The 64,920-nt window shown below is 33.1% G+C and overlaps 7 protein-coding genes and 1 long non-coding RNA gene across 10 annotated transcripts; 3 read left to right on the forward strand and 5 right to left on the reverse strand.

Moving 5' to 3' along the window:
* Positions 1-5,607: 5,607 nt before the first annotated feature.
* On the reverse strand, positions 5,608-7,657 carry LOC136066465 (galactokinase-like). Its single transcript, XM_065770821.1, has 4 exons — positions 7,559-7,657; positions 6,603-6,680; positions 5,966-6,107; positions 5,608-5,878 (listed from the first exon to the last, which is right to left on the reverse strand). The coding sequence occupies exons 2-4, from the start codon at positions 6,644-6,646 to the stop codon at positions 5,768-5,770; spliced, it is 297 nt and encodes a 98-aa protein (XP_065626893.1). The 5' UTR covers positions 6,647-6,680; positions 7,559-7,657; the 3' UTR covers positions 5,608-5,767.
* A 1,113-nt stretch (positions 7,658-8,770) lies between these two features.
* On the reverse strand, positions 8,771-15,715 carry LOC111983133 (galactokinase). The gene is made up of 13 exons (XM_065770822.1): positions 15,357-15,715; positions 14,698-14,882; positions 14,275-14,321; positions 13,776-13,870; positions 13,536-13,618; positions 12,910-12,978; positions 12,562-12,747; positions 11,925-12,059; positions 11,649-11,783; positions 10,724-10,794; positions 9,768-9,845; positions 9,129-9,270; positions 8,771-9,041 (listed from the first exon to the last, which is right to left on the reverse strand). Exons 1-13 carry the CDS (start codon positions 15,517-15,519, stop codon positions 8,931-8,933), a joined length of 1,500 nt encoding a protein of 499 aa, XP_065626894.1. The 5' UTR covers positions 15,520-15,715; the 3' UTR covers positions 8,771-8,930.
* A 4,636-nt stretch (positions 15,716-20,351) lies between these two features.
* On the reverse strand, positions 20,352-29,798 carry LOC111983141 (GPN-loop GTPase QQT2). 2 transcript variants are annotated; one of them, XM_065770823.1, is made up of 7 exons: positions 29,663-29,798; positions 25,344-25,474; positions 24,505-24,643; positions 23,085-23,311; positions 22,225-22,515; positions 21,043-21,248; positions 20,352-20,906 (listed from the first exon to the last, which is right to left on the reverse strand). In XM_065770823.1, the coding sequence occupies exons 2-7, from the start codon at positions 25,437-25,439 to the stop codon at positions 20,621-20,623; spliced, it is 1,245 nt and encodes a 414-aa protein (XP_065626895.1). In that variant the 5' UTR covers positions 25,440-25,474; positions 29,663-29,798; the 3' UTR covers positions 20,352-20,620. The 2 variants fall into 2 exon arrangements, with proteins under 2 accessions (XP_065626895.1, XP_023870567.2); XM_024014799.2 differs by lacking the exons at positions 24,505-24,643; positions 25,344-25,474; positions 29,663-29,798 and adding an exon at positions 23,459-23,654.
* Positions 26,336-34,945, forward strand: LOC112011047 (transcription factor bHLH110). The gene is made up of 4 exons (XM_065770848.1): positions 26,336-27,087; positions 30,903-31,121; positions 34,079-34,152; positions 34,425-34,945. Exons 1-4 carry the CDS (start codon positions 26,514-26,516, stop codon positions 34,575-34,577), a joined length of 1,020 nt encoding a protein of 339 aa, XP_065626920.1. The 5' UTR covers positions 26,336-26,513; the 3' UTR covers positions 34,578-34,945.
* Positions 34,946-35,753: 808 nt separating this feature from the next.
* LOC111983134 (flowering time control protein FCA) lies at positions 35,754-47,368 on the forward strand. Its single transcript, XM_065770849.1, has 9 exons — positions 35,754-35,987; positions 39,164-39,247; positions 39,330-39,899; positions 40,412-40,615; positions 40,698-40,892; positions 40,975-41,013; positions 41,300-41,365; positions 41,448-41,493; positions 47,017-47,368. The coding sequence occupies exons 1-9, from the start codon at positions 35,754-35,756 to the stop codon at positions 47,022-47,024; spliced, it is 1,446 nt and encodes a 481-aa protein (XP_065626921.1). The 3' UTR covers positions 47,025-47,368.
* Positions 45,871-46,738, forward strand: LOC136066466 (uncharacterized). The gene is made up of 2 exons (XR_010627971.1): positions 45,871-46,038; positions 46,245-46,738. It is a non-coding gene; the product is annotated as an uncharacterized LOC136066466 (long non-coding RNA).
* Positions 47,369-47,803: 435 nt separating the features above from the next.
* Positions 47,804-49,749, reverse strand: LOC111983132 (peroxidase 40). Its single transcript, XM_024014789.2, has 4 exons — positions 49,510-49,749; positions 48,845-49,036; positions 48,395-48,560; positions 47,804-48,287 (listed from the first exon to the last, which is right to left on the reverse strand). The coding sequence occupies exons 1-4, from the start codon at positions 49,747-49,749 to the stop codon at positions 47,887-47,889; spliced, it is 999 nt and encodes a 332-aa protein (XP_023870557.1). The 3' UTR covers positions 47,804-47,886.
* A 6,670-nt stretch (positions 49,750-56,419) lies between these two features.
* LOC111983143 (probable WRKY transcription factor 48) lies at positions 56,420-59,927 on the reverse strand. 2 transcript variants are annotated; one of them, XM_065770824.1, is made up of 4 exons: positions 59,302-59,927; positions 58,858-59,001; positions 58,188-58,660; positions 56,420-56,693 (listed from the first exon to the last, which is right to left on the reverse strand). In XM_065770824.1, the coding sequence occupies exons 1-3, from the start codon at positions 59,775-59,777 to the stop codon at positions 58,204-58,206; spliced, it is 1,077 nt and encodes a 358-aa protein (XP_065626896.1). In that variant the 5' UTR covers positions 59,778-59,927; the 3' UTR covers positions 56,420-56,693; positions 58,188-58,203. The 2 variants fall into 2 exon arrangements, with proteins under 2 accessions (XP_065626896.1, XP_023870573.2); XM_024014805.2 differs by lacking the exon at positions 56,420-56,693 and having other exon boundaries at positions 57,976-58,660; positions 59,302-59,925.
* Positions 59,928-64,920: the final 4,993 nt, after the last annotated feature.

Consider the following 64,920-nt stretch of genomic DNA (forward strand, 5'->3'; position numbering starts at 1 on the left):
ATAAAAGAAGCTTCGGTTAATATTAAAATATAATAAAAATTAAATAGCTTAACTATTTCATAGGCCTAAAACACAATGGGTGTGTAGGTCCAATCCACCAGCGAACCAACTCCACAAGAGGAAGAAATGTGTCTGAGATCTTATGAAGATAAATAGATAATGGATTTTTTTTTTTTTTTTTGAGAAGAAAGATAATGGAATTTAAAGGAGGATTTTGATGTTTCGTAGGTGGGATTTAATTTGGACCCACCAAATTTAGATGTGAAATTTTGTCTTAAATAATTCAGTTCATGTGGTATAAATGGTGTTCATTATAGGTATTTTTCACAACCGCTAAATTGATATACATTATTGGTCATGTGTTAATAAAAATTGTGATTATGGAGGAGCAATATGAAATTGATAGTGCTCTAATCACAATTTACAACATTGAACAATTATTTTATATATATATATTTGTGTCTGACTTTACTTTGTCTTTGATTTTATAGGAAAGGGTAAGATCCAATCTTTGCGGTTTGACGGCACTTGATTGGCGGATCGGTTACAAACTTACAATGGATTAAGTTGTTTGAAAATAAAAAATAGAAAAAAGGGGGTTGAATTTAGTTAAGATTTATGAGAATTGGTCAGCACGATAGTGAATTCGCAACACCTACTATGAAAGAAGACGTCAAGAGTATAGAATTTTAAAATCATTCGGAGCTTCCGGGAAGGAAATAGAAAATAATGCATGACATATTGCCACATTCTGCCAATAGGAGCAGCTTGTAATAATCAAACCATCTTCTTGATATTTTACTTTTATAGTAGTATGTCCACAAAAAAATAAAAATAAAATAAATAAATAAATAAATGACTTTTATCGTATCTCTTTCGATGGAACCGAAAATAAACTCACAATGTTAACCTAACAACCTCCATCTACATTTTACATTTTACAATCATCATTAGAAAATGTTTAGCTTCAAACATGTTTAGAATATACATATTTATTGTGATTAAAGAGACAATTTATGTGTAGTTTTAATCACATTTATTTTAATGAATTATGTGATTTGTTTAAATAATACATATAAATAGTCTTATATAAATCGTTACATAAATACGCTTAAGTTAAAACTTTGTTCTATTTTATTAACATGTTATTATTGCATTAAATATTTACATGACTTCTGATTATAGACTATTTCACATTTTGAAATTATCATTCAATACATCTTATATCTGTTCCTAATAGAGAAATATTCTGCCCTTGAATTTGCAAAGCTTTCTTTATGGACAATAAGTATGCATTTGGCAACCGATTAAAAGTTAACATTTTATTTAAATTATTTATTATTTACAAATTTCATACTACTTTTTATCTCAGTTTTATTTCAAATAATTTAACTTTCAACTTTTTGAAAATAGGCTAAGTTTTAACTTTTTATATCATATTATGCAAATAAATTAACGAAAATAAACAATTCTCAAATGTTTAAGTTTTGAGCCCTTCCCTTGTAGACTTGTATTCTTGTAACAAGGGCCTTTTCGTACTGTTATAGATTTAATGTGCTTTGTATTCATAAGTCATAACTATATTCTGAACCTTCCAAATAGTAATGAGCTTTCCTTGGATCGGTGCCTGCCGAGGAAAAGGACAAAAACAGAGGGACATTTAGTGTGGTATATATGATGAGTGCATACTCTAAATAATAAGTTTTTTTTTTTTTTTTTTTTTTTGAGAATCAAGACTTTGAACTTCATTAAATTGTAGGCAAAACTGCCTGATAAGTAGCAATGGGATATCTTCCATCCATACTAGAAAATCAGTGACAAGTCGTGCATGTCGAGCTAAGTTATGAGCTACACAATTTCCTTCTCTACGAACGTATGGAAACCTAATACAATGAAATAAATTTGCAAAACATTTAACATCTTGACTAAATAAACTAAAGGATGCCAAAGAGTACAAGGCTGCCTCCAAAGCGTTTATAACAATCTCTGAATCTCCCTCTGGGATGACATCATTCAAACTCAGATCAGCAGCTAATTGTAGAATCTTCAATGTAGCCAAAGTTTCAAGCTCCAAGATAGTTAGGGGGAGAGGGGTGATTTCGACCGTGTGCCAAGCCCTTCCCTGGCAATCTCGAATAATCACTCTAATCCCTGCCCTATCTTCTTCTTGAAACATTGCATCGATGTAATTTGTGCTTGCACTCTCCACAGTTACATCAATAGTCGATCTCCAGAACAACACTAATCCACCTCCCAAATTTGATCTTGGGGCAATGAATATATTCTCACAGCTTATCTTTCTCAACCTATCTTTTAGCCTAGCTTTATCTACCCATGTTTCGGCTAAAAACACGACAGAGGAATCTTTCGCACGCACCAAATCTACAAGCTCATTCTCTGTACATGGGTTCCCAAGCCCACGACAGTCCCACACAGTAAAGGTCAATACAGTAAAGGTTCGGTTACACATAATAAAATCAAAATTATTGAATAGCTTTTGGTAAACCGTAGAAGAGGTGGGTCCTCATCGCACAACTTTTGCTTACATGAGAATGGGTGGCACGACGGAATGGGTTTATAATCTTAATAAAGTTTAGTTATCGTTGTTTTTAATATAAAATAAATAAATAAATAAAAAGGTGGCACGAAAATAACATTATATTCGAAAAGGATAACATTATATTTGTAGTATTGGTTTACATTTACCATGATTGAATTCAAGTAGAGTATCTAAAATTATATTTACGATGTAGTATCTAACATTATATTTGTAGTTTATTTTCGGTTCCATACATTTACTATAATTTTTTTTTTCCTCAAAAAAAAAAAAAATAGAGTACTTAAAATACTATACATAAAGATATATATCTAAACTCTTAAGTTTTTCTCGAATGATTTTATAGGTATCAAGCTAAGTGATCACCTATTACTTCAAAGTTAGACCCAAAAAATATACCTTATATATTCTATAAGGTTGCATTAAATTTTGTGTGTGTGTATGTTTGGTAAGCACTATGCTTAATGTGTGACCATAAATTATGTGGATTAGAGTGGTTAAATGTGTGTTATGAACATGTGTTGAGTCCCACACCAATTGTTTACAAGATGGAACCGAGTTATATAAACAAGTATAATGAGTTTCAATTGTGAATAAACTATTTCTTGTGGCAAAAAGTTATTGGAATTTTTGTAGGCTCTTTCTTGAGTCTTTTGGCTAAATATTGCTAAATTTAAAACATATTTGCGTTGTAGGTATTGTTCCAAGTTATTTAGAGAAATGAGGAGAGAGATTGAATTTCGGCAACACTATTACCGAAATTCAACAATAAGTAAGAGAGAGAATGAGAAAAATGAGGAAAAAGAAAATCTTAATTTCGGCAATAGTAAACTTTGAATTTCGGCAACAGTATTGCCAAAATTCATCTGCCCAATTTTCCTGTGCCTGCCCGGATGTGTGAGTGTGAGAAGTGCAATAATGAGTGAGTGCCAAAAAAAAATAAAAAATTGTGGCAATGGTATTGCACGAAAAAAAAAAAAAAAAAAAAAAAAAAAAAAAAAAAAAAAAAAGTGAATGCCAAAATCCTGGGAAGAATTAAAGAAAAATATAAGGTGCTACGTACACAATATTTTCACAATAAATCACAGGTAATTAGTTATTATTAGTTCAAATTTAAATTTGACATTGAGATTACTATTTTAATTTAACCATAACAACAAGTAACAACCCGTTACTTAGAATTTATTGTAAAAATATTGTAAAAATTGTGTGCACTTATTATTTCTTAAAAAAAAAAAAAAAAAAAGTGTAATGGATTTGCTGAAAATTTTGTGGCAATTGTGACTTGCCAAAAATGGGAGGAAAAAAAAGTTTCAATGGGTTTGTGGCAATTTTTTTTGGCAATTGTGGCAATGTCATTGCCGAAAATGGGAAAAAAAAAAAAAAACTTTTTTTTTTCCTAATTGTGGCAATGGTATTGCCGAAATTGTGAGAGAAAAATTTTCCACAAAATTTCAGCAATGTCATTGCTACAATTGGGAAAAAATAAAAATAAAAACTTTTTTTCCAAATGGTATTGCCGAAATTCGGCAATGCCATTGCCACAATTAGTAAAATAAAAAAAAATTAAAATTAAAATCCCCAATTTCGGCAATGCCATTACCACAATTGGGGAATTTTTTTTTTTTTTTACTAATTGTGGTAATGGCATTGCCGAATTTCAGCAATTTTTTCCCAATTGTAGCAATGGCATTACCGAAATTGTGGGGGAAATTTTTTTTAAGAAATAATAAGTGCACACAATTTTTACAATATTTTTACAACAAATTTTAAGTATCAGGTTGTTACTTGTTGTTATTGTTAAATTAAAATAGTAATCTCAATGTCAAATTTAAATTTGAACTAATAATAACTAGTTACCTGTAATTTATTGTAAAAATATTATGTACGTAGCACATTATATTTTCTTTAATTATTCCCTAGATTTTGGCATTCACTTTCTTTTTTTTTTTTTTTTCCGGGCAATACCATTGCCACAATTACTTTTTTTTTTTTTACACTCACTCATTATTGCACTTCTCACACTCACACATCCGGGCAAGCACAGAAAAATTGAGCAGATGAATTTCAGCAACACTGTTGTCGAAATTCAAGGTTTACTCTTGCCGAAATTAAGATTTTCTCTTTCCTCCTTTTTCTCATTCTCTCTCCTACTTTTTGTTGAATTTCGGCAACAGTGTTGCCGAAATTCAATCTCTCTCCTCATTTTTCTAAATAACTTAAAACAGTACCTATAACGCAAATATGTTTTAAATTTAGCAATATTTAACCAAAAAACTCCTCTTTCTTTTTCTTTTTTTTTTTTCCTTTTTCCCTAAATATAGGCTTTTGTATGGTCATAAACCAACAGATATAAAAGGGTCAGCCTGTGTTGAACCACAGTCAACTTGGGTCCGCCAAGCATTGGGATTTTAGTGCAACCCACGTGGGATTCGATATTCAAAATCCATGAAGAACAGTATATGTGATGGGACAACCATCACAACTCAAACGGCCCTACACCCCATCAATATACATACACGCATACAGCTTTTTTGGATCGAAACCAGTTATTCAATTAATGGACCACCAACAATGATGAAGGAAATATCTTCATTTGGTTCGTCTCTAGCGAGATCGCTCCAGCAATTCTTTGACACTACTAATGCATTGCCGCAAGGCTAACATGATATGTATCGTTTTCCAGGTTCAGTCACAATCACTAAATTAATTCAACAACAATAAGCTTAATCCATGCATTTGGGTTTAGCTTTTTGCTGATTTCCTTAAGTATAATTGTACTTAGAAAAGTGAAGCTTTATAAAACTGACAAATAAGTTCAAAGGAAAAAGCTAAACCAATAGCACATTAATTAGCAAGCGGGGCTTTAAAACATCCTCTACAATATTCAGTATCCACTGAATATTGATTTTTTTTTTTTTTTGGGAGAAACCACTGAGTATTGAAATTTGATTAGCTGCTTAAATGGATACATTTTTATATGAAAGATATTTCTTTTAGTGAACAAACTTTGTAGGCCAGATCATTATTATTTTCTGAAAAGCTTAATCTGTCTCTTTGCAAAGGAGGTCCATATAATTCCATTCCAAGAACAATTTTTAAAATGATAAGATCAGAGTTTAATCAACTAGACAAGAATTTCATGAGTTTCTCAACATAAATTAAGTAAATAGCAGACCTGGCTGTTCCTATAATCCCATGTGATTCATACTAAAACTTGAAAATAGCAGCACCACTTGATGGCTTCGAAGCAAAAACATAGAGGCCAAGATCATTCTTGTTAATAGTCCCTTTGTCAATCCTCGACTGATAGAAGCGTTCCTGATAAACGTAACAAATCACATTGTCAACAATTGTTTCGTCCAACTGTATAGGGAGAAATTTCCATTTAGGACATATAATACTTACCTTCAAATTGAGGATAAACTGTGGAACAATGCTCTCTTTCACCAAAGCGACCGCACAACCACCCCATCCAGCTCCTGTAAGCCTTGCCCCAAGTGCACCATGTTCCCGACATGTTTGTACAAGTTCTTCCAACTCCGGACAGCTAGTTACAACAAAAATAAAAAGAAAGTAAATACAGTAAGATGCTGTGAAATAAGAGAGCATATTTCGTTAAAGGAATGATTAATGCAGATTGCAGAGTACACAACTGGGGAAAAAATCATCATCATAATAGTAGTAGATTAAATACAACATTTTTTAATGTAATAAAGATGCATGCTTTCAATCAAGTCCTGCAAAAGCAACAAAGACACATCTCTCTCTCTCTAAGTAGAGAATGCCAACTGCCAAGAAGATGATTGTGAAGGGCCTTCGTGAAATGCCCAAATTTTTTAAACAAAAAAAAAAAAAAAAAAAAAAAAAAGAAGAAGAAGAAGGAAAATTTGTCAACACAAAAAACATGTAATTGAGTACATATAAGCTGCAAATTTATATGAGAAATTATTCAAATTTTTTTACGAGGTTTTTTCACTAATGATGAGAAATAATTGGAAGTGTGTGCTTTCACATTCTAGAAGCTGGACTTAAACATTTATACCTGCACTCATATAAAACACTACAGCTGTGATGGCTCTCATTCATAAGGTCACCAAGCTTCTTTAGCTTGTCCTCCTCACTGCAAGAATTAGTGGAAAATTAGAATTGAATAAACTTGAACTTCGTATTTTTTAAAAAAAATTTAAAGTTGAACTTGGATGATAGCATGAACAGGTTTTACATCATGTAATTTATTTAACATTGAAATTTAAAAGGACACAACAGAAAATAATAATGAAAAATAAAATCAGCCATAATTAAGTTGGGTATAATCCACACACAGAGTTCTATTACCATCAGACCTTCAGCCAATGACTAAATTATAATTCCCAAGTCCTAACCTAGTTCATAAGGGGTCCAAATGCATATAAGAATATCCCAATTACAGAAATTACACGAACATATAATGCATAAACTATGGTGATTAAGTTTTATTCTGGACGCTAAGTTACCACCTCCCTCCTTTTTGGGGCTTGGACCAGCCTCATAAAAGGATTAAGGCCATAAGTGAAGACAAAGGCAGAGTTGCATACAAAGGCCAAACAAGTAGCAGCATGCACATGCATGAAACCATAGATTAGCAACAGAATGCCCCACATTTCCAACTTCTAGTTTCTAATTAATAAAACAAAAAATTTTCAATTGGACATGTCCAAGCTTGCTACAAGTTTTATGATCCTGAAGCATGAAAGGTTTAAAATTGGAACCTCCACCCCCCCCCCCCCAAAAAAAAAAACAAAAACCCCCTTTTTCTCTTTTTTTTTTTTTTTTTTTTTTTTTTTGATCTTGCAAGGAATTTGATTCTTATATCTCTAATAGTTTAACAGATTTACTTTCACCAAATCTCATAGTCTCTATCTGATAAACAATCAGCAGTATTCATCTCAACCAAAATAAATGCATGCACATGTATAAGCATGCTAATAAAACTACTATCAATCAATTCATGTGACTCACCTTAAATCTGATGCTACAGTGTCCTTAAATGCATGTACCCGCTTGGCCTCAGAATAAACATGAGCGGCTCGCTGTTATATTTCAGAAAAATTGCAAAGTGAGCCAAATCTCGAAATGAAAATGCACTGATATTTTTAAATTTGGGTTTTAAATTACCAAGATAATATTTATGATATGACTACTATTTTGAAAAATTATTTAGAAACACAGATTAATACTTAGCTGCTGGTACAGGACCTCAGGTACTTATAAATATTTTTTTTTTGGGTCTTCCCCTGAACAGGCCCTCCACAACCCCCCCCCCCCCCCCCCTTTTTGCTTTTAAGGAAACTACAAGATTCAAGATCATGATTGTTTGCATATCCTTTAACAATAGAAATCATGAACTTGTGATGTAGATTAGCAAGCTTAGGACTGAATGAATTTGTAAAGCGAGCAGCAAGTGAATACCTACAACACTTCATTAAATTTAAGCAGGTTCAACAACCATCATTTTAACCAAATTGTAGTGATGCCATCATGCCACCTNTGTATGAACCACAGTCAACTTGGGTCCGCCAAGCATTGGGATTTTAGTGCAACCCACGTGGGATTCGATATTCAAAATCCATGAAGAACAGTATATGTGATGGGACAACCATCACAACTCAAACGGCCCTACACCCCATCAATATACATACACGCATACAGCTTTTTTGGATCGAAACCAGTTATTCAATTAATGGACCACCAACAATGATGAAGGAAATATCTTCATTTGGTTCGTCTCTAGCGAGATCGCTCCAGCAATTCTTTGACACTACTAATGCATTGCCGCAAGGCTAACATGATATGTATCGTTTTCCAGTGTTCAGTCACAATCACTAAATTAATTCAACAACAATAAGCTTAATCCATGCATTTGGGTTTAGCTTTTTGCTGATTTCCTTAAGTATAATTGTACTTAGAAAAGTGAAGCTTTATAAAACTGACAAATAAGTTCAAAGGAAAAAGCTAAACCAATAGCACATTAATTAGCAAGCGGGGCTTTAAAACATCCTCTACAATATTCAGTATCCACTGAATATTGATTTTTTTTTTTTTTTGGGAGAAACCACTGAGTATTGAAATTTGATTAGCTGCTTAAATGGATACATTTTTATATGAAAGATATTTCTTTTAGTGAACAAACTTTGTAGGCCAGATCATTATTATTTTCTGAAAAGCTTAATCTGTCTCTTTGCAAAGGAGGTCCATATAATTCCATTCCAAGAACAATTTTTAAAATGATAAGATCAGAGTTTAATCAACTAGACAAGAATTTCATGAGTTTCTCAACATAAATTAAGTAAATAGCAGACCTGGCTGTTCCTATAATCCCATGTGATTCATACTAAAACTTGAAAATAGCAGCACCACTTGATGGCTTCGAAGCAAAAACATAGAGGCCAAGATCATTCTTGTTAATAGTCCCTTTGTCAATCCTCGACTGATAGAAGCGTTCCTGATAAACGTAACAAATCACATTGTCAACAATTGTTTCGTCCAACTGTATAGGGAGAAATTTCCATTTAGGACATATAATACTTACCTTCAAATTGAGGATAAACTGTGGAACAATGCTCTCTTTCACCAAAGCGACCGCACAACCACCCCATCCAGCTCCTGTAAGCCTTGCCCCAAGTGCACCATGTTCCCGACATGTTTGTACAAGTTCTTCCAACTCCGGACAGCTAGTTACAACAAAAATAAAAAGAAAGTAAATACAGTAAGATGCTGTGAAATAAGAGAGCATATTTCGTTAAAGGAATGATTAATGCAGATTGCAGAGTACACAACTGGGGAAAAAATCATCATCATAATAGTAGTAGATTAAATACAACATTTTTTAATGTAATAAAGATGCATGCTTTCAATCAAGTCCTGCAAAAGCAACAAAGACACATCTCTCTCTCTCTAAGTAGAGAATGCCAACTGCCAAGAAGATGATTGTGAAGGGCCTTCGTGAAATGCCCAAATTTTTTAAACAAAAAAAAAAAAAAAAAAAAAAAAAAGAAAAGAAGAAGAAGGAAAATTTGTCAACACAAAAAACATGTAATTGAGTACATATAAGCTGCAAATTTATATGAGAAATTATTCAAATTTTTTTACGAGGTTTTTTCACTAATGATGAGAAATAATTGGAAGTGTGTGCTTTCACATTCTAGAAGCTGGACTTAAACATTTATACCTGCACTCATATAAAACACTACAGCTGTGATGGCTCTCATTCATAAGGTCACCAAGCTTCTTTAGCTTGTCCTCCTCACTGCAAGAATTAGTGGAAAATTAGAATTGAATAAACTTGAACTTCGTATTTTTTAAAAAAAATTTAAAAGTTGAACTTGGATGATAGCATGAACAGGTTTTACATCATGTAATTTATTTAACATTGAAATTTAAAAGGACACAACAGAAAATAATAATGAAAAATAAAATCAGCCATAATTAAGTTGGGTATAATCCACACACAGAGTTCTATTACCATCAGACCTTCAGCCAATGACTAAATTATAATTCCCAAGTCCTAACCTAGTTCATAAGGGGTCCAAATGCATATAAGAATATCCCAATTACAGAAATTACACGAACATATAATGCATAAACTATGGTGATTAAGTTTTATTCTGGACGCTAAGTTACCACCTCCCTCCTTTTTGGGGCTTGGACCAGCCTCATAAAAGGATTAAGGCCATAAGTGAAGACAAAGGCAGAGTTGCATACAAAGGCCAAACAAGTAGCAGCATGCACATGCATGAAACCATAGATTAGCAACAGAATGCCCCACATTTCCAACTTCTAGTTTCTAATTAATAAAACAAAAAATTTTCAATTGGACATGTCCAAGCTTGCTACAAGTTTTATGATCCTGAAGCATGAAAGGTTTAAAATTGGAACCTCCACCCCCCCCCCCCAAAAAAAAAAACAAAAACCCCCTTTTTCTCTTTTTTTTTTTTTTTTTTTTTTTTTTTGATCTTGCAAGGAATTTGATTCTTATATCTCTAATAGTTTAACAGATTTACTTTCACCAAATCTCATAGTCTCTATCTGATAAACAATCAGCAGTATTCATCTCAACCAAAATAAATGCATGCACATGTATAAGCATGCTAATAAAACTACTATCAATCAATTCATGTGACTCACCTTAAATCTGATGCTACAGTGTCCTTAAATGCATGTACCCGCTTGGCCTCAGAATAAACATGAGCGGCTCGCTGTTATATTTCAGAAAAATTGCAAAGTGAGCCAAATCTCGAAATGAAAATGCACTGATATTTTTAAATTTGGGTTTTAAATTACCAAGATAATATTTATGATATGACTACTATTTTGAAAAATTATTTAGAAACACAGATTAATACTTAGCTGCTGGTACAGGACCTCAGGTACTTATAAATATTTTTTTTTTGGGTCTTCCCCTGAACAGGCCCTCCACACCCCCCCCCCCCCCCCCCTTTTTGCTTTTAAGGAAACTACAAGATTCAAGATCATGATTGTTTGCATATCCTTTAACAATAGAAATCATGAACTTGTGATGTAGATTAGCAAGCTTAGGACTGAATGAATTTGTAAAGCGAGCAGCAAGTGAATACCTACAACACTTCATTAAATTTAAGCAGGTTCAACAACCATCATTTTAAACCAATTGTAGTGATGCCATCATGCCACCTAAGGTAATTGACGTATTATCTTGATGTACAGGGCCAAGAGGGAGGCATGCTCTTAGTTATATATGGTGCATGACTCCTCATTTGGAGGAAATGGAATAGTTGCACTTTTGCAGGCATGGAGAGATCTATGGTTAATCTTAAGGCCCCTTGTGCTTTCTATTTGAATGTTGTACAATGATTTGGGGGTTTCTTGTATTTCTTTAGTTGATTTTATGGATCATTTAAGATGAACTCTTTAGGAAGCTCTTCATTTAGAGCATTCCTTTGTTTATTACAATTCTATAGTACTTATTAAAAAAAAAATACTAAAACATGGAAAATATGAACAGGCAAGATTCATAACTTTCAAATCATTAAAACTAATCTTTGCCATCTATAGACCAAAAATTAGAAAGTACCTGATGTAACTTAAAGTGCTTGGCAGCCCTCAACACATCCAAAGAAGTTGGAGAATCTCCAAAAATTGATGTTAGCTTTTCCTCTGTGATTATCTCAATCTCTTCAGCGGTATAAGGTTCCTCTTTCAGAAATTCCTAAAGAAAGACAGATGAGTTAATATGCATTCATCACATGCACACACACGTGACTAGAAGATCCAACATGGCTGTATTATGCTATAATATGTTTGTTATAAAATATTTTCGATGTTGGCAGAAGATAAGAAAAAGAAATACCTTGACAGCAAGTACAGGATCAGAAGAGCCTCGAGGACTGGCAAATGATATGCATAACCCTTCAACATTAGAAAGAGTTTTTACATTTGATATTGCCTCTTGTGGTTTCATTCCCAGCTTTATACCGAGCACAATCTGAAGATATTTCACAATGACACATTGTAAATATTTATTTATTTATTTTTAATATAATCACATCATGAATATAAAGATATTTATGAAACTAAAGAAAGTAGTGATCCCTCACAATGTTCAAGTAAGAAATGAAAAACATGAATCTCATCACAGAGAGAGAGAGAGAGAGAGAGAGAGAGAGAGAGAGAGAGTTCAGTTTCTCAGCTAATAGCATGGGCTTTTTTATTATAATCCAACTCAAAATTTAGCTCTGTCTCTAAGAAAAAATATTTGAACCACAACCCTCAAAAGCTTCGTCTAGCTACCCATCCTTTTCTAACATGGTGAAAGTAATTGGCAAGTGTCTTGAAAATTGTGATATGAAACCTAAAGAAGGCATAACTCAAGTCAAATATAAAAGACTGCCTGGCAGATTTATAGGAACATTTTATGATCAAATCTTCAAGATTTTTTTTTTTTTGGTTAAAAAGTATTCAAATCATTAAAAAAAGATGAAACTTACAGCAGCCAGCCGGCATTCAACAACCCTGTTATTGTAATTTGTAGCAGCAGTGACTGCTTTCTGAGATTCTGCCAGGGAATGGGCTATTATAAATGTCCCACCAGCAGGAAGTTGAACATCAGTAGCACGAATAGGGTTGAAATCAATCAGCTCTGCAAACCCAGATTTGGCCATAACAGAAATTGCCTGTCATGTGAAAAAAACTAGTACATTAGGGAGATGAAATCAAATACAACAAGAATAAGTCACACTTTCAGAGGAACATAATTAAGTAATAATTATGTATATGTTACAGGAATTCAGGAAAAGTAGAATGGAATTAATCATTAAAAAGCAAAAATGTATGACCTGATCCATTCCACCGGATTGTGTTCCAATGTGTCGTTCACATTCGCATGTAAGTTGGGCAATTTCTTTCTGTTCAACAAGACACATTTGTTAGCATTTGAAACAGTTAAATAAAGGGATATATAGAACTTAAATAATTGCCAACGGTACCAGATGGCAGGCTTGCCATATTTATCAAGTATAAATCATAGGATTTGCAAGCATGAGTAATATAGGATTGAAATTGACTTAATATGCTTTACTTAATATAAAAAGTTTGACAATCTGTAAGCATATCAAGGTTAGAATTGTTCAACACTTGTTAATGGGCTGCCCCAGAAGAGAACAAAAAATTAATAAAAGAGAAACATTCATAGTTTCATGTGCTTGGGAAAATGAATTGACAATGTTGCATGCCAAATTCAGTAATGATGAATTTTTTGAGAGGACCCTCTAACCATAATTATAGTTTTACCACAAAATAGATTACTTTATGTAGAACAAGCACTTTATCAAGCAACTGCAGGCACAGATGCACACAAGTTCTGGTTGGGTCTGTTTAATAAGTGATTTCTTTAACCTTAAATGCTCCCTTATATACAACAAAGAAATCCAACACTGTACAATCTGTAATGGTTAATATGTACCTTAGGAAAGTTTACGTCAAAAGCAGCCATTATTGCAATTGTGGAAGAGCAAACAAATGCTGCTGAGCTTGATAGTCCAGATCCTAAAATTCAAAAAAAAGAAAAAAAAGTGAGCCAGGTTTGACTCTAGCATGAAAGTAAAGAATTACATCATTGTCATGGTATGAATGATAGTGAACTAATCAACTTCAATTGAACACCATAGCTAATGCCATTCCATATGAATAATGAGAAATACACCTGTGGGAACTGTTCCATCAACAAGAATATCAAGTCCAACTGGTTCACCAACATTCACTCCTTTTGATTTAGCATATTCATAATAACCTTTGTACCTGAAGAATACAGACTGTCACATTCTGCTAGGTAGGAAATTAAATAGTTGCTAACATCTTATCATTAACATTTGCAATTCTAAGAACCTTTCCACCTTATAAGGAGCAACAAATTCATAATATGAGTGTATTTGAAATGAGATAATGGCTGTATTCGCCTTATAAGGAAGTTAAATAGTTGCTAACATCTTATCATTAACATTCAGGCGAAAAGGTTCTACTCATTCATCTTAACATTCTCATTTCAAATACACTCATATTATGAATTTGTTGCTCCTTAAGAGACCAACATTCGGTACCATAGGCTTCAGAAAAAATTAAACCTAGAAGTATACTGTTAATTTAAAAGCAATAATAGAGAGCTAAAAAAATAATAATAAGAAGCACGGGTTTTCATTTCTCACCCACAAATAAAATAATGGCCCCATCTGTGATTCTTCAAGTCAATTTCCTGCACAATAAAACAATCTCAAAATCTTTTATTACCAAATTTAGTCTTAGCAGGAGTGGTCAAAAAATACAGCTGTAAGTGGCATGGCGGACAGCAAAGATTAGTCTCAAAAGTGAAAAGGCAATCCAATGTCAAAAAGGAACTCCACCAACATTTAATGCAATGATTTTATTCAACATGTCAGATCTGAACTTCTAATTCAACAACAACAACAGTTTTATCATCTATCTAAACCCAAAACTATCATTAACAGAAACAGTAACATAAAAAATTCCAATGTCAATTATCCAATCGAAAACGCCAAGTAAGGCAATTCTAGCTACAAACACAAATCATAGCTAAAAAAAAAAAATAATAATGCTCAACAATATTATACCTGATCAAAATCAGCGGGATACGTACACATAGGGTACTTATCACTAACATTTGCGATTCTAAGAACCTTTTCGCCTTCTCCCTCATCGTGCTTCCTAATAGCCACAATCGTGTCTTGCCGTATCGCCATTGGCAGCACCGAGTAACCTTCATAGTCGATGTGCTCTCCAATCAAGTTCACTCTCCCTGCACCACCACCACAAAAATCAATTCATCCACCATACAATTCCCAAATCTATCATCAACAACCTCTCAAATTCAATCAAAAGCAACACCAATCACAGCTTTTATCATCACAATTCTCCTTCCTATCAATACGTCTCGTATGTATATATGATACAGACATACATTATACATACGTACACATACATACATACATAAATATACGTACAACACTCTTAAAAGAATTGAAATTACTGCGATACACATACACATATATAAATACATACATACATACATACACGTATACGGAGAGAGAGAGAGAGAGAGAGATTAGACTCGTTTTCAACAGTATTATAATGAGATTTAAAAACAAAGTTGATTTTTTGTTATCGCAGAGTTTCGGAGCAACCAAACAGAGTCTTTCTTTCTCTCTAAATTCTGATTTTGGTATTTTTCTAAACACTTTCTCAGCAACCAAACACCGATAAACGCACACACCTGGAGAGCGAGCGAAAACGTGAGGAGCGTGACCGAAAACTTGGACAAACTTGGACTTGAAATTGTCGAAACGAAGCTGAGCTTCTTCCACTTGAGAACCGTCGCCGTACACTGGCTCAAGCGACGAGAACACTGGGATTGATAGCTCTTCGTGTTTCGCCATTTTTTTTTTTTTTTTTACTTGATTTGATTTTCTTGGAATTCAATTTTCTCAGCAACTCGTACACTGTTTTTTTTTTTTTTTTTTTGGTTTGGAATCTATGGACTATAAATATTCGGATAAGTTAGAAAAGAGAGCTTTGCGGTGATCTAGTTAACCAGACTTGAAATACAAAAAAGAGTCCAAGTATGGTAAAGTTTTTAAATTTGTTTATTCCTTTTTTTTAGAGGTCAGTCTTGATTACCGGCTTGTCACCGGATAGATATGAACTGTTTTTTTTTTTTTTTTTTTTTTCGTTCAATAAATACGAAGTATGAAACTATGAACTGTTTGTTTGGCACAATCGTCCGGTTTGGTTTGAGGTTTTTTGACACAAACAACAGGCTACAGGTTGTAATTGACATTTTCTGTCCCTGTTTTTGCTTGGTTTGGTTACATTAGCATTAGAAAGTTGAGTTTGTTCAATAGTGGGAAAAATTATTCAAATGTTTTTTAAATCGTGTTACATTTTTTTTTAAAGAGATTTTAATCTACATTACAATAAGAAACTTTACCGATTAAACTAATTGAAATCTACAAAAAATTGTTAAAAATGTCGCAACAACTTTAATCAGTGAAACTTACAAAAGATGAGTCAATATTGTTATAGTATAAATATAAGTTTTACATGTAAAATTTTTAAGTGAAATTCGTTTTTTTGTTTTTTAATCTTTCTGTAGTAAAAGGAAAAAAGAATTTAAATATTGGACTTCAATCTTAAAAACATCAAAAAAATATATATCAATTGAATTATAAAATTCTGAGCGGAATTCACTTTTACATGGAAAAAAATGAGGTACTAGTACTACATTGTATGAAATGTTGAGTTAGAACGAGTGACTCACGATAATCTAAACACGATGATAAAAATAAAATAAAAAATAAAAATGATGGGGTAGCCTTTTCTTTTCTGTCTTATTGGGTTTGCAGTTGAAAAGCTTCAGCTCGCGACGAAAGTGACCAATATAATCAGTTTGAGCTAAAGTAAGTTCGTTACATCATTTTCTCTAACCCCCATGGCCCTGGTGCAATAATCATACGACAATTATTCCTCGTATCATTTTTTTTTTTATGAGACTTCCTCGTATCATTTATGCGTAGTTTTTTTTTTTTTTTTTGGGTAAAGAGGATAATGCATTAACAACTAAAAGACCTCTGAAACAGAGGCAATAAACCGATCATATATTGTTCCAACAGAATCTAAATTAAGCAAAAATACAACATCAAATAAGGGATCCATAGAAATAGTAAAATCATGATTCATAATAGCTCCCCTTCACACTAGTGCATCGGCACACTTATTTGCCTCCCTATAGCAATGTTGGATTCGCACCAAAGGGATTTGTTTAAGCCCTTCTATGTAGTCAGCAACCAGAACATTAATGCCATTTGCTTTCTCCAAGTCTTTCTTCGAAAGATCAACTACCAACTTTGCATCAAGCTCAAAAACCACCGCTGGGATTTTAAGGGAGATACATAAGCGAATTACATCTCTTAATGCCCATAGTTCAGCTACAACACTAGTGGCACTACCTATAGCTCTTGCGTAACCTTTCACCCATTCGCCTAACTAATGGCACTACCTATAGCTCTTGCGTAACCTTTCTCCCATTCGCCATCTTCATTTTGAATCAATCCACCTCCTCCAGCTAAGCCGGGGTTACCCATGGACGAACCATCAGAATTTAACTTAAACCAATTGAAGGGTGAAGGCAGCCACCTTACCTGAATCTTTGTCTTTGTTTGGTTGTACTTCTCGGTGATGCCCAGGTAGGCCATCTAGACCAATTTATGCGTAGTTATAACTTATAACAAATAGTACATTAGTACTTGCACAGTTGTACATAAAAGTCTCAATGTCACTGACTTTAGGGCCACTTTTGAAAACAATGCCAGACTCAACTATAACAATATTAACAAAGACGCAATGATTAACCGGGACACAAACACAATAATGGTATCTAATCTACCACCATCAAATTCCTTCTTATCCTACAAAGATCGCACAAAATAAAGAAGCCGATTATGCCAGCTAATATGCTATTATATAGATTTATTATATTGATGGTCATAAATAACATATTATCCTATTTAAACAGATTAAATAAATAAAAGTTTTTTTTTTTTTTTGAGAAACAAATACACACAAGGGAGAGAAAAATGAGTTCTAACACAAAGACACACTACAGCTCCACTCAAAAACCATGGTAACTTTTAAGGAAGTATGGAGCAAGTTATACTATACACAACACACCCTCTTAAACCCTCTTAAATAACGTGGGACAATTACCCTTTTTTTTTTTTAAACAAACACACATACACACAAAAGGAAGAAGGAAAGGGGTTTTAATATAAAGGCGCACCACAACTCCACTCATTAAGTTAGAATAAAAATTCTATCTCGTAAAAATATTAAAAAAAAAAAAAGAAAAAGAAAAAGATAGAAGCAGATGCCCACATCTTACGGCCAGCGATTGAGTCAAGTGATTATTTTATCTTGAAACAAGTAGTTAAATTCTCATTAAGATGGAATAAACTATTTTAATTAAATTGTATTACCAAAATTATCAAGTAATTTATTAATTTTATGCGTAGTTTATTCTATGTGAAACTCTATATCTTAATGTGAGGGGGGAAAAGCTCAGTCTAACGTAGTGGGCCTAAAGCCCCATGTGAGGATTACTGTGCGTCCGAAGAGAAGGAGGGATAGGGGCAAGGCCCATCTGGAAGAGGAATCCCTAAAAAAGAAAAATGATTTCAATCCGAAGAGATCGCCTTCTGTCCGAAGAGATTTTATTCCTATGGCGCGAATAGTACGGATCAATTGAACGTATAAAAGGTCAGAATGAACTTCCGAGCACTCTTCCTGGTCAAGATAAACTCTAAGTATACTTGGAGACGATAAGGATGAAGAAATATCTAAAGGAAAAACTGCTACCACCGTATTTAAGGCACTGCAGCAGCTTTTCTGGCCGCATTTATGTGGAGAAGACCCCTGAACAGTGTAATCTCACCTACCGCCACTCACACAGAGTCAAAGGAGATGCTTGACGTGACATATACTCGAGTAGGTTCACAAATGAAATACAAGTGGACGATGGAGATTATGGAAAATGAGGATATATAAAGGAAAGAAGCTCCTGAAAAAAGGGAGAGGAAAAAATAGCAATAGGAAAGAAAAGAAAACCTTACTGTAGCTCTAAAAACTGTAACCACTATATAATCAATGATATGTCTCTCCGGAAACCAATTCATTCCATTTTTTATGTGTAACTTCATGTTGGGTTATACCTGTAGGTTGTGATTAACTGTTGTCAATTCCATAGTCAATCTAGCTCTTTCACCCATTCTCTACAAATTCATTGTTTTGGGTTTAGGCCACAAATCCTAACCCTACACTTAAATTTCAAGAAATTTAATTCTCCTTTAAAAAAATTATATTTACTAAAATTTTCAAGTAATGAAATTGTGTATCATAATTGGTGGACATAAAATTAATGTGTGTTTGATGTATAACTCGTTAATTTATTTTAAATGAAACTTGATTAATTAAATATTTTCTTTTATTTACTTATAATTTTTAATTAATCTATGTTGCCCAATTAATCTAGTGACACGAAATTTTTCATTAGCATGCGAGATTGGTGCATAATGAAACGTGTTTTAGTCTTTTGAAATTGATATTCTTTCAATTACAATTATTATTGTGAAAAAAGATCATCTCTTTTTTCTTTTCTTTTTTGTGTCTCTCATTATTTTGGATAAAATTTTTGTGTCTCTACTCTGATATGAATCTACACGACAAGGCTACAGTCCACACGTGGTCCACTTTCTAAAGGTACGTAATTACACGTGTCTTCTTTGTCATCTTCTACTCAGAAGGCATCAAATTATGTCTCTTATTGTAATCCACTCCTTATAATAATTTGCAACTTTTTAGCACTTTCTGGTGATTCTTTAAACATAATAAACTAATATGAAAAAAACAATTAAAAAATATATGCAGTTAAATATATCCCTACAGCTACAAGTGCTGTTTGGTCGGTGTGTGTTTAATTATTAATTTATTTATTATTTATTATTTTTTCATATAAACACTTCAATCATATCTCTAGCTTATGAAAACAGTGATCAATACAATTTACAAGGTAACAAATGATTTTTTTTTTTTTTTTTTGCTGAATAACAAATGAATGGTTCATCAAAAAAATAAAGGTAACAAATGAATAGATGACATCACATTCAATACAATTTACAAGGTAACAAATGATTTTTTTTTTTTTTTTTTGCTGAATAACAAATGAATGGTTCATCAAAAAAATAAAGGTAACAAATGAATAGATGACATCACATCATATTACAATTTGGTTCAACTTACTTTCATCCTTAATAAAAAAAAGAACATAATACTTTCTAAAACACTACTTTTTTTTCAGGCGACAAATGTTCTTTTATTCCTTTTATACCGTAAACAAGATAAACCGATAAAAATAAGTTCATCCAAATCCACACATTCTCACACGGCCGTGCCATAATCCGATAAAGATAAGCTCATCCAAATGCACACATTCTCACACAGCCATGCCATGGATGCATGTCGGTAAGAAAAGCAAGCACTAGATTAGTATGTTGAGAAGCTTTAATAAGCTAACAAGAGTTTCTATGAACATAACGTGCCACAATTGATAGGGACTCTGTCAAATCTGGAATTCATCATTCTTAACAAATACACAACTGAAATGAAAAAAAAAAAAAAAAAAAAAATACACAACTGAAATGCAATGACAGACCCTCCATGTTCAAAATCCAACATTTCACTTGTAAATAGCAGGTTAAATAATCAAGAACAGCAGCAGAGGTACAACCACAAAGTTACGCACACCATATCAAACCAAACAGCAGAGCCTTTAATAACTTACCTACGCAAAAATGAGTGCTGTAAACGTTGAATCACAAGTTATGCAAAACTATATGCCGTTAAATCAGTGGTTTAGTACTTAAGTTACTAGTGAAAATTCTATACAAAGTTTTGGTTCAAGAAAATTTTGTCAGCATTGTAGTTGTACTAAAAGGAGAATCTGGAAACTTCTTCATCTTCGTCCTCATCCTCATCTATAGCATCTTCATCATCAGTAAATCTCTCATAATCATCATCATCATCATCTTCTATTTCTTCATCTTCCTCATCCATCATGGTTTTACTCCTATCTCCTTTGTCCTTCAGACCAGTGCTCAAGACAACAGTTTCTCCCCCAGATTTCTCCATATCCTTCCTCAATTTATCCAAGTTCTCCTTCCTGCGATCTTCCTCCAAACGTTGCTTCTCTGCCCATCTCTTGTCAAGATCAGCCCTGCACAAACAAGAATAAGCAGCAAAAGTAATAAAAGTTCTATTATTACTCTGATCATTATGGTAGCAATAGCATTGCCAAGCAATAGAACTGTAACAAAAAAGCAAGGAGAACATTTATCAAATTCAAGCAATACTTATAAGTTTCCATGTACTCCTCGGCACTTGCTTCAATGGCCTTGAAGAAGGCGTCTATTCCAGCACCAGAAACAGCAGACACACCAACTGACCGTAAATTCTTGTAGAACTCATCCAGCACAAGGGCAAGGCTTTGAGTTAGAGTTGATGTGTATGAGCTATCTGAACTTACTGCTGCATGAAAGGCCTCAAAGTCATCCATCCACTGCATGCACATCAGCATTCAAGACAAGGATATAAATACAAAACAAAATCTGCTCATATATATATGCAAGTTAACCAGACGACAAAGGGAATGGAGGAAAAATTAGTGTCCCAAGCAAAGGGTGAGAAAACAACTGCATCCAGAGAATCAGATTTAGGCCATCATATCAAATACTTGGTTTAAAAGAGGCAAAAGGAAGAGTCAAATTTAAATTTTCAGAAAATATGAGAAGTGGAGAGAATTAAGGATATTTACTTTTTCTTTCTTTTTTCATCATTTGGCTTTGAAAAGAAAGGAGCAAAAATATTTAGAATAATTTTAAAAAATAAATAAAAAAGACTAACCAGCTGAGGTAGAATTCCAAAATAACCTTGGCAATCAAACATGATAGAAATGAACATTATATTTTTCTGTTAGAACCACTAACAAAATTTGGCATGATAGAAAATGCACAGCTTTGTGTAATACAAATTCAACCAGACTATAAAGATCCCAAACACTAATGAGTTTACCCTAATTTAGCTTCTCAATGCACCAAACAGACTGGGTACCTGAATAAGTCATTTTTTTTTAATATAGGGTAATCAAAGTTTTATTGAATAAAATATACATACAATGAACACTATACTTAAAACAATTACTAATAACTCAGATTGTACAAAATCAGAAATGGAAATATGTTGTGTGAAACCCCAAATTCTAGAGCACTGAAACAAAGTCCCAACTAGTATATAGACTTCAAAAGATCTAAACATATTGATATTAATATTACTTGCTTGACTAATGAAATTGTTAGTTCGCACTTTGGGGTTTAGTTCCAAAGGTTCACCAACATAAGACATGTTCAAAATTTATCAGCAAACAGAAGCATCGGTACTTTTTTTTCCCCTGGTAAGTAGAAAGCTAGAAGCACAAGGGTTTAAATAATGTAAATTCAACATAAATTATGTACTTGAAGGGTCAAGTAAAAACAAACCTCCAAGGCAAATTGATGTTGAGCCACATCAGTCTTGTTGAATGCCAGCACAAGAGGCAACCTTGTCTTGTAAAGTATACTACAAGCATATAACATATTGCTCATGAAAGTAACCGGACTTGAGGAACGAGGCGTATCAACTACATAAGTGACAATGGTAGGGAAGGTTGAAGCAAAAGCTTCTGTAATAATAGCACCAGAAGCAGACCAAGTAAATATTTCAATTTGTCCAGGAGTATCCACAAGAACATAATCAAGCTGATCTGCTCGCTTCTCGATAACAGAAACAACCTGATATAAGGCATCATAAAGATCATTATACAAACAAATACTTGGTGAAAAATGGAACAAACAATAAATGAGAGTTAAAGATTTTGAAATGAGAACATAAACCAATCCAGAGATATATAATCACCATAGAGTATCCATGGCTGAAAAGTGCTTGGCTATGCACGCAAATTAATAGATATTGAACCAGAAGTACAATCTATATGCTTAAACCAACCAATTCCAATCTAAACTTTTCTCCAAGAGATTTCTTCAGGATGTTTATTAGTTTGATAGTCCAAAGAGGACACTTATAAATGGCTGTAATACCACCCATTCTATAGGTCACAAGACTCACAACAAGGCCTCATTAATGGCAAAGGTGAAGCTGGACGTGCTAAGCAATTGAGTTGTTCTAACAGTTTAATATACGTTTTTGTATTGGTAAGCTACGTGCACAATCAATGGGTCTTAAAACATGACTAAACCCTCCACCCCATCATTGTGAGAGGAGGAAGTGTCAATTGAGCTAGAACTCATAGGCTAGAATAACAGATCTACTATAAAGCATATATTTGACATGTAAGCTTTACCTCATCAAACTTCGTAGCAAACAAGTTAAGCGATGTCAAAATTCCACCATTAGGTCCTAGATTGTACTGCTTCATCACTTCCTTATACTTCACAGTGTCTCTTATATCAATGTTAGCGCCAAATGGAAGTGTCATCACTGCAGGGTCAAGGTTCATCACGTAACCCCTAATATTCGAAGCCTGGGTGTGGCAAACCAGCCGATGAAGAAATGTTGTTTTTCCACTTCCTAAGAAAATCCATATAACATCTTTCAGTCTTTATCTCCAAACAGTAAACATACCAAAAAGTTCCCAAAAATCCAAACCCATATAAATCAACGAAAAGACAACCAATATTACTTATAAACAAAACCGATTAGGGTTAATTTAATCACCTGCCATCCCTACAACAATGATGATAACTGGTTTTCTCTTGAAGTTGGTTGACGAAGTCCCAGCCTGCCCAGATGATGATCCCACAATATTTAGCTTATTCATTGTCTCAGCAAGCTCCTCTTTTTCTTTACCCTTTGCCTTTGACACAGATTCAATCAATGAAAATTTAATACTGTGCATCATCCAACTAACAAAATTAAGCTAAATCTATTCATCAAAAAATAAATAAGCTAAATCTTACTTTAGTCAGCGACTACAAGTGTTACAGAAAACTAAAAAACAAAAACAAAAACAAAAACAAAAACAAAAAATCAGATAATCTACGAATCATAGGTTTATATATATTTTTATAAAATTGGGACCTGAGCCAGCAAAGCACTCAAAAAGCATACTTCCCTTTGTTTTCTAAACAACTAACAGAGATAAAACACACACAAAATGAACTAATTTAAAGTAAACAAATAAAACACTCAAAATGTAAAATTCTACACTTTTCTTTGTCTTTGTGTTCCTATTACTTTCCCTTGATTTCTCAGCCACCAAACATAGATAAAACACATGAAAGATGAACTAATATATATATAAACACACTCAAAATGTAAAATCAAACACTTTCCTTCATTTTCTAAGTTTTCTCAACAACCAAACAGAGATTAAACACATGAAAAATGAACTATTTAAAAAAAAAAAAAAAACTATAAAAACAAAACTGACTGAAAATGTAAAATTCCACACTTTTCCTTCGCATTCTCAGCAACCAAACAGATTAACAAATGTAAAAACAAATGAGAAAAAAAAAAAAAAAAAAAAAAAAAAAAATGGTTCATCACGTAACCCCTAATATTCGAAGCCTGGGTGTGGCAAACCAGCCGATGAAGAAATGTTGTTTTTCCACTTCCTAAGAAAATCCATATAACATCTTTCAGTCTTTATCTCCAAACAGTAAACATACCAAAAAGTTCCCAAAAATCCAAACCCATATAAATCAACGAAAAGACAACCAATATTACTTATAAACAAAACCGATTAGGGTTAATTTAATCACCTGCCATCCCTACAACAATGATGATAACTGGTTTTCTCTTGAAGTTGGTTGACGAAGTCCCAGCCTGCCCAGATGATGATCCCACAATATTTAGCTTATTCATTGTCTCAGCAAGCTCCTCTTTTTCTTTACCCTTTGCCTTTGACACAGATTCAATCAATGAAAATTTAATACTGTGCATCATCCAACTAACAAAATTAAGCTAAATCTATTCATCAAAAAATAAATAAGCTAAATCTTACTTTAGTCAGCGACTACAAGTGTTACAGAAAACTAAAAAACAAAAACAAAAACAAAAACAAAAACAAAAAATCAGATAATCTACGAATCATAGGTTTATATATATTTTTATAAAATTGGGACCTGAGCCAGCAAAGCACTCAAAAAGCATACTTCCCTTTGTTTTCTAAACAACTAACAGAGATAAAACACACACAAAATGAACTAATTTAAAGTAAATAAATAAAACACTCAAAATGTAAAATTCTACACTTTTCTTTGTCTTTGTGTTCCTATTACTTTCCCTTGATTTCTCAGCCACCAAACATAGATAAAACACATGAAAGATGAACTAATATATATATAAACACACTCAAAATGTAAAATCAAACACTTTCCTTCATTTTCTAAGTTTTCTCAACAACCAAACAGAGATTAAACACATGAAAAATGAACTATTTAAAAAAAAAAAAAAACTATAAAAACAAAACTGACTGAAAATGTAAAATTCCACACTTTTCCTTTGCATTCTCAGCAACCAAACAGATTAACAAATGTAAAAACAAATGAGAAAAAAAAAAAAAAAAAAAAACAAAGAGGGGTTGAGTGAGAGCAATTACTTGAGCGGCTGACGAGTCAGAAGAATCCATTTGCATTGCCGCAGCTTCCTCCAATGACTTGACATTCAAATTGTTGGAATCAGAATCAATATCCATTTCCAAAAACCCTCGATTTTCAACCTATTCCAGCTCTGCCATATCAAACAAATTTAATGCAATAATCAAATGAGACAGAAACCGCCGCTTTGAAAAAAACAAACAAACAAACAAAATTTAGAAACATATATAGCAACTCCTTTTGCGTAGATTCTAGGCTTCTTTTACAGTCAAAAGGGAAGTTTTAGTATAATTGAAAATGTGAAAAAAGAAAGTCTTACATGGAACAATTACAAAGTATTCTACCAAAGAAAAAAAAAACAAGAACCGAAGCTTTTAATCAAATTCTCACTTCACATACAAGAAAAACGAACTTTCCCTTTGATTGGGAACAGAGAGAGAGATTGGGTGTGTGAGTGTGACAGTGTGTGTGGGTTTTGGTTTTTTTGGGAGCAAAGCTTTTTATAGGGTTTTTATTTTATGTTGAAACTGAAACGACGTCGCTAGACATAAAAGTAAAATTGAGAATGAATGAAATCCTATCATATTTCTCAAAAAATTTAATTGCGGTTTTTAATAAAATTATTAAAACGTTTTTAAAACAAAAAATAAATAAAAATAAAATCCAAAACCCTTTAACTAGCAATAAAAATAAAATCCAATACCCTGCAACCCAAAAAATTACCAAAATTTTCATCCCTCACTACTAAAAAATTCGATATTTTACCTTTATTTTATTAAAAGATAAATATTCATCCCACTACTAAAAAAAATGGTTAGAAAGAAACACAGTGCAATAGCATTTTCTACTAGTTATTAGTATATTCCTTTTCTTTTGTATTAATATTACATACAATGTGGCTTACATAACATGCATGTGTATCTACAAATGTTGAGAGCTGTATAATGACATGTATATTAGTTATAATTTTGCCTCTTTAGAAACAATAACTTACGCCGGTGGAAAACATAATGTGACAGTGATACTGATACCAAAACTGATATGCAGTTAATGCTTTGTCCTAAAATTTTCTTTTTACTTTGATTTCCATCTACCTCACAAGGACTACTTGTTACTTTCCTTTGAACTAACCCTTTTCATGATAAAGCTTTCAGATTAATCTTTAAATAGTTATGTCAACTATTTGTAGGAACAATAACTTCAATTCAAACTTCAATGGAGTTTTCTCAAACCCAAGGGAATCCAAGCAGGATAATGACATTCTAGCACCTTGTCTCAACAATTCCATGGTCCAAGACTTAGGCTTTTACTGGCTTAGTAATGCAGGGGGTTCCAATAGTCAGTCTGCCCTTGACCTAAAAATCAAGGAAGAGCATTCAGAATCTTTCCGCAAATACACTGAACTGTTACACAGTTCCTCAGAAGATTACCATTTTACTCCAACAAGTCACATAAAGAATGAGAGAAACGATCTTAAGAAGCTATTGCTCAAGACCATTTCTACCAAGGGGTTTTATTCTAATGCCCAGAACTGTTCTAGTTTTGGAGATGTGGCAATGCCAAGCAGAGGGAACTTCAGCCAGATTTATCCTAGTATAAATATTTCCAACTTGAATCAATCGCCATCATCATCAGAAATTTCAAGATCCTTGTACATGAACTTGCAGGCCTTGAATCTATTGACCCCAGAAAGATACAGTGGATGTTTTAGCCAACCTTCGCATGATAGTCTTGGATTATTTTTAATATCATGAGAGTTACAGAGCCACATACACACAATATATATATATATAATTTCAATACAATAAAACCTACACCACAAAGGACGTGGAACTGTGAAGGTCTTTCATTGGAACAAATTATACAATGGAGCCACATACACACAATATTTCCTATCTCTCCTTGGCATTCTATCAAACACTAACCGTGCACTTTGAACATCACCACATTTCACATACCATCAAAAACCCTGCTTTTGCATACCCACCCACCCACACATTCCAAGAAAACACATCCCTCTCCTCCATCTTCCCAAACACATACCAAGCATTACCCAGATCACCAAACCTCACAAACATACTCAACAAAGCATTACCGATGCTTACCGAAAAGATAAAATTAGAAGATGTAAACTGTTTGGTAACGGAGAAAACGAAGGAAAGCAAAAGAAGACTTTTGAGTAACTAAAGAGAGGAACCAAATCCGAGATTCGAAACTTACTGATGAGTGCTGGAGTGACCGGAAAGAGATAACGTGAATATTCCGGCGAACAACTCAGAAATCTGCTGAAGCTTTGAAGAATTTTGATGTGTCCGAAGCTTTGAAGCTGCTGGGTTTCCGACTAAAACTTGATTGGAGGCCGAGAAAATGAGGAAAAACGAGGGAAAATGAGAAAACCCTTGTAACGTCTGAGGGCTGGGTTTCTCTTTTCTTTTTCCTTTTCTTTTGAAGGGCTGGGTTGATTTTGGGTTAAACGAGGTTCAGTGAGTTTTTAGTTAAAACTCAATAATTATTGGGTCTAATTAAATTGATGCTTATTTTACTTAATTAATAATTATATGAGTTTAAGTTCAATTAAAATTGGTGAATTTGAGTAAATAAATGAGTTTAGGCTTATTTTGTCCCTACTATCAACGTCGTCTGCCTTAGCTCGGAAGAAACAAAAACTAAAGTACAAAACAGAAACTTGAAATGGGTTTTCAGTTTTCAATGTTGCCCTGTTTGGTCGGTGAGAAAGAAAGTAGAAAACCAATTGAAACTGGAAACACATAGAGGCCCACAACCACAAACAACAGCGAAAAAAATCCAAAAGTTTCTCCACTTACTTTCCTTCAACTCCTCAGCAACCAAACAGAGTAATAAACCCAGCAAACTAACTAAACAAACAGTAGTGATAACTTACAGAGATTGTATGAAGTTTTGGCCTTTGCAATGAAGAAATACGGTCAGGTTTGTGGTGGATACCAACAGTCCAAACTCCAAAGTCCTCTCTCTCTCTTAGTCGGCTCGTCGGGTTAGGGGTTTAGGCAGAGACGACGTGGTTCAGGGGTTTTGGGTTTTTTTTGGAAAAAAGTTTCTTTTGTAGATTATGAGTATTTTTGACATTTTCTAAAGTCATAACTAACTTTTTAAATTTTCTTAATATATAGTGATAATAAGTTGGGAATACTAAAAGGGCAGCATTTTAAAAGGTTAATGGAGTAATTTAGTGGAGGATTAATGGAGACCTTAATTAAAAACTTTTGAAATATAAAGAATTAAATTGAATGAATATAAAGGCCAAAATGAATTCTAATGAAATTAAAAAACATGATTTTGTAAATTATTTTAACAATTTTAGCTTTGTAGAAAAAAAAGCCCTACCATTTACAACAATTTTGAAACTTGTGTTGGGCCAATAGCCTTGTGAGCAAGGTTACATATTTCAGCGCACAAAAAATGAAATGTTACCTAAACTAAAAATAGCTCTTAATCGAAGAGCATTGGTTAACTCTATTTTTTTCATAATAGTTAAGTTAATAAGTCTTATTAGTTCTTATTTAGACTTATCATTAACATTATTTTTTTACCTACCATTAATAATCTACCACATCAGTCAAGTTTGGAATTATTGTCAATTTTCTTTGTGTCTATCGACTTTCTCATAGCTTGTACCTCAACTAATTGACACATCTTGATGTATTGGTGTGTCCATGACATTCAAGTAATAATAAACATTCTATTGTTCATATTGGCATAATAAATGTTTGAGTGATGGGCCATTGAGAAGCCTTATTGTAGGTCCTTTCCAAAGAGAAAAGGAATCTCTTCTTTTGAAAGATGTTATTCAACTTAGGTTTTGGAATCTAGGAGGTTTGTATTTTGTTCTCCCCTCCATCCTAAGCCAGAAAATCAAAGTCACTCATTTGGTTTGCATGGTTAATGGCACTCCCCACTATGATCTTTTTACAGGTATTTGGGTCTAGAAAATGATCACTCTGCTTAAAATCAGGTGTTTTTTTTTTTTTTTTTTTTTTTTATGGCAATATCTCCATAAAAGCATACCAGTAACAGAAGTTCTTATTGCTAGAGGCTTAAGCATTCCCCTCTACTGCCTTGTATGTAGTGCTACAACGGAATCAATTCTTCATACTTCGAGGGACTGTCCCCAAGCTCAGGCCTTTTGGGATTCCTCCCCCCCCCCCCCCCCCCCCCCCCCCNTTTTTTTTTTTTTTTAATTAGCGCTTTTATAATTTTAAAATAAATAATAAATTTATAAATTAAACAAGTACAGCGGCCAAAGTTTCACTAAGAATTAAAAGTTAGGGCAAGAAATACTAACCAGAGAAATAGAGGAGACGAAAAGGTTCTCAAAACTCAGCAGGCCAAGGCGACACTATTCGTTGCCGGCCTCGCTCGCGCGTTCTCTCTCTTTCTGTCTCTCTAACATCTAAACTCTACTCTAAACATTAATAATAACGGGCCTAACATTACACTTTATACCAACACCCACAGTTTTCTCGAAAAAATAATAATAATAACGGGCCTCACGTCCACTGAGACTTTTTTTTTTTTTTTTTTTTAATTTAATATAATTTTTTTAATTTGAATTTATCTATAGTTACTCTAGCATGTATTATTTTTAGAAAAAAAATGTATTAAAGGCATGTATGCTAATTTTTAGATAGGAAGTGTTATAATTTTTCGGAAAAAAGTTTCTTTTGTAGATTATGAGTATTTTTGACATTTTCTAAAGTCATAACTAACTTTTTAAATTTTCTTAATATATAGTGATAATAAGTTGGGAATACTAAAAGGGCAGCATTTTAAAAGGTTAATGGAGTAATTTAGTGGAGGATTAATGGAGACCTTAATTAAAAACTTTTGAAATATAAAGAATTAAATTGAATGAATATAAAGGCCAAAATGAATTCTAATGAAATTAAAAAACATGATTTTGTAAATTATTTTAACAATTTTAGCTTTGTAGAAAAAAAAGCCCTACCATTTACAACAATTTTGAAACTTGTGTTGGGCCAATAGCCTTGTGAGCAAGGTTACATATTTCAGCGCACAAAAAATGAAATGTTACCTAAACTAAAAATAGCTCTTAATCGAAGAGCATTGGTTAACTCTATTTTTTTCATAATAGTTAAGTTAATAAGTCTTATTAGTTCTTATTTAGACTTATCATTAACATTATTTTTTTACCTACCATTAATAATCTACCACCCCCCCGCCTCCCCTTATCCACTCCAATTTATTCTATGGTGCAAATATCTCAGATTGGCTTCGAATTAATTATGCCTTACACCAGGCATCCATTTTTGGCATCAATTAGGGAATTGTTTTCCCATTTGGAGTGTGGAGTTTATGGCTTTGGCGGATTAGAGTGATTTTTAGAGACCACACCACCCAAAGACCTCCTGGCAGAAATGTTAGCCAAAGCTTCTAAGTTTTCTTACCTTGGCTTAAACGAAAGGTTGAGACGCCCTATAATTTCCATTTAGGTGTGGTAGTACCCCCCCTCCAGAAAAATTGGTACTAGTTGAATTCTAACGACTTCTCCTTGGGTAACCTAGGCACATCTAGTAGAGGTGGAATTATCTGGAACTCTCATGGAGATTGGGCGAGTAGCTATGCTAGAGCAATTGGGCACACCACCAGTGTGGCTGTGAAGCTGTGGGAACTGCGAGATGAGATCAATCTGTGCATTGAGTTAAATTTGGCTAATGGTTTGATTGAACTAGATGCGAAACTTATGGTTGATATGCTAATGAAATACGAGGGGAAGTATAATGGTAATGATGTTGTAAGGACTAGTTTGGATTCCTAGCCCAAAGGTGTGAACGGACTTCGGCCCAAAAAGCCCAAAACAATGAATTTGTAGAGAGATGGGTTAGAAAATTAGGCTTTAGTTAATCAAACAACAAATTGAGTAGATTAATGGTGAAAGACTGAAGATGGACGATTATAGAATGAGCAATAAACGTCCTCAGCAATATCCGAGGAGACTGGTTCTTATATAATGATCTTAAAGGGAGTTACAAGTTTGATTCTAAATGGGTACAGTGTTTTTCCCTTACTTTTTCGATCCCTTTTTTCTCGCTACCTCCCTTTCCTTTTATACTCCTTCTCCTTTTCGTCCTTATCTTCCACGTGCATGTCAGGTGGTTGATTTTGATACTTGTCCCATCAGCACCTCCCATTAGTCTTCATGTAGTAACTGTAAAGTTGAAATCCACTATTCAAATATCACCTTCACATTAATGCGGCCAGGGAGTTAGCTGTATCGCATTTAATGCAGAGGTAGCAGCTTTTTCCTTGGATATTTTAGGATCCTTCCATGTCTTGAGCTTCCATAGTGCTTATCTGTAGCAATTAAGTATTTTTGTGGCATTTCTTCGGATAGCAGACCATTTCTACGGACCATGGCCTTGGTCAGCCGAGGTGACACTTATTCTCGGCACGACCCTTTAAGTCGTTTATGATCTGAATTTACTTTTTTTGTTCGATAATATGGTCCATTTTGACAACGTTACCCCCCTCTCATACACTTTTAGTCATCGGCTTGGGCCTTAGGTCCATTATAAAAAAATGTGTAGTGGACATCTAGGCCCAATACTACTACAAATGTAATTATTGCTGATTACAAGAGGGATGGTGAGAACCTTGTATGAGTGGCTAGCCTTGATGCCGTGGGAACCTTGTATGAGCGTAACCACTCTTTTGTTTTTGATTCTTAGTTAATGGATTCCTCCTACTACTTTGACTAGGTTTGGATAGCGCTTCTTCTTGCTGAAAGTAGAGTTGCGTTTTTTTTTTTTTTTTTTTTTTTGTGAGAACCTTGTATGAGTGGCTAGCCTTGATGCCGTGGGAACCTTGTATGAGCGTAACCACTCTTTTGTTTTTGATTCTTAGTTAATGGATTCCTCCTACTACTTTGACTAGGTTTGGATAGCGCTTCTTCTTGCTGAAAGTAGAGTTGCGTTTTTTTTTTTTTTTTTTTCCCGGTTTTGTTAACTTTTGAGAGACAAAAATCACTGTGCGTGTACTGTGCGTGCACTGTTCATGCACTGTTTACACATTAAAAAATATTAAAAGTGGGTCCCACAACACTATTCACACATTTAAAAATTATTTTGCTACAGTGTTTTCAGCAACAATAAGTTTTCATCAACTTTCAGCAATAATAAGTGCTATCCAAACGGACCCTTTATATCTTAAAATGTTACAATCTGAACAATGTTTGCATTTTGTATTCATGATAACTTGCATTTTTTTTTTTTTTTTTTTGGATATAAAACATGCCCTTGGGTATGAAAGAGGGGTCAATGGTCCTCATGAAATTATTAGCAAAATTAATATGATTAATTAGGTCCATAATTGTGCACCTCCTCTCTTCACCTCCCTGTTAGGCAGAGATTTGGCCCAATATTTGAATTAATACATATCAATCCATTAATCACTACAATTAAAAAGTATAAAAGAATCTCTCCCATTTTCAATGTGAACTGAAATATTTAACTAATTCTTTATCTTCTATATTAACTCACAATTTTAGATTCTCAAAAAATAAAAATAAAAAATCTCAGTTTTTATATTTATTTATTTTAATTAAATAATATTAAAATGCTTCAACATAGATTAACTAATTAGCTTACACTAACCAATCCCAACTAATTAGCCGTTGTAATGGTATTAACAACTTTTGCTGCTTTTCACTCATCATGCTAGCCAATAATTTTATAACACGTGGACATACTGTTACACGTGATAAGCATGTAATTACTAAAAATTGAATACTGATGAGAAGAGCCATTAGCTTTTAATCCATATGACACATAATTTGGTTAATTATAACAAATGACTTGTCACACTACAAAGCACTTGTATGCCACATGTTGCTTAGTTTATCTTATAAAACAGTCCTTGCAACAAACATTGAGACTAAGGTAATGCAACTGCATACATCGATAGATTGTGATTTATAGTAGGTAGCGAATGTAATCAACCACCATGAATCGAGGTTTCTACTCTTAACTTACTGTGTTTGAAGACCTGAAGGTTGAAAATGAACACGTGGGCTTATTTAAGACATAATTTATCATACACTTTCATTATTTCTATTATTAAGTTTGTAATTATTTAGTCAAATACTCAAATGTCTTGTTGCTTAACCAACAGTTTTTAGTATTTATAATATAGATGTTCAGGTTTCAAATCCTCATCCATTTTGTTGTAATTATCAAATTATAAAGAAAAGGTTTGTAACCATCGATATACTTAACAATTTTGTTGCCCATAGCTACACTATTGAGGATACCGATTTCTTTCTCAATATATATATATATATACTGATTTGTGACTTTGGTTTAATACTATTTATGCATATAAATACATTCAGTTAATGGAGATTTGTAGAAATTTAGATGATTTTTTCTAATTTTTTTGTGTGAAAAAATGCTATGTCTACAACACTTTTCATAACAAATTTTAAGCGGTTACATTATTGACTTGGGGTAGAGATATAAAAGAGAAAGAATTTATTCTTGTACTTTCTTTATATAAAAAAAAAAAAAAAAAAAAAAAAAAAAAAAAAAAAAAAAAAAAACAGAATATATAATCAATGGGTGTTGCAATTTCCAATCCCAAGCTATAATAAAAATAAAATAGGAACTCTTTATACAAATCGAAGATAGAAGTGAAATTAATTTTTATTGCATACAATATTTGTACCTAAGTACTAAGTTTTGAGATTTTTTTCTGCAGACACTGAGCGTTCCATACATGAAGTCATCACGAAACAAGGCTTGTAGAACAATGCAAGCGGTAAGAATTAAGAACTGGATTTCACCAAAGTATCGCAGGACAAGCAATTAGGGTTAAACCAACCATTATACTTAAAAAATGATGTATCAAGCTACAAAAATAAATAAATAAATTTTACAAACCAACCCTCAAAACTCTACCACACCATGAGATGGTACGTAGTTGAAAGAGCAAGAAAGACTTAATTTGTTTCTGATTATATCATTGCATATTATGCATCACCTGTTTCAGAATTTCAGCTCATTCATAAAATTACACTGTTTTGATTTCAGGGTTCAGTGGATGATGGAAACGAAGAACAAAAGCGAGACCTCAGAAGCCGAGGGCTGTCTCTCGTGCCATTATCATGCATGTCTTATGTCACAGGTGATAGTGGTGGTGGAGGCATTTGGCCCCAACCTAATTACGGTGGTGGAGGAACTTAGAATATATGTATCTTAAAGACAAGTTTTTTACTTCTGAGCGAGACAAATAGTTTGTTTCCATGCATTAAACCCGTATTTGTTGAGAGCTTTAGGTATATCTAGAATGGATGAAGATGAGATGAGAAGGACCAAGATGTAAGGTTTAGGTTTCACTCTATTTCCCATCCATCCAAACATAGGATTAGGTTTCAGTTTCACTCTGCTTCTTTTAGTGGAGCAAATTTGGTCAACCTGTGTAAAAGAACATGAATCCCAGGATGGACCAAATTTGATCCATTAACAGTTCACTTATCATTTATATATGTATTGAAGACTTCTTTTCACATTGTGTATGTACCTTAATTTTTATTTATCTGTACTTCACGAAATGAGCCTCATGACCAAGCTGCTACAATTTATAGTTTTTTTTTTTTTTTTCTTTCCAATTTTTGGTTGGTAAAATAGATGACCTTTCTTACAAGGCAAACTAAACCAGAGCTCCTTTTTTATCACCTTTTTTTCTTTTAGAGAGAAACATACCTGCCTAACTGGTAACCTAATTTACAGTATTGATTGCAACATAATAGAGTTTGCATAAACGGCAACTATGCACGTTGACAGTTTGAAGTATATTTGATTTTTGATATCATTGGTTCCTCCGGACTGAGATCGCGTGCAATAATTTAATCCAATGATTGAGATTAAAATTAACATTCTAACTTTTAACCTAAACCTTTAAAGCTATTGCATCCCATACAATACCCTAGATTCGAGGTCATAATCATGTTCCTCCAATGCTACAAGTTTGGTTTCTTGTGAAAAAGAATGGTTAATGTTACCCAAAAATAAAAATAGTAATTAATGTTACGTGCACAACTTGTCACTTCAAGAACTTATGCAAGAAAAATTTTGTTGAGATGATTTGCCGGTTCTGGGCTTTTATTTTTTACCCTTTTTGTTCCTTTGTTCAGTGATGTGAGGAAGTTTGAAGCTTTGTTTGTACTTCGTCGTTCAGCCCACAGATTTCAATGGTTAATCACCTAATTGAAATGAAATTTCCCAAGTAGCAACCCATGTAGAACAGGCTGGGCCGTGTTAAACAGAGTACATAGCCCACGATCCTCCTTGAAATGAAAAATCAGAAGAATTGAGTTTTCGTGTATAAAAAGATTTTTTTTTCCCAACTCCGATTCTAAAATGGTTTCTATACAGCCCCGAGATGTCCATGTCCCATTTTGGGCTGTGAACTGGAGTCAACAACATGGCCCAAAGGCCCAACCATCACCCTACCCAAGATCTCGGCCCAAGCCCACAAAAGCTATGAACCCAAGGCTAAGTGTCATTCTGAAGCCCAAGGAGCAACCATCCGATGCTAGCTCACACTTTGCCTTGCCGGCGTGGTCTCTGCTTGGCAAGTTGTCCCCGAGAAAGGTTGCACTAGTTCGGCCTTACCGCCCTCTACATGTCCGGCAGTGTCTCGGTAAACGTCCATGCGAAGCATATATGCGGGAGTGGGAACCAAGTTCCAAACCTACTCTCACCGCTTTCCATTACCACCTAATCACCCACTTACGGTTAATAATATTGGACCTCACATTGCACTACCCATGAAAGCAATCATGATCCTTCCGCTAGTTTTGAGTTATAAATATGAGAGTTGGAAGAAGAAATGGGGAGGATGGAAAAAAGGAGAGAGAAAGAGAGTAGAGAGAAAAGTAGTCTCATTGAGTCTCTGTATTGAGAACTACCCGAAGTAGGAAATCCCAACCCCACATAAAATAAGTTGTGAGCCCAAGTGAGATCTCAGCCCAATAGTCTCATTTTTGGCATGCATTGTTTCTCTTTGATATTTTTTTTCAATATTTTATAAATTCAGCTGACTTTTTATTCTTGGTAGGTTAAATCATCGATGAATCAAACAACAATTTAGAATATTTATTGGGCCGGACTTCAACCACCATATTGATGAGAATGTATGCCACTTTTTTTTTTTAGTACAACTTTGCTTTAATTTGTTATTTGTCAATACCTATGAGAAAAGTGATATTTAAAGCTCATTGTTATTATTCTAAAATAAACAGTATTTTTTGTATAAGCTTATGTGAATACTTGAAATGATTGACCTTTTGATCCGCTGATGCTCCTTTTAAGCGAGCACATTGCTTCGATATGGGATTTGGTCAACTTGTTTGGTTGATGGTTGGAGATGCCCCTCCGAGCTAGCATACTCTTGCCTTGTTTCAATCATATTTGATCTGGTTATAATGCCGATTTGGTCAGGATGGGTTCTTAATTTCTTGGTCCTCACATATGGTTTGTTCTATTTACACTTAAAAAGTTTAGCGAAAAATGCTTCACACAAACGGACACTTTCAACATGAGTTTTTTTATTGGACAAAGTTTAGCTACAAACTTGGTTGTAGCCTTAGGTTACAAATTCACTCAATATCTTTTTATTGAAGGTGAATTTTGACAAATCCACCATTGGATTGCATTTTCTTCTTATATCCTTAATGTTTGCAAAATTTCAAGAAAATTAAAGATCAATAGTTATGTCATCAATAAATTTTTAAATTGCAAGTTTTTGTAATTTAAAATTATGCATAAAATATAAGATTATAGATTATATAATAAATGATATCCGATTGACACAAAAATTGACATGTGCATTAAGAGCGTAAAGAACATGTAATTTATCGATTAGATTTTCAAATTATGCAGTAATATTTATTTTATTGAGTGAATTTATAGCCTAAGGCTACAACCAATTTTATAGCCAAATTTTGTCATTTTTTATTTAAACCATGCGTCAATACATGTTAATTAATAATAAGGTTAGAAGGAAGCATTTGTTTTTTCATATATTTAATGTTGCTACTATTAATTTAAGTCGTTGCCTTTGGAATCCCTCAAAAAAAAAAGTTGTTGCCTTTGGAAGTTAGCTACCTATAGGATTGTTAATGCCTTGTTTCCTTTGGAATAGCATTAATTTTATACAGTTTTACTTTAGTGTTTAAGGCTCATGTTTGTTAGTTTGTTTCTGTTTGCCAATGAATTTCACTCTGGAAACGCGGAATTAACATCTTATAATAACTAATAAGGACGTGTGACGTAAAATGCACGCTTCTGTGACTAAATTTCCACAACAAAACAATTAAGATAATTCTAATGACTGTTGCTACCATTCTTGAAGTTGCTCTTACCCTATTTTGTTTAAAGCAGGAAATGTCTTTATTGGTCACACCAAGTACCAACAAACAAAAAAAATCAAACAAGATTATCTCTCAACATTATGTGGACGAGTGTAAGTTCTCAAATAATTACAAGGCTAAGCAAGACAAGTCAAACAAGCCTTAACAAAAACCGGCAGTAAATTTTGCCTAGTTGTTAAATTTAATTGCGAATTGTAATTTTTTACACTTTATGTTTCGAAGTTTATAGAAGAAATGAATGGGATTGAAAGAAAATTAAAAGAATGCAAAGAAACAGAATATTTATCTTTTTCTTATTTGCATGTTTAAAAGTAATGGAATAGGAATGGAGAATAACATTGTTTAAGAGTTTGAATGAAAATTAATGATTTTATAATAACCTAACTATTAGGTCAAATTTTTAAAATAAAAAGAGGATATAGACATTTAATAAAAAATAAAGAGTAAACTATGCATTTAATTTTTATCTTATACACTATATTTTAATTTGATTTCTAACTTTACAATTATGTTAATTTGGTCTTTAACCTTTTAGTTTATCCAAAAATAAATAAAGGTTATATACTATTATCTCTCATTTCTATAAATTTTGAAGATTGAACACTGAAAATTTGGGCTTATAAAAGAAAGAAGTGAAACTCATGATTTATTCCTAACTTTTCTATTAAACTTCCAAATAAGGAGAATAAAAAAATATATTGAAAGTGGCTGTACACCCATTAGGCATTACCTTTTAAAGTGGCTGTACAATGTACACCCATTTATTTGCTTGCAATTTTGTATTCAAGCTCGGAAGTAAAATCCAAAAAAAGTACAAAAATTAATACTAGTAAGTATTCAAATTAAAAGGCCCGAAAGTAAAATCTTAAAACTGATATTTCGAGGGTTTTCTCAAAAAAAAAAAAAAAAAAACTGATATTTCGAGGGAAAAAAACAGAAATATGATATTTTGAGACGAGACTGGACAGCCTTATCCAGAATTCCCAAGCAAATAACTACACACGTGTCGCTCATACGAGGAATCTTGGAAACATCGGCCGCCGGAACACTGTTCTGTCAGACTCAGATACATAGCCACTGATGATGTCATCATAACCATTTTGGTTTGGGGTCAGACTTATATTATCCGTTTAGAGTGAAAAGTCATATCTACCCTTCTAACCAGAGCCATTATTACAAAAAGGTTTTGTCCATTTTTTGACATGTGGATCAGAATTTATGGGCGTCCAATGATTTTTTTTTTTTTATAAGTTGATATATTCCTTTTCAAAATAATTTCAACTTTTTACGTTTATTTTTAGTGGTTGTTTTTTATTTTCAAATTAATATATATATATATATATATATATATAAAATTTTTTATTCTTTTACCAACTATTCTTGGAAAATTTTCAGGGTGGGCCTTCAAGTGGCTTTGGTGGCCCTCCCGATGGTTCCCTTTTGGGACAGGGAGTTACATCATCTTCAACATCGCAACAGGTATATGATGTTAATTTTTTGTCTTCATTGTCTACCTGGTTCTTCCAAAACAATCAGTAATTTCATTCCAAAAATTTTTCAGGGTTTTAACCAGTCTAAACCTCAAGTTCCACCAGTCAGCCAGCAAATGGCACCATTCCAGAAGCCTATGCAGTCACCACAGCACTTGCCACCTTCCCTTCAATCACACCCTCAAACTCCAGTATCATACTCACAAATGCAATCACCGCTTGCATCACTACAGCAGCTTGGTCAGCCACAGCTTCCTCATTCTGCTGGTCAAACACCCTTCGGTCAAGCACTACCATCACAACATTTACTTGGTTTGGGTGGACAGTATTCTGTTTCTCAGCCTCAGGTTCAGCAGACTGCCTCTTCTGCGACAACACTACAGACTCCTTTGGATGTTAACTTACAGCCTCATTCTGTGTCTACTGTCACAAATCAACAGCAGCTTCCTGCTCCTGTTCCGCAGCAACTTCAACATCTTCAGCAGCCTCCTTCTCAGTTAGCTCAGATGTTGTCACAACAGACACAAACTCTGCAGGCAAGCTTTCAGTCGTCTCAGCAAGCATTCTCCCAATTGCAACAACAGTTACAGCTGATGCAACCACCAAATCAGCAACAGAGTTCTCAGCCTAATAAACAGCAGGTATTCAGGATTAGAGCAAGTGATTGGTTAGGTATGCTGGAAGCATATCGTAATTGTTGGAAAACTACATTTGTGCTATCATAAGATTAGGAGTTAAACAGTACTGCTTAAATGATAACTTGATTGTCTTATTACTTTGTTAACCTGTTTTAAATGAAACCTAGTATTTATTCATATTGCTCTTTTTTAATCATGGGATGTATTTTTTAAATGCAACCCACTATTGCTGTATCATGGATCTTTGACATGTGTGTCTCATGTTTATCATCTGACTGACTGCTTCTGAACTCAAGACTAGTTTCTTTTTCAATTTTGACAGTTTTCACCCCCTACTCATCTTTTCTCTGTAGAGAAATTCAACCTAGTCACCTCTGTTTTATGAGGCATGGTGCCTAACTGATTGTGCTACCCTTTGGGGTTGTCTGTAGAATTTTATCGTTGGAATGCTCTTTTGTAATTGTTTTTATAAACTCTTAAAGATTGTATGCTGAGAATGTCATTTGGACCTGCAGTCTCAGTGGGGTGGGATTGTACAACAGACAGTGGCCAGCACCCCTGCTACTTCATCAGCTGCTGATGCGCCTTCTGTGAAATCTGCTGCTCCTGCTGTACCAGTAATAAACCAGGCTATGGCTCCTGTAAAATGTAATTGGACAGAGCACACCTCCCCTGATGGATACAACTACTATTATAATAGTGTTACTGGTGAAAGCCGGGTGAGATTTTTATCAGCCTTGCTTTACTGTTGGGATTTATCCACCATTTATGTGACTGACATTTGCTTAAATGAACTTGTAGTGGGAGAAACCTGAAGAGTTGGCGCTGTTTGAACAGAAACAAAAATTGTTAGTTCAACAGCCTCAAACCCAGTCACACCCCCAAGTTCTATCTGCCCAACAAGTCACACAAACGCAGCAGGTGCAGCTTCCAGCTCATCTTCAACCACAACTCCACCACCACCAGCAGATACAGCAGCCTAATTTCTCATCGTCGGTCGGTGCCTTAAACACAATTTTTAAAAAAAAATCAATATTCTTAGTTTTTTCTTTGCTAACTATATAATTTGGAATCTCAGTACCAAGCTTCTGGAGTAACAGGTCACCAAAATGTCCAGGTAAATTTCACCTTTGCAGAAAGATTTTACTTTATACAATGATGCCTTATTTAGAACTAGGCTTTGAAAAAGCTAATGGGATCCTGGAAGAACGTGTTTGGTGTCTTGTACCATCTGGAGAATCAAGTGTGTATGAAATCTTTTAGTTAGAGAACTGGTCTAACTTCGGTTAAGAAGTGGTCAACAATGTTTATCAAGAATATACTGACTATACTGTTAAGTAGAGCTTTCCATATGTGGTTCTACACAGATACTTATGCACTCTTGGGATCTTTTGGCTTTGCAGGAACTTGGTTATACACAACTACAGTCAGCACCTGGTTCAGTCAGTGATCCTGCACGTTTCCAACAGGTATCTGTCGTTCACATGTTGCCTGTGCTCAGAGTTCTCTCTGTGGCCTCAGTCTAATTCCAATTGTCTGCATCTTCTGCAGGGCTTTCAGGCTTCTCAGGAGTGGATGTGGAAGAATAAGCCAACAGGTTCAAAGAGTCTATTTTTACTTGTGTGATTTTGCTTTGGAAATTATCTTTGCAACCCAAAATATTTTTAGGCCATTGAGATTCATGATTTCATTTTTACCCCATTTTGGGTCAAATTTGGAAGCAACCATATTACTAGATTTTCCCATCACGGGATTTTACTTGCCTATGGCTTTATCGAACCCAAATTTTATGAGGTGGTTATTGAGAGAGAAAAGAAGACCCGCAAAAAGGGTGGGGGACCAATGTCCTTTGGGCCAAATGGCAAGGGTGGTTTTTTTTTTTTTTTTTTTTTTTTTTTTGGGGTGGGTTGGGGTGGGNTTGTATAAGCTTATGTGAATACTTGAAATGATTGACCTTTTGATCCGCTGATGCTCCTTTTAAGCGAGCACATTGCTTCGATATGGGATTTGGTCAACTTGTTTGGTTGATGGTTGGAGATGCCCCTCCGAGCTAGCATACTCTTGCCTTGTTTCAATCATATTTGATCTGGTTATAATGCCGATTTGGTCAGGATGGGTTCTTAATTTCTTGGTCCTCACATATGGTTTGTTCTATTTACACTTAAAAAGTTTAGCGAAAAATGCTTCACACAAACGGACACTTTCAACATGAGTTTTTTTATTGGACAAAGTTTAGCTACAAACTTGGTTGTAGCCTTAGGTTACAAATTCACTCAATATCTTTTTATTGAAGGTGAATTTTGACAAATCCACCATTGGATTGCATTTTCTTCTTATATCCTTAATGTTTGCAAAATTTCAAGAAAATTAAAGATCAATAGTTATGTCATCAATAAATTTTTAAATTGCAAGTTTTTGTAATTTAAAATTATGCATAAAATATAAGATTATAGATTATATAATAAATGATATCCGATTGACACAAAAATTGACATGTGCATTAAGAGCGTAAAGAACATGTAATTTATCGATTAGATTTTCAAATTATGCAGTAATATTTATTTTATTGAGTGAATTTATAGCCTAAGGCTACAACCAATTTTATAGCCAAATTTTGTCATTTTTTATTTAAACCATGCGTCAATACATGTTAATTAATAATAAGGTTAGAAGGAAGCATTTGTTTTTTCATATATTTAATGTTGCTACTATTAATTTAAGTCGTTGCCTTTGGAATCCCTCAAAAAAAAAAGTTGTTGCCTTTGGAAGTTAGCTACCTATAGGATTGTTAATGCCTTGTTTCCTTTGGAATAGCATTAATTTTATACAGTTTTACTTTAGTGTTTAAGGCTCATGTTTGTTAGTTTGTTTCTGTTTGCCAATGAATTTCACTCTGGAAACGCGGAATTAACATCTTATAATAACTAATAAGGACGTGTGACGTAAAATGCACGCTTCTGTGACTAAATTTCCACAACAAAACAATTAAGATAATTCTAATGACTGTTGCTACCATTCTTGAAGTTGCTCTTACCCTATTTTGTTTAAAGCAGGAAATGTCTTTATTGGTCACACCAAGTACCAACAAACAAAAAAAATCAAACAAGATTATCTCTCAACATTATGTGGACGAGTGTAAGTTCTCAAATAATTACAAGGCTAAGCAAGACAAGTCAAACAAGCCTTAACAAAAACCGGCAGTAAATTTTGCCTAGTTGTTAAATTTAATTGCGAATTGTAATTTTTTACACTTTATGTTTCGAAGTTTATAGAAGAAATGAATGGGATTGAAAGAAAATTAAAAGAATGCAAAGAAACAGAATATTTATCTTTTTCTTATTTGCATGTTTAAAAGTAATGGAATAGGAATGGAGAATAACATTGTTTAAGAGTTTGAATGAAAATTAATGATTTTATAATAACCTAACTATTAGGTCAAATTTTTAAAATAAAAAGAGGATATAGACATTTAATAAAAAATAAAGAGTAAACTATGCATTTAATTTTTATCTTATACACTATATTTTAATTTGATTTCTAACTTTACAATTATGTTAATTTGGTCTTTAACCTTTTAGTTTATCCAAAAATAAATAAAGGTTATATACTATTATCTCTCATTTCTATAAATTTTGAAGATTGAACACTGAAAATTTGGGCTTATAAAAGAAAGAAGTGAAACTCATGATTTATTCCTAACTTTTCTATTAAACTTCCAAATAAGGAGAATAAAAAAATATATTGAAAGTGGCTGTACACCCATTAGGCATTACCTTTTAAAGTGGCTGTACAATGTACACCCATTTATTTGCTTGCAATTTTGTATTCAAGCTCGGAAGTAAAATCCAAAAAAAGTACAAAAATTAATACTAGTAAGTATTCAAATTAAAAGGCCCGAAAGTAAAATCTTAAAACTGATATTTCGAGGGTTTTCTCAAAAAAAAAAAAAAAAAAACTGATATTTCGAGGGAAAAAAACAGAAATATGATATTTTGAGACGAGACTGGACAGCCTTATCCAGAATTCCCAAGCAAATAACTACACACGTGTCGCTCATACGAGGAATCTTGGAAACATCGGCCGCCGGAACACTGTTCTGTCAGACTCAGATACATAGCCACTGATGATGTCATCATAACCATTTTGGTTTGGGGTCAGACTTATATTATCCGTTTAGAGTGAAAAGTCATATCTACCCTTCTAACCAGAGCCATTATTACAAAAAGGTTTTGTCCATTTTTTGACATGTGGATCAGAATTTATGGGCGTCCAATGATTTTTTTTTTTTTATAAGTTGATATATTCCTTTTCAAAATAATTTCAACTTTTTACGTTTATTTTTAGTGGTTGTTTTTTATTTTCAAATTAATATATATATATATATATATATATATAAAATTTTTTGTGTAAGTAGAAGATGGAACACTAAATATGTTTTTTATTATTAAAAAATTTTATCAATTGAATTAACTAAAATTTATAATTCAATGATCATATATATATATATATTTTGAAGAAAACAGTGATCATGCCTAGATCATTGGTTTTTAAGGCTAAAAAAATGAAAGAAAATAAACAGGGAAAGCCTTCATGACTTTTACATGATTTATATGCTTTCCGTATACAATACTGCTAGTTTTAATGCATGCTGTGAAATGGTTATATAAATAAGATTTTGTTTTGGTGTCACTTTTCAAGTATCATTAAATTGTCATGCAATTTTGTGGTTCCCTGATTTTTCTGGTAATCAAATTTGGTCCCTGGTTTACAGACTTACAGTATGCTTTGTTGAACATACATCTAACATTACCATATAAAAAAATTAAGTTAAGAAGTAAGAGAATATTTTGTTCCCTAAATAAAATAATTAAGAATGAACAACTCACACACTACCAAATAATACCCTCACAAGACTTTTTTTAAGAGTTAACAAAAACATAAAAATGATAATCATTAGTATTCAACTTAGGTAATAATTTAGTTATGTATCTAATAATGTTTATTTTTATATGCATTTATGTGTATGCATGAGATTACAAGTTAGTTTTTTATCATTCATATCATATAATACAAAACCTTTGACTCAGTTCGTTTATTTTTTCATATCCAAAATCATATGTATTTTTATTGGTCATTACCCAAAATTATACTATTCAATATCCATCTACCCTTTTTTTTTTTATCCCTTAACTTAAATCAAACGAGTTTTATTCATTGGCACATTAATTATTCATAGTTAAACCTAATCAAACAATCTTAAATGACTTTCTTTCCCCCCCCCCCCCCTTTTTTCAATAAGAATTACCCCTATCATTCTAATCAAATAATGAAAATCTTATTTCAATACCCATCTACCTTTTTTTCATTCCCTTAGAAACATTTATTGTTACAAACCTTAGCTAATTTCTACAATTTTTTTTTTTCCATAGGTTGTGAAATGTCACTAACAGGAATGCATGATTCTACAAAGTAGTGTGACTTAGTCCCTAAATAATCTTTTTTCTTTAGAAATAAACACACACACACACAAGGAAGATGGAGTGAAGTTTTAAAGTCCGTAAATACTTAATTAGGTGTAAATATTAATGTTTTCAAAAATTATCAAATGAAGTGAGTTTAATCAGCTCAACTCATAAAAGATATAGATTTTTTTTTTTTTACTGGAAATAAGAGATATAGATTTGATTACTACTTCCACCAAAATCTATTGATGTTTAAATAGATTTTGTTCAAACAAGAACAATCATTCTAGAATGGTAATCATCACTTCAAATACTTCGGGTTTGTTTAATAACATTATTTAAATAACATATCACATATTTTTACAATATTTTTTTACTCATATATATTTTTACAATACTTAAACAATATTACTAAAATAACGTTAAAACCACCCCCCTTCCCGGAATCAAACCTTAATTCAATCCATATTGGGCTTATTAAAAAAAAGAGAAATTATACTTATACCATTGGGGAACCAGTAGGGCCATAACAGTAATTGGACCAAGAAATGATTGATTAATGTTGTGTCTCTTCAAACTTGAAAGTCTTTAATAATCTGAGAGACTCTCTCTACAATAGATTCTCTTATCTTATCGCAAGTCTCTCGTTTCTGTTATCCAATCCTTATATTGTCGGTCTGGTTAGTTCTAATCCAAACCCAACAAAACAGTTTGCTTCATCCACAAGCTCTCTTCTCATCTCACTTAAAATCCGACCACTTCCCACCTTAAATTTTCCCGATTTCTGGTTTCCCTCGATTCGGATCTTTTAACAATCTGTACATATTAATACTCTCACGTACCGGTCGTCTTACGTTTTCGTTTTCTTTGGATTTTACTTTCCCAGGAAATTTCAATTTACCGGAATCCTTAAATCTTCGGAGAAACTGAAAAGCAAAGCAAAAAAGTCTCTGTTTGTAGCTGTGATCGGCGATTAAGAGGTATTGATCGTTGTTGATCTTAGGCCCTCAGGTGTGATTAATTATGGGTTTTGATTTATTTCTTTTTATTCTAACTCACTGATAGAAATTCACAACCAAGCAAATTCCAGAGAGAGAGAGAGAGAGAAAACACGCTGCCACTCCAAAACGTTTGTCTCTGTTTGGTTCCCGAGAAAGTTGAAAAGAAAAAAGGAAAAATATAATATGAAACCTTATGTTATAAGTTGTTTATCTATTAGATTCCTAAATAAGCCAACCTGATCTACATGAGTTAGTTGGTGTTTAGTGTATATTTGGCTGGTTTCGTTGATTTTCTTTTGGGGGTTCCCATAAAAATTCCAAATCATGAAAAATCTAAAATTTAAATTTAATATATGTTTGTAAGAGAATCCCTTGTATATGTTAAAGCTGTGAACTATAATTCATTGAGCTGGTTCTTTAGGGGGGGGGGGTGTTGTTGTTGGGGTTGTGGGGGTTTGGAATTGATAATAGTTAATTTCATAATCTATAAGTCAAATAGCATCTCCTCTTGATAAGAGCAAAATGGTAGGGAAAATTTTACCTGCTACTTCTTCACTTATTAAGATTACAATGCATGCACTGTACTTGTCTAAACTACTGACATATTCAGCAAAAAAAGAAACCTACTGACATTGTTATGAACATTTTCATCTTCAGGAACTTGAAATGGTGGAGCAGAAGTGGAACTGAAGGTGGCACATGGGGAAGAAGTGTAACTGCTTGGGGATACTGAGCTAAAAAACTTGTATCAACTCTCTCGAAGGCTAAGGCAGGCAACTTCTTCACCAAATGAATGTATAATGTGATAAACAGTTTTATTGAGCCTTCAGTTATCTACTCTTTATTGTGAGGTTTTACTGTCTCACATGAAGTGGCTCAGTGATTTAAGCCCGTGTGCCGTTAGTTCATAGGGCAATTGATTGCCTTTACCGAGTAGTTAGAATGTTATTTTTGTCTAACGTAATATATTGCCATAGTCATAATCTTAGCTTAAACTGTACTTCGCATATGCTTTATGAACCTTTACCAATGTTATTAATACCTTACCAGCCGATTCACAAAATATAATACTGGTCTATATTGACTGTATTGGGGCTCAGGTGTAGTGATAATTCTGAAATGGTACACCCCGTATTAATCAGTATATAAGTATTTAGTTTTCTTGCCAAATCAAAGTAGTATCTAGCACGACATTGATAAGTTTAATCTTTGGTAGTTCTGTGGCATAATCTAAAGTTTGTGATGGCAAAGCCTAGGGTTTTATGGTGGCAATTGGTAAGTGAAAAGGATGGATTTAAAAACAATATAATCAAGTTTTGATGGGTACTTAATTAACGTTAGCCAAATATCAAGCACCAGAGGTCACCTATTTCTTTCTGTTTTTAGATTGCAAAGCAATAGCAGACAACTAAATAACTAGTTATCTATTTCATAACCATTACCATAAACTAAGATAAGCATCTGTAGTAGCACAGATTAGACATGCCATGATCCTCTGCATAATGAGGTTACTTAAATAAGCCAAATTTAATTGATAGTCCTACAGTTCCTGCGTATCTCACCACTTGACCCTGTTAGTGCCCCTATGCTTCCCATTTTTAACATAGAATTCCTGAAGTCCTCAAAGAAGACAGATGGGTCCTCTGCGTAGGTTTCCACTATTTGACGAGTTTGTTCATCACCACTAACAAGAACCTGGTCAGATTGAAGCAATCCCTCTCCAGAAATAAGGTTAACATAGTATTGGTTATCGAACGTTGCCGGAGTTACGAGGTCAAGATGTGCTAGTGTTGTGGCGCTGTCGGATCCTGAACAAAGTTGTAGCAGTGAGGCAATGAAATCCAGATTAATGTCTGGACCATTTTGGTTGATTCCTTGTAGTCGAGTACTGAATGTTGAGCATCGGGCTTTGCCTACTGTGTGTGCACCTTCCAAAGGAATAATAGTTGAGTTTCTGAGCAAACAATCACTTCCTACTTTTATGAACCATGATATAATTAAGAACAAATGATTAACAAAAAGAAGATGTTATTACCCGAGAGGGCCACCATATCATTGAGCGAGAGGCCTACATTCTCAAACTTGGCCACAAGAGTTGCCACAGTAGAATTTGGGCCTGGGATGTTGTTGTTTGCTGCTTCTTTGCTTGCACTCAAGCTGTCCCTCCTTCCCGTTTGGACTTCCCAACTGGGTCCTCCTGACTGTAAATTAGAACCCAAATTGGCACAAACTCATTTTTATTATGGACTTTGACATAAGCATAACTAATTGATAGAAGAGTAAGGAAAAGGAAGAGTTGCTACAATTTTTATTATATAAAAGTTTACAAATTAACGCAGCAATAAAAGTGGTTTAGTATCACAGCAATAACATAAATTTATGAATTACTTTTTTCTTTTTCCCTTGTGCTTAAAAGTTGACATACCAATTTTAAAACTACATTCCTAATAATCACTGATAAAATCACACAACTTTGAGCACACACCAGAATAACTGAGTCTCTAGCAACAGTTGCAAGAATGTCAGCACAAGAAACAGTTTGAGGACAAACAGCTTCTAGGTCAGACTTGATGGCGTCTATTACTTCAAACCCCCTCAAGGAATTCAGGTTTGGAGCTGCAGTTTTCTCTCCAACAAAAGTGTCTGTGTCATCTAGCAACACCGAAGCATCACACCCCTGCCAAATTCACCACACACATTATGTCCACAAGTCACTCTATAGGCAAAGCTATTCTTTTTTTGTCCTTGAAATATATTATAGTTCTATTTTCATCCCTAAAATTTTAAAATAAATCTATTTCGATTTTGGAAATTTAAAACAAACTCATTTTGTCCTTCCATTCACTTTCGTTAATTTTTTGCCCGCATGTCTAACATAATACATATTTTAGGAATGAAAAAGAACCTAAACAATATTTAGGAAAAAAAGAAGAAATAATTTGAGGTTTATTTTTTTCTTTGAAATGTCATCTAAATTTTATTTTTATCCTTAAAACTTTAGCATGGAGTGGGCACAAAAACAAAAGGTAGAATATTTTAAAATTTCAAGGATGGAAATAGAACTTTTTGAATTTGAAGGAAAATTTTTTTTTTTATCCTAATTTATAAAGTAAAAAAATATGTGAATGACATAGATCAAAGATGACTTGCATTAACAAAGCAATCATGGAAGTGAAGACGTAGCAGCGAGGCTGCCATTCTTGGATCCTCTGAGACTGCCTTTGCAACCCAAGAAAAGATAATGGCCTCAGCTTCTGGGCAAATGTTTAGGTATATGCCAAAACTTAAAGACACTTCACCACATGCTTCATCTTTCAAGGAGTTTGGTGTGTTTGCAAATGCCATTGCAAGCTTAAGCATCACCAAACAGAAAGCAAAGTACTTGGACATCTTATAAGCCTAGAAATTGGTAACAGTGTAGGATATAAACTGATATTTGAGGTGGGGTTTGAGTTGGGGTAGTGAAAGCTTCTTTTATAGAAGTTGCTTGGCAGTGTTTTGGTAACAATGAGACTACTGGGTCATGGAAGGTCGGTGTGGTTGAGCATTAGAAGACATGGTCAAGCATAAGAAGAGGTCAGTGTATGATGAGCATATACACACCTAATGCCATGTGCTCCTTCATGCTTTCCCATTGATATTTTACCCTTTCTGTTTTCTTGTTTTCCATAAACCTTAGAATTGAAGCTATAAAGTTTCCTTTTGTGTGTGAGAAAGCTATGGTTTTTTGTTGTTGAGGACAGTTCAATCGTATTAAGGCGTTCCTGAGTGTCACATGGAAATAATACTGATTTCATTTGTTTGTTATGTTCAAACTCTCTCTAACCTGTGACAATTAGAGTTAAACCACAAATGGTATTAGTTAATTTAGGTCCATTGTCCTTCTTGTCAATAGTTTTTAGAGGTGTTTTTGTTTTGGTTGAATATTTCTTATCTAAGCAATGTTAACGAAAAAAGAGCAAAATCAACATATATATGAATTCCATTATTAAAAAAATTAGGGTACACGATATGAATTTATATTGCTCAAAAAACCTACGTACTCATAACATGGGGGTATGGCCCGCTTGATGGTAGGAGTTCTTATCCCAGTACTTAGAGAGGAGTGATTCGAGTGATAGTTCCAGCAAGACCCGTGTGGTATACATGATATTACCTATTACCGTCATGTAGTGTGAAGTCGATGAGCCCACACCAAAGACCCCCTATTTTTTTTTTTTATAGCAAAAAAACAAAAAGAAAAACAAAAACAAACCTAGGTACTCTAAGTTTTTAACCCTTACCATATAGGGGTAATTGGGCCTTATGGGTTTCATTTATCTGGCCCAGCCTATTAATTCTACTTAGTTATATATATCAAACTTATATAAAGTCGTATTGGGCTTTATAGGCTCCGTTTCGGTTCATTATAATTTCGTCTATGAGGCCTCTAAATTAGAGAGTAGTGTTATTTTTCATTCCGAATATGAGCATTGTCTCTAACAATTAAGATAGTTTTCTTAAGATAAATAATTAATTCAATATACAAATTAAATTAAAAAAAAAAAAAAAACAGAAACCTTGTGTGAGCACAAGTTTTTGCCATGTGTCGCATTGTTACAACAAATTTTTTTTTTTTTACTCTCCAATAATAGTTTTTTTTTTAAAATTTTTTTGGCCTCACTATAACCGTTTGTTTCTTAGGATTTATTGTGGGTTTGGAGGCGTTTGCATTTTACTTTTTAGCGTTTTCCTTCTCTCTCTCTCTTTTTTTTTTTTTACGCATTTTAGGGAGACCATTGTCACTGTTCACACTTGTAGCAGCATTGTTCACGCACTGTTCATGGGACCCATAGCCACTTTATTAAAAAAAAATATTAAAAATTGTTCACACAACACTATTCATACATTTAAAAATTATTTTGTTACAGTGTTTTCAGTTTTCAGTTTCAGCAAAAATAAGTTGTATCCAAACAGACTCTTATTGTGAAAATATTGTGAAAATTTTTTTGGAGAGAGTTTCAATTTATGTCGTTGTTTTATTTTTATGGCCTCATCGATAACAGTTTGTTACTTAGGATTTATTATGAAAATATTGTGAACTTTTTTTTTTTTTAAAAGAAAGTTTCAATTTATGGCGTTGTTTTTATTTTTATTTTTATTTTTTTATGGCATCACCGATAACTCATACTCATTTTTTAATGTGGGATTAACCCACTATTTTTTCTTTTGAGAATATATACAGAGTATTTTAACACACACAAGGGGAGAGGGGAGAAGGTTTTAAACAAAACTGACAGTGGTGTATATTCAAAAGGACCTAACTCTTGGATACACAGTACAAACTTTAAATTTCTATAACTCACACTCATTTTTCAATGTGGGGTTAACCTACTATTTTATCTGTTAAGAATACTAAGTATTTTAACACACACACAATACTAAGTATTATGAACTTAATATTACTCTTTTAAGAAAGTAATGTTAGTGGTGAGTTCATATTAGAACTAACAGCAACTTACTATTTAGTATTTGTTATGAAAATATTGTGGACATACTTCACAACATTTTTACAATAACACTAATGTGAAAATCTGTTATTAGTTATTATATACTTACTGTTGATATCACTTTATTTTTTCTTACTATTAAGACTTAAGAGTATGACACCAAATATTTATTATGAAATTATTATAAAAATGTTATGTCCCTCTTTACTGGACAAATTGAAATAAAAAGGTGATTCACAAGATGTTAATCAAAGTTCGGCTATTTAAAGTACATCGCCAAGTCTTAGTGGGTCTCTGTCTCCTTCGGCCATTTTGGGCCATTTGGGCTGAAGTGAGAGAGTATATATAGTCGAAGAACAATACCTTGAACAAAAACTTTTCTCCAAAAGAAGCTTAAAATAATTACTAGTAGTAAATAGAGTGACGGCCTTATGAACAACCTGTGAGTAGTGACCTATATTATTGGCATCTGTAATTACTATCCAGCCTTATTCATCAAATAACTCCATTCCATTTCAATACGTGTTGTTTGGCCTAGGCCTGGTTCAAAACCCTGTTGTCTTTGCTTCATCTGCATGGACATGGAGTGACATACAAGGTAGAGTCAGGTGCTTATGAGCAAAGACACAACGATGTTGAACGAGCATTTTCGGGAACTAGTCTGCTTCCTATTACTCAATAGTTAAGATGCAAAGACACTTTATTTTGAGTACTGTACCCATGTTATATTTGTGTCGTACCAGTGTCATATATCATTTCATATTATAATTTTAAAAAAATTGCTTGTGTCGCTGTGTCGTATCCGTATCCGTATCTGTGCCTATCCGTGTATCCTAGCTCATCAGGGCAATTATATAACAAATCCAAACAATCCCATCCCCTCTTGGGAAAATGTCCAGCTTATGTGGCATTTATAGACATAGAGCAAGAAGATTCAAATATTCCAATATGAATTATGCTAGGACTACTTGACAAAAGTCACAAAACTATCATGGTTATATGGCATTGTTTACACCACGTTGGAAACACTAACAGGCAACAGCCTAACAGGAACTACAATCTCGATTTTGATTATAAAATTTGTACGAACTACGAAATAGTCTAATCAACTTCAGTTGGAAGAGATTAGATAAGTTTGGAACTCATTAGGAGTGTATTGAACTAATCGTCGAAGTGCCCATTTAATATGCCTTTTTAGGGATTGCTTTTCTATGATATAGCTTTATCAAAGAAAAAAAAATTATGGCAGCATAAAGGTTGTCTTGATTCTCTTGAAAAGCTTTTAAAAGCAAGAATTATCTAATGGAGTGGAGTGGTTATATACAACCTCTCCCTCACATCATTGGACATTATTGGGGGTTCATACTTCATAGATGCGTGGATCTCTACAATAAAAAGCTACATATAGTCGCTCTATAAAATACCACCTCTTTTCTAAGATAATCAGATGGCTTCTGCCTCAACATCTAAATTTGTTAATCACTCGGGCTTTGCCTGGTTGAACATGGACTTCTTATGCATGACCCTTGGGGTTAAAGCGTAGCAATAACTTCTCGAAGTGGAATTATCATTTGTGATAATATATATACACCATCCATACATGTGTAGAGTGATACATCTATCTCCACCTTTGGTTTTAAGACCAAGAGTTCAAAATGGATATTTAGAACCCATGTTTATTTTTTTGTGTGGTTAGATTAAAAATTAAAAAGGAAAAGAAAAAGAACAAGAAAAGATAAGGAGAAGGAGGAGATTCTAAAATGGTGATTGAGGAGGCTCTCTGCAGCACACTCAGCTCATCCCACTTCAATTGATCATTATCCCCTTTTTTCTTTCTATTTTTTTTTGTATTTAGGCTCTTTAGCTTGTTGGGATTTTTGTTAATTTTGTGGATAGATCTTGTGATTTTTTGGCTGATCATAACTTGGCACGTTGGACTTCTCTTTGTAATTATGATGGGTCCTTAAAACTATCTCTTTTTCTTTCATTTTGGCTCTCTCTCCCTGAAGTGAGGTCAAGGTCTTATATATCCTTCTCTTTTGGTTAATGTATTATCTTTAATTAAAAAAAAAAAAAACTTAGGAGTAGACTTGACTAACACTCAAACTCCTATTTACTATTGAGCACCTACTAATTAGTAATTATCTCTCAAACTTTCCACCCTACAGAATATAGCTAATGTGAGGGAAACTATTACTGAAATGGACCAAATATTCGCGAGGATCACGAGTCACGGAGCAAGCATATGTAGCTACGAATCATAGTATATAATTTATTTATTTTTTCTATATTCCACAAATAGTTATTTATTTATTCATTTATTTTGGTCACGGAATCATTAGTATTATTATTATTAGTATTACAAGTGAAGAGCTGGCTTGAAATTTTTTGTTGCTTTACAACAAGATCGACTTTTGACTAAATCACAAGTTAGAGGAATTTCTGCCATGGTTGTCATATTCCTACAATATATTCTTGGCAATAGCAAAATACAGCTAATGTATGGTAGGTATCCATTTCACATTATCTCTAGAAGTATAAATACACAGTGAAACAATCACTAACCATTATACAAGTGCCTATCGAATAACTTTCTTTCTATTAATTTATTTCTTTGTGTACAACTTCTTATTTTCAACGTTAATCAAAACTTATGCTACACGTTAAGAATTATTTGTAGTTTAACAAATACTTCTTACTATTTCTAATATATATATATCGAATAACTTTCTTTCGATTAATTTATTTCTTTGTGTACAACTTCTTATTTTCAACGTTAATCAAAACTTATGCTACATGTTAAGAATTATATGTGATTTAACTAATACTTTTTGATATTTCTAATATATATATATATATATGTTCAAGTCTTTCAAGAACCTTCATATGGTTTCTCAAAAAAAGAAAAGAAAAAAAGAACCTCCATATGTAGCCCTAAATTATTTTTGGAGTTTGAATTAGTTTACACTAATTAAGAACAACTCTCCAAATGACTAGAAACCCTGATAAGTTTCTCCCAAGCATCTAGTTTTTCTGGGAGGCACAGGCTAGTGTATTTTGCAATTTGAAATGTAAAAAAGCTTAATTAGTGGCTGGAAAGTTCGGAATACGAGAAGAAAATGCATGCCACCTTTTTCTGAACAAACACGAGAGATGCTTTTCCAATTAAGACCCATTATCCCTTCATTTAATCTAAAGAATATTCATCTGTAGCATGGAAAAAAAAATGAAAAAGCTTTAACGTGCACACTTTCTTTATTTTTTTATTTGGTTTGTTTGGCAGGCTTTTATCAAGTTATCTTTGTACTTTCTGTGACATATTTTTCTCTATGGACTAACTACGTTCATACTTGATCTTATATTCCAAATTTCGAAGCCATCAAATAATTGCTACCACGTACGCTAATACGGTATCTTTCCACTAATCCGCTATTTCATGCTATCACGCGTTTATGGTTTTGTTTCCACATTGAACTCATAATTTCTTCTGTGTCTCTATTTAGTATTTATATATTCTGTTTACAATGAGTTTCAAAGCCCAGAAAATAAAAATAGAAGGTTTGCCATAGGTTGACTGTCAATTTAAAATTTAACCACTTCTTTGTTATGAATGAATTCACCTTAGAAAAATATATATGATTGACCACGATTAGTCTTTTGAGAATTTATAGCTAACCACAAAATTTTACAACTATAACTTGGTGGTTGATATATATTTCTTAACTGAACCCTTAAAATTTCTCTTGTACCCCATGTAGACGCGATTAGTCTTTTGAGAATTTATAGCTAACCACAAAATTTTACAACTAAAACTTGGTGGTTGATATATATTTCTATACTGAACCCTTGAAATTTCTCTTGTATCCCATGTAGACACGATTAGTCTTTTGAGAATTTATAGTCAACCACAAAATTTTACAACTAAAGCTTGGTGGTTGATATATATTTCTTTACTGAACCCTTGAAATTTCTCTTGTACCCCATGTAGACGCGATTAGTCTTTTGAGAATTTATAGCCAACCACAAAATTTTACAACTAAAGCTTGGTGGTTGATATATATTTCTATACTGAATCCTTGAAATTTCTCTTGTACCCCATGTAGACACGATTATTTTACAACTAAAGCTTGGTGGTTGATATATATTTCTTTACTGAACCCTTGAAATTTCTCTTGTACCCCATGTAGACGCGATTAGTCTTTTGAGAATTTATAGCCAACCACAAAATTTTACAACTAAAGCTTGGTGGTTGATATATATTTCTATACTTGTACCCCATGTAGACACGATTAGTCTTTTGAGAATTTATAGCCAACCACAAAATTTTCAACTAAAGCTTGGTGGTTGATATATATTTCTTTACTGTACCCTTGAAATTTATCTTGTACCCCATGTAGACGCGATTAGTCTTTTGAGAATTTATAGCCAACCACAAAATTTTACAACTAAAGCTTGGTGGTTGATATATATTTCTATACTGAACCCTTGAAATTTCTCTTGTACCCCATGTAGACTTTTCTAGTTGCCATATATACGTTAAAAGTTTCCTAGGCTACTTAAGGCAAAAATCATAACAAAAGCTATAATAAACTTCTTTGCACCAGTTCACTGTCGCTGGATATATAAAGAAAGTAAGATGTGAGACATTTTGAAATGTGAAAAATTTCAATAAGACCTTATCCTAATCTCACAAATTGTCAATATTTGTACTGCTGATCAGTTCCTTCTTGTCTGATATGGGTGTTTCAAATTTAAGAAACATCTTTCAACCACAAAAGCATGTTTAGGCAATCTCTTCTCGCTGTCTTGGCCTTGTAGGGTCATACGTACACGTTATTTGAATATCTGTTCATGGATACCACAACTTCAGTCGTGAATGCTATATATTAATATATGCTTATATGCAGGAGTGTGGGTCATAAAGTTATCTGCTTAAGATTGAATAGACAGGCATCTAGGTACCCAATTTTGAAAAACATCTATATTATTTTAGTAACAAGAAACTCTCTGTCGCACACTTGAAATTTTATTTCTTGAATCTAATTAATAATATATAAAGTGTCATGTCATTGAAATTTTACATGTAAGCGCATCTATGTGCCATTCTCATCACATTACACATATACTGATATACATTTTCATGTCTATCTCCTACATACTATATACGTGATCATCAAAGCTTTAGTCCATGCCACAACCTACACCTACTAGCCTAGCTAGCACAATTCAAATGGCCTTTCATTTATTGCAACTTTAAATATAGCTTAATGTTTTCCCATAACCGTAAGCAACAAGTTATGTATGGCCTATATGTAGCATGGTCTATCAAAGAAGTAAATCGAACATCCTTAGGTAGCAAGGACAATGTAATATATGGACAAGGATTTCAGGCCGTGTTTAATACGCAAGTTAAAACACATGTTTTCAATTTTTAAATAACATTACACGTATTTTTACACATTTTTTTTTTTTCACTTATATGTATTTTCAAAAAAAATAAAAATTGTTATTTAAACACACATATAAAATGGGCCTAACTCCAATAGGTATGAAAGCCCATATATATATATATATATGTATCATCAACAATGCTTAAACCTACCATATCCAACACCACAATCTCTCACCATCCTCTGAATCAAGAACCACAACCCATTTCTCGCAAAGACGTGCACATCATAATTCAATGGCACAAGCACAACTTTGTCTATGAAGCAAAAAGAGGAATGAGGGGAAAAAAATACGAAAGAAAAGAAGAAGCATTAAATAGCAACCTTAACAATGGTCAAGTAATATAGTAACTTTTTTTGCACGTCCATGCATGTTCCAAGACATTGCATTTATCTCCTTACTAAACTTTTCACAACAATCCCATCTTTAGGGTTTTCCACCCTTCACTAAAGAATAATAGGATCAAGTTCCCAAGTTCATTCTAGTTTCTCTTTTTCCCATAAAGTCCTAAGTATTTGAGACAAAAAATAAAGTTTTCACACCAACTTTTGCTCAATTGAGAAAAACCCTAACCCTAAATATTCTGACCAATATACCCCCTTTATTAACATCAATGCACATGCAGCACCCAAGAACAAGAAGAAGAACAAGAGGAAGACATAAAGATGGGCAAAAAGATACAAAACCCAATTTCTCCATAACTGAATAAACTCTAAGTACAAAGAATAGCACAAAAAAGAAAAAGAACCCAACATTTGTCCCTCTAAAGGCTAAAAGTCTAGTCATTTTACACTGATAAAAGTCCAAAAGATCTATATGAAACGTACAGTGAAGTGGGTTCTTTCTCTAAAGACAAAACCCCCATGAGTCAGTCAGAGAATTACATACCATTAACAGAGTAAAATCAACCATTGTACTCTTCTTTCGGCTCCTTCCTAATCATCTGTGACGGCACAATGTCCTGAAGTAGTCCATGGTCTCTAAGCAAAGATGCCGAAGAAGATGTCCCAAGATGTCTCTCTTGAATGAAACTAGGAAATGAGGAGGAATTCAAATTAGTAGTACTAGTGCTAATATTCAGAGGCAGCTGTGAGCTATACATATAAGGATGTTGCTGAAGATGATGATGATGATGATGTTGTTGTTGATATTGAGGTTGTGGAATAACAAATGAAGAAGTCATGGCACCAAAGCCAGCTGCAGTGGCTTCTGGCATAATTCCAATGCTTCCACGAGGTGTTACCGGGCTTGGATGTGTGTGTTGGCCTTCATAGGTTGTGACCACAATTGAAGGATCATCGGAGGAACGCTCAACTCTCTTCTTTACACCACATCCAGTAGTGGTGCAACGGTAATAGCTCCTATAAAATTAAGAGAAACACATTACTTATGCCTTAAGAAAAGCAAGTTAAAACAAAATCTGATGGGATCCAGTGCAGTGTATTAGTGTTAGTACGATCGCACCTAATGAAACATTGATAATAACAATGCAGTAAAAGTGGGTAAACTATTGGAATCAAAATTATAGGGGGACCAGATCCTAATATCTATGTGATACCTGGGATAGGGGCTGTTCTTCACAGCTTTCTGGCCGTACTTTCTCCATCTGTACCCATCATCAAGGTGATCAACCTCGCTCTTTGTCATGAACGCAAATCTCGGCTCTCTTTGCCTTTTTTGATTCTTCTTTTTGGGTTTCAACCTAAACACACATAAACAAGCACTACTTTTCAAAACTTTTTCTTTTTTTTGAAATACATGCTTAAATTGAACAAAACAAAAGGGTAAAAAGAAAAAACCCATTTACCAATCCCCTTTTTCTCTTTAATTGGATTATCACACTCATTCTTATGTTTCATCAAAACTACTAAATCTAGCTAGAACCATTAACAGACATGACTAATAAGAAAGTATCTAGATTTAACTCTTAAACAAACAAATAAGAAAGACAAATATGAAATACCCTTTATGCTTTTGTTTATTTAAAAACTAAAAAGCTTACTGTTTCTTAGTCTTTTCTTGATCCTGGTCTTCCTCATGACCAGCCTTAATTTGTTCTTCATTTGCGGCTTCATTCGAGGAAGAAGAAATCGATGAAGAGTTTGGTGTGGCTGGAGTGTTCAAAACTTCAGATGACTCTGGAAGAGGTTGTTCTTGTGGTTGTTGTTGTGGAGGCATGGTGGTAGTAGTAGCAGCAGCAGTAGTAGTTGCTGTTGCTGTTGTTGTTGTTGCTGTTGTTGTTGTTGATGAAGGTGTTGGAAACCAATCCAATAAAGATTGGCCATACTCAGGGATACCCAACAATTCCATGAATCCCTTTTGATCACCACCACCACCACCACCACCTTGTTGATCACATGTTGGCATGTCAAAGAAAGCAGCAAAACTATTGCCCTGAATCTCATCGGAAAATGTTGAATTAGACATTGAATTCTCAAACTTTAGCTCTTCTTTCTTATTGTCCATGTACTTTCTCATCAACAACACATACTAGGATTCTTCATTTGAGTGATCAGTCTGTCCAATCTCCCTCTAGTTTTATTACAAAGCTCAGAGAGAGAGAAAGAGAGTGGTTTTGGTTTGGCTTTTTTGAGAGTGTGAAAGAGGCAATGGGGTCTAAAGGTTATAGCTTGGGGTTGGGATTTTGGAGAACAGGTTGGCCAAGAGAGGGTTCCCACTTCTACCTAGGAAAAAAACCGGCAGGTGCCGGTTAACTATACGTACGGTATTGTCGACGGGACGGTGCTTGCATTAAATGTAAAGTCAGGACCTGCTTTGGGGTCCACATTGGCATACGCGCAATTATTTGACCGGTTTAACCGGTTTTATGTGTGGACGTGCATTTTGGTGTATACACCTTGGCTCTTATAAAAATTAAAAATTAGTAAAAATTAAAAAGAAAAGGTCGGCTTGTTTACTCATTTGCTTGTGATTAATTAATTAATTAATTAATCCCTTTATTAATTCTTCTCCAATTTTTTTGAGTTTTTTTCGCGGCTTTGTTATCTTTAACTTTTAAATGGGAAATTTCTTTGCTAAAAAATTGGTTTTCCTTTTATGTTATAAATGGACAAAGTACTTTATTATTATTATTATTTTTTTTTGATGAGAAAGTACTTTATTAATTGACTGATATGTCCATTCCAATACCTAATTTTGTTTTACATAATTCAAAAAGCTTGTACTATACCTTCAATCCATTTTTATGTTTCTCTTTTAAAAGGATGATATTTGTGGGAGCGAGTTGTTTTTAAATCTTTTCTTTAATGGACAAAATCAGATTATGTATCTTAGAAGCCATCGATTTTAGATAAGGTTGTGTGTGTTGGAAACCACAAGTTTAAAAACTTAAGTTGTCTTGTAATGGGTCAAGCATATCGTGTACGATGAAAATATTATAGTAAGATTAATTAAAACTTGTGGTTATGAAATCACTTAAAATGGCAAAATCAAGAATTGTTGGTTGTTTGATTCCGATTTTAAGTCCTTTAAAAAAAAAATTTAAAAGAACCTTGACTTAGAGAAATAGTTGAATTGTCAAGAAGATATTAATGACTAATGGAATAGAATGGCAAGCTTAATCGGTCTAATCAGTTATTAAAATTGGAAAAATTAGAATGAAAGTTATTGGTAATGTATATTATGTATCCCAATGTTGGGTCATACATTTATACTCTTACTTAGCAACAAAAACAAAAAAAACAAGAATCATACTTTTATGTCCAATTGCTTCGTCTAATAAAGCTCAAAAGGTTCCCTTTATCACATCAATACGAAACTTTGGTGGCAAGTATATAACAGTTGATCTGTGCATGGATTTGGGTTTTCTATATTGAATTTTACCTCCATTATATATTTTCTTGGTAGACATTAATATCTTATCAAATCAATTCATAACTACAAGAAAGAGAATGAAATTCTGATTCCAATTCTTTTAGTAGTAAGTGTACCAACAATATATATAGATTGATTTGATTAGTGAGCTACTTATTTAATTTGAAAATTTTGTCTACACCTTTCTTTTTTTTGAAAATTTTGTCTGAACCTTTCTGTATTATTGAATGTCCTTGTGATGCAACTTTTTTTTTTTTTTTTTGAGAAACTTAATTAATAATACTGGTCATTCAAAAACATAAAAATATGCCAAAACCTTTATGATAAAAGTTGAAGATTTGTTAGTTTTAGTGGTATTTGGTTATTTGAGATACATTTGGTGGAAAAGGACCAAACATTTTGCTGGCCACATTAATGGGAGGATACAAGTCAAAGTTTAAAACAAAGGGGAAAAGGAATGGTATGAACCAATTATTTCCTCTTATATTATATATAAAATTATGTGCTGCATCACTGAAGCATTTTGACAGGGATTGCAGTGAATATTGGGCAACTCCTTTATTTTTGGTGGGTAATATTAAAGGCGACCCCTTTCATCACTAGGCCCAAAGATTAATTATTGCTAATTAACATTTTGAGATTTTTCCTTTTTTTTTTTAAGCTGGAAGGTCATCTTGGTAATATCAATTGTTTTATGGGAAACATTCCATTGTGGAAAAACAAATAAATGCCAGAGATTAAAAAGAGGTAAAATTTCCAAAGAAGAAAAAAAGAAAAAAAATTAAGAGACCATAATGACTTGAGTGATAAGCGTGTGAAAGAAGCTTCGGCACGTGTAGTCCATCCCTGACAAACTGACCTGCATGTTGTGCGCATGCTGACATAAAATCTGCGTCACCGACTCTATCTTACCATAGCTTGCTTCTTTCCCGACAAGCCAACACCGTCATTTAACGACAAGTTTTATCCTTTTTCTCATTTGGTTTCCACTTTTCAATTTTATTTTGATTTGTATACTGCTTTTGTTAAAGTTATGCCTAATATACTTTTTTTGGAAAATGTTAAATCATTCAATATAATATGTTTTTTTTAGTGGATTTCATATTTTAAAATTTTTAAGGTAATAATTAATAACTATTTTATCTTTAAAATATTTATATTTAAAATTTTATATATTAAAATTATACACAGAATATAATAGGATTTTTGACATGCATGTTAAAAATAATAAAATCGTGTAATTCAGATATAAGATTTATAAAATATTAATTCAATAAAAAGTTTTAGTGGAATCATCTTATAAAAAGTTATATTAGGCTATTAGTTGTAACATGATCTAATTGTATTTCAAAAGTACGCATAACAATAAGTCAATAAATCATAGAATAAGAGTCTGTTTAGGATCTACTTATTTTTTTAAAACTGAATTTTTGTTGTTGAAAGTACTGTAAATAAAGGTAAAAGTTAGCTGAAATAGTATAGTGTGATCCATAAATAATACAAAAAAGAACAGTAGGGTCCATAAATAATAGCAAAAATAAGTTGAATAGTAAAATAAACTGACTTTTTAATTTTGAGCCAAATGCACACTAAATAACATTTGATTAACGTAAAATTTGATATATATATATATATATCGTAAAAAACATAAATAACATATAATTTAACTGTGAAAATTTTAAAATATTAATTTAATACAAATTTATTAATTGTGTGATATTATTTAAAGATATACAAAGTATAACTTGATCATGACACATGCATATATTTTTCTAAAAGATTTATCTCATTTTTATAACCCTACCTTCCTTTTTATGTTGGGCTTGGATTAACCCATCTAGGGTAGTTTATTAACTTATTTGTTTATATAGTTTTTAAACCTCATTTTTAAAGAATAACTGTAATTTTACTCACTTTAAATAAATAAGAAATATAATGATAACCATCCAAAAGTACACTTAATAACAAAATCTCTCTCTCTCTCTATAATATATATATATATATATATATGTGTGTGTGTGTATGTATGTATATCCAATGACAACTTTACAGATTGCCTAGTCTCATAAAGAGTTTTTTGATCCAAAAAGGTTGGGTGGGATTTCACTCATGTAATAAATCTTGAGATCAAATGTCACATCATGCATGAGTTTGATAAGATTAGGATTGTGTGAGATTGCAAATCAATCTTAATCTACTTAAGCAAAAGTAATACTAGTCAATGAGCATTATATACTAAAAAAAAAGAAAAAAATGTAACTAGCTAGTAGTGGACACTTGCTAGTTTCCAGCTATGAGCATCTTACTGATATCCACTATATTAACTAGGACCCATTATGTGGTTAGTACTTACTCCCCTCTTTTTTGATAAGTTTGATGTAATTGGTTCCGTTCCTCTAATCATTACCAAACTAATGCCTTTTTCTCAATGTCATTGTAAAGCTTACACCCAAACCAAATTATGTGAAATAACTTTCTTTGATTATTCCTTGCAACATATCTATGAGATAATAAAACCTAGAGCATTTTTCTAACATTATAGAGGCAGTTTCATGTGATAAATATTCCTCTCCATGTTATGATTGCACGTTAAAAGTTACAATAATCATTTCCATATCAAGGTACAAATAGGTTACTACAGAGAAAAATTCCAAGAACTTCTATATCAATTCAATCACGAGAAAAGATTTGGTGTGTACCACAGGCAATAGACAAAGAAACAAATATATATACATAAGCTGTTGATGAAGAAATTATCGTATAGTTTACGTGAAACAAACTTTTGCCATGATACACGGCCCTGGTCCTCGTTGCCCAGAACTCGATGTGGGACAAGCAGAATAAGCAAAGCAGAACCAACCTTGTACTCACAATTGTAAAGTTCAGACCCCCTTGATGCTTTTGTTAATCTCACGTTTAAGATCGAACGGCTAGCTTTTTTTCTTCAATCTATCTGGATTTCAAAGCACATGCACTTTACGCGGTTTCAGTATATTCTATTACACTAGCTTCCAATTCACGCCCTCTAGATCTTTGCTTTCTTTCTTTTAAAAAATTTTTTTTCACTTAAAATTGTCCTTCCCTTTCTTTTCTTTCAATTAAGTTTTCACCATTTATTAATCAGAGAGATGACAAGTTTTTAGATGTTGACATTTGTTGCATACTTGCATTGAGCAACCATTTACTTTTCATTTAAGGGGTCAATATATATATATATATATATATATAGAGAGAGAGAGAGAGAGAGAGAGAGAGAGAGAGAGAGAGAGAGAGAGAGAGAGAGAGAGGACACAAACTTTGCCTTCAAAAATTTCTGTAACCCCAACCTTAATTTGCCTTAAATTTTGTTTGTAATCATACATGCTCGTCTATATATGTATCATCGTCAAGAGCACTTGTAACTCAACTAGTTAGCACTTTTTAGTATTTTTAATGGGGATATTTAAGATTCAAATTCCTCATTTTCACATTTATCAAATTAAATAAAAAAAATCACAAAATACTTGAAAACTCAATTATCAAAATATTCTTTTTTAATTTCCCATAGATAAGTTCAAAATTTAAAATCTACTTCAAACTTAGTTTTTCATTCTCCTCTTGTATTAAATCATAATATAAGAGGAGAATACAAATACAACCTATTTAATAATAGTGTCAAAACACCTCAACCTTAACACAATAGGTTTATTAAGTGGGTTGATATAATATGACTCACTTAACATGTTGAATAAAAAAACTTGTATTGGGTTAATATTTGAAATTGACATAACTCATTTAACCTGTTAAA

The sequence above is a fragment of the Quercus suber genome, unplaced genomic scaffold (assembly GCF_002906115.3).
Source record: "Quercus suber isolate HL8 unplaced genomic scaffold, Cork oak 2.0 scaffold_36, whole genome shotgun sequence".
Taxonomy (NCBI): domain Eukaryota; kingdom Viridiplantae; phylum Streptophyta; class Magnoliopsida; order Fagales; family Fagaceae; genus Quercus; species Quercus suber.

Bases quoted from the DNA above. Each gene is read 5' to 3' on its own strand.
- LOC112011047 (XM_065770848.1), top strand. From the start codon at position 26,514: ATGTCAACTATTTGTAGGAACAATAACTTCAATTCAAACTTCAATGGA. The intron at 27,088-30,902 runs TATCATGAGAGT...TGGGTAACCTAG, and splicing joins TAGTCTTGGATTATTTTTAA to GCACATCTAGTAGAGGTGGA. The intron at 31,122-34,078 runs GTAATGATGTTG...CTAAGTTTTGAG, and splicing joins ATACGAGGGGAAGTATAATG to ATTTTTTTCTGCAGACACTG.
- LOC136066465 (XM_065770821.1), bottom strand. From the start codon at position 6,646: ATGAATGAGAGCCATCACAGCTGTAGTGTTTTATATGAGTGCAG. The intron at 6,108-6,602 runs GTATAAATGTTT...TGTTGTAACTAG, and splicing joins AGTGTTTTATATGAGTGCAG to CTGTCCGGAGTTGGAAGAAC. The intron at 5,879-5,965 runs GTAAGTATTATA...TACGTTTATCAG, and splicing joins AGTTTATCCTCAATTTGAAG to GAACGCTTCTATCAGTCGAG.
- LOC111983132 (XM_024014789.2), bottom strand. From the start codon at position 49,749: ATGTCCAAGTACTTTGCTTTCTGTTTGGTGATGCTTAAGCTTGCAATG. The intron at 49,037-49,509 runs GCAAGTCATCTT...TGAATTTGGCAG, and splicing joins TCCATGATTGCTTTGTTAAT to GGGTGTGATGCTTCGGTGTT. The intron at 48,561-48,844 runs GTGTGTGCTCAA...TCTAATTTACAG, and splicing joins CTAGAGACTCAGTTATTCTG to TCAGGAGGACCCAGTTGGGA.
- LOC111983143 (XM_065770824.1), bottom strand. From the start codon at position 59,777: ATGAGAAAGTACATGGACAATAAGAAAGAAGAGCTAAAGTTTGAGAAT. The intron at 59,002-59,301 runs GTAAGCTTTTTA...ATGTGTGTTTAG, and splicing joins CAAGAAAAGACTAAGAAACA to GTTGAAACCCAAAAAGAAGA. The intron at 58,661-58,857 runs GTATCACATAGA...TTAATTTTATAG, and splicing joins AAGAACAGCCCCTATCCCAG to GAGCTATTACCGTTGCACCA.
- LOC111983134 (XM_065770849.1), top strand. From the start codon at position 35,754: ATGGTTTCTATACAGCCCCGAGATGTCCATGTCCCATTTTGGGCTGTG. The intron at 39,900-40,411 runs GTATTCAGGATT...TTGGACCTGCAG, and splicing joins CTCAGCCTAATAAACAGCAG to TCTCAGTGGGGTGGGATTGT. The intron at 40,616-40,697 runs GTGAGATTTTTA...ATGAACTTGTAG, and splicing joins GTGTTACTGGTGAAAGCCGG to TGGGAGAAACCTGAAGAGTT.
- LOC111983141 (XM_065770823.1), bottom strand. From the start codon at position 25,439: ATGGATATTGATTCTGATTCCAACAATTTGAATGTCAAGTCATTGGAG. The intron at 24,644-25,343 runs GTAATTGCTCTC...TCTGTGTCAAAG, and splicing joins CTGACTCGTCAGCCGCTCAA to GCAAAGGGTAAAGAAAAAGA. The intron at 21,249-22,224 runs GTTTGTTTTTAC...ATGTGCATGCAG, and splicing joins AACATCAATTTGCCTTGGAG to TGGATGGATGACTTTGAGGC.
- LOC111983133 (XM_065770822.1), bottom strand. From the start codon at position 15,519: ATGGCGAAACACGAAGAGCTATCAATCCCAGTGTTCTCGTCGCTTGAG. The intron at 12,979-13,535 runs GTACATATTAAC...CTTGTTGAACAG, and splicing joins TTGACGTAAACTTTCCTAAG to AAAGAAATTGCCCAACTTAC. The intron at 10,795-11,648 runs GTACTTTCTAAT...GAAATATAACAG, and splicing joins AGCACTTTAAGTTACATCAG to CGAGCCGCTCATGTTTATTC.